This window comes from Triturus cristatus, chromosome 5_1 (genome assembly GCF_964204655.1).
Source record: "Triturus cristatus chromosome 5_1, aTriCri1.1, whole genome shotgun sequence".
Taxonomy (NCBI): Eukaryota; Metazoa; Chordata; class Amphibia; order Caudata; family Salamandridae; genus Triturus; species Triturus cristatus.
The window spans coordinates 311,611,858-311,683,946 of NC_140587.1; positions in this window are offsets into that span (position 1 = coordinate 311,611,858).

Genomic DNA, 72,089 nt, shown 5'->3' on the forward strand with positions numbered 1-72,089 from the left:
GAGGGAATAGAAAAGGTGATAGAAGGACAAGGTTTTCTGTCAGTTTTCCTAACAGGTGACTTCAATGGGAAAATATCGACTTACTTGAAAATGGGTTAATGGCGAACAAGAAGAAGCCTTGGCAATCCCAATTCCTCAATTTCCCACAGGAAGTAAAGCAGATTAAAGAGGGAAAATTCTATTATCCTCACTTCCAATGCTGAATGGAGTAATATTAAATGGCAATATAGAAGGAGATATTCCGGCATCCTGCACGAGAAAAGGCAATTTCAATACTTCAATCCTCGATTATATGATTTGTAGTCTGGATTTGTTCGGGTCAGCCTCACACCTAAATATTAATTTCGTCTTAGGAAGTGATCACGCAATTTTACATTTAACAACAGAGTTAAGACTGAAACCTACATCTCCAGGCCACATCATGTATTTACAAAGTACAGTATTGGGGAACCAGGTCCAAGGGCAGCCGCAATGGAATTCAAGTACACTTAACAAAATGTTTTCTGTAATCGAGATGTCACAAACATTACAGACCATTCAGTCACCAACAAATTGGCACAATCTTTGCAGGATAATATAAAACAATGAAGGCCAAGATCGGAAAAAAACAAAAGAAGGAACCTAGACATAAGTGCAACGGAATTAAATAAATTAATAAGGGCACAATTCCTTCAATTATCTGAAATAAAACGACGCGAAATTAACAACTTTAAAAAACGTAGCAGGAGAGAAAAGAAAAAAATCATAAAAAAATACATGATAAACAAGCATTTGCAATGCAAGTAGGTCTCGCATTTGTGAGTTAGACCTATTGACATTGTAAATGGCAATGTTTTTTACCTACACGTTTTGTTTTTGAAGTGAATGTATGTAGTGTGCAAAATCCCTAGGAAAAGTCCTGCACTTCGTATTAAATATATTGAAAAAGACGCAAAGTGTGGATTGTGTCAACAATTGCTTGGCACGTACCTCATGGGTGAAGTGTCACCACACAAGCGCACCGTGGTGCTTTACTAATGCGAAACTCATTCATAAAAGTAGTGCTTACAGACTAACCAACGCGATCGGAATCGGAGCATGTGAATCCGAATCCCGGCTTCTCTTTCAATTTCTAGACGATTTTTGACTCACTCTCCTGCGGTTATCCCCCAAACACTGGGAGGTAATGAAGTTTGCCAAGGGGGCGGGGCAGGGGGGCTTCAGGGGTACATGAAAATGTATTCATTGCCTAGTTGTCAATGGTCGCCCGGTGCTATTAGTTAAAAGTGTGCAGATTTCATTAGGATATTAAGAGTACTTTACTCGCATCTATGAAAAAATCGACATTAACTAAACAAAATGCCAGAATGCGTGTCAGTTTTCACAGTGTTTTAGACAGTACTGGTTGCTTAGTTTCATTGCATTAATGTTTGTATTTAATCTTTTACACAGCATCCAAAGTAGGTTACCTAACCCCAAAGCCCAGAGATGTTAAATGACCCCTAGAAGGGAGTGCTTTACAGCTGAGCAAATGTGTCCAAATGTAACTTTGGTAGTGCCATGGAATGATCAGCCAATGAGGTACTCGAGGAGCAGGTATTTAACTGCACGTTCAAAACGTATGATATTGTGGCTGTTGTTTGTTTGTACAACCACCTCTCTGAATGTGTTTATTAGCTTCATCTACCAGGCAGTGCTCACAGAGGGGCGACTAAAGTACAGAACAAAATGTATTCATTTATTCTGAGTGTGAAGGCACCCGGAAGGCTTAGGTGCCCGCCCTGAGAGGCAAGGGATCCCAGCGCTTCTACAGACTCTGCCGTGCTCGTCTGCACCAGCAGGGCGCAGTTCAGAATCTGCCGCTTCTGCTAAGAATAGGTGAGGGGGATGAGGTTGGGGCATGCGGGAGTTGCTCGCAGATTTCCAGGTAATTGAAAGTGATGATTCTGACGTGAGGCATGGAGACTGACTTTGTCTGCACCAGTCTATTTCTCGGCCATCTCCCGGGCTCATTGTCATGTATCCATTCACCTATCTTTGTTAGAGGTGCACGAGCCAATATATTAATTAACAGGTAGAGCCAGCCGGAGATGAGCCAAGCGTATACGAACAGGTGAGCGAGCAGTGAAAATGATCAGCATGTTAATCATACAGTAAACATGATGTAAATGTGCGATAATGTCTCTTCAGACTCCAAAAAAGTCCATTTCTTTAGCGCGTTACCTCAGTACATAAGATTATAGCACTGAATTGAGAGGAAGTTATTAAAAGTGCTCATTTTAAGCATGAGTTAAAACACTGCCGCTCCTCCTGCCCGACAACAATGCCATTTGTGAACTAAGCGGTGTCAGTTGCCATGCATACCCCAAATGTTGCCTAGAGTCTTATTATATACAGCACGCATCTTGAGCTCGCATATTTCAAGGTGGCAATAATAAAGATGAAAACGGAAGTGCCGTCAGGCAAGAAAACACGAACGGGAGTGGGGGTCGGGGGTGGTGGAGGGTGAGAAGTCACAGACTGAGGGAGGGGGCGGTGGGGTGGGGAGACAGGGAAGAAAATAGTGTTAGGAGTAAAGGGGCCAATAACCGTGGAAGGATACAAATGATGAATGAGGAGGGACTAACAAGCCTCAAACCAATCGGAAGGCAGCATTTAAGACAAAAGCCAATGGGCAGAGAGTGGGCGGAGGTTCCACGAAGCTTCCACACTACAGTATATACTGCATGTCTTGCAAAGCGATGGCAGCGCATTCGCACTGCAACGCTAGGCGAGACCTAAAAGAAAATAGTGTCAGGAGTAAAGGGGCAAATAACCATGGAAGGATACAAATGATGAATGAGGAGGGACTAATAGCCTCAAACCAATCGGAAGGCAGCATTTAAGACAAAAGCAAATGGACAGAGAGTGGGCGGAGCTTCCACAAAGCTTCCACACTACAGTATATACTGCATACCTCGCAAAGCGATGGCAGCGCATTCGCGCTGCAACGTTAGGCGAGACCTAAAACAGGCGGACATACAGATAGCAGCAAGACAAAATAAAAATGTTCCTACTAGAATAGAATTGCCAAAGAAACAGGCACAAAAAAATCACTACAAGCTTTCTCAGTACCCCCATTAGAATGGGAAATGAACTTAACCAACTTATATAAATTAAATGAGAGGACAGAAAGTTCGACTCCAATGTCAAGTAAGCTAGGAGGAAAAACTTTAGATAATGGAGCTCCATCTCCTCCTCAAATTGAAAACTATATCAAAAAGGCAAGAACGTCGGCAGCAACGGGACCGGACCAAATTCCAATTAAGGTCCTCCAAAGCAACCCCAAAGAGTGGAGCAAGTCCTTAGCTCCCCTTTTTTTCCATAGCTTTGAAACTGGGGAAATTCCAAAATCTTGGAAGGGGAGCATTGTAAATCCGATTTTTAAGAAGGGCTCCAGGCTGCTCCCCTGCAATTACCGGCAGATTGCTCTCCTGGATGCCACTGGGAAAATCTTTGCGGCAACTGCTTTAGAACATCTCAAAGAGAGGGCATTCTCAACAGGTTCTATTCCCTTAAATCAAGCTGGGTTTAGACCAAAACACTCTGAAGAGACAACATTTCAGGGCTGAAAACAATAATTGATAAATATGTAACCTTAAAGTCTCAGGTTGTGTATGCAGTCTTCGTCGACTTTACGACTGCATTTGACAGGGTGGACAGAGCAATGCTCTGGAGAAAACTTCGATAAATGGGAATTCCGGATAACCTCCTTCATTTAATAATATCATTGTATTCAGGGTCATGGTGTCAAGTTCAAATGGGGAGGGAGAAGGGTCTTACTAGCCCAAAAGCTACACGTAACGGCCTTCGGCAAGGGTGCCTACTAGCTCCCATACTGTTCTCTCTATATCTAAATGACCTGCTGGAAAGTTTTAAACAGGTTAGCAATTTTCCACCTAAAATCGCATATCATAAATTTCACACCATGATGTATGCAGCTGATGTAGTCATCTTAGATCTAACTCCATTTGGTCTTCAAAGGAATTTGCAAGCACTTAATAAATACACTGAAGAAAATTATCTAATACCAAATATCACTAGAACAAAAATTGTTCCGTTTGCAGGAAGTAAACGTTATGTTAAATACAACTGGACTTTAGGGGGAAAACCGTTGGAAGTTGTAAAGGAATACACATACCTAGGGAGAATTTTTTCACAATCTTTGCAAAACATGCCTCACTTGCAGAATTTGAGCCGTAAATTTTACGTCCACGTGGGGGCACTCCTACGATTATACTCCTCCATTGTCCAAAGGCATTTTTCTTCTCTTCTTCAAGTATATAGTTCTAAGATCCCACCAGTACTATAATATGCACTCGAACATATTCCATTAAGTCAATGGAAACATCTGGATCTGAAAGAAGGGAAAGTCCTCTGTAAACTGACTAAGATGTCACAAGCCGTACCAGTACAAGCTCTTTGTCTTGAACTTTCATTAGTCAGTTTTTACGCCAGAGGCATCACTAATAATATAAGATGGGTATATAACCTTATTTATGCAGAACAAGGAACCCTTTGATCCTTATTAAAAATAGAGACATTTGAACAAGGACCGCCTAAATATGTATTTTGTAGGAATGTATCTATCGCTTTTAAATTATCAAATGTTACTATTGGTCTGATGCAATATTCAACTCCCGCTCATTTGAAGCTTTTTTTAAAACATTTAACACCAAGGTTAAGCTTCGATCTTGGGGCTTATAATTTCACTAGACCCCATCATTGGCAATATTGAACCATATTGCAGTTACCCATTCTGTAACCCCTCTCTCTCTCTCTCTCTCTCTCTCTCTCTCTCTCTCTCTGTCTCTCTCTCCCTCACCTTCACTCTCTCTCTACACTTCGTATGAGTAACCTATCCTAGATTCTGCTGAGATGAGAACTAGATTATCAGCCTCTGATTTCTGTTTTGGATATAATGGAGGTGGAACAGACCATGAAAACAAAAGATGCTGCCAGATGTTGACCATTCAGAACTCTTTCTTTTTTTCTGATGCCTATCCTAGCATGTTCACTCCTTGGAAAATAATCTTCTTTGGTTTAAAGGTTTTGTCAAACACTGAGAACAGAAGTGTACTCATCAATTACATTTTCTTCCACTTCTTTTGCATTTAACTCTGCTTTTGATAAGTAAATATATTCCTCACCCTGGACCAAAATCGTGCCTCACATGAGTACATTTGTCTTCAATGTTAAGACATCCCTACCAATGGCATCCAGATGTGCTCCAAATCTGCAACCACATATATTAGCAGTGTTGGGGTATTACATTATATATGGTGGTATGCCACTCCCCACCCTGAAGTTGAATCAATACATGGATCCAACCTTTGCATGCTTAAGCTTCAATGAGTAGTTGTCACATTTACAAAACACCACCTACACAGGTACTTGTATTTACATTTTGCTAACTGGATCGAGGCCTGAAGCAAAAAGATAATATAAATGGCATGAAAGACTTACAATGAACTTTTTGATAGAAAGCTTGAAGATAATTTATACCTGACTGACATTCTGGTCACTGAGAATGGTTTCAGAATTAACTTGTAGCCTCCCCTCACGTGTGCACGTTGTTGACACTTTAAACAAAACATACAGGGTGTTAAGAGGCAGAGAAAACCTTGCTAAAGTCTTGAATAATTGACACCCTTCTTTCTGCCTCTATAAACTACGGAATGTGGCAATTTGTGCTGTACCTGCATCATCAGATGTTTCTGACTAATTTTAAATGGCACACAAGGAGAGGCAACAACTGTCAACCGTGTTTGCAAGCTTCTATTCCCATTAAAAGATGGTCACCTATACCATGGAATTCATCACACATGAATCCACAATCAAGATGGCGCACACACTGTACCTCCAAGGGGGTGCGAAAATGTGAGAGGGATATGATAATGCAGGTTTAGCATGCAAAGGAGCAAGACGTGTGGCGTGATGACTCAGTGTTACTTTTTTTTATTTTATTGAGGTGTAGGCCAGGGGGCTAAAATGAAACACTAAACTAGTTTATGATAGTATGTGAGCACCACCAACAGTGCAGCCTGCCAATCCAGCCTCCAGTCTCCAATTGACATCCAGTACAACATCAATACAATGAAGACTGCAAACATTCCTGGCATGACCTGCTGACATACATTTAAAGAAGCTGTGCACAACTACAACAGAAACCATGGGCCCACCTCACAGTGATGCTCGACAAGATGCACAGTTCTCAGACCCAGGTGCACCAGTCATTCCATTTTGCATTGTGCAGGTAGATGCAGAGCAGGCCTTTGCTCCAAGGTGAAACACACTTCACTATTGAAATGACTATTCATTAAAGTAATATACTTAGCGGAGATAAAATAGCTCCTGACTGAGATGGCAGCACTGGTCGCCCCTTGCTGCTGAACTGCATTAGGATATTAATGAAATATTAAGCCCCCAATCGAGCAAACTCATGCTCCCTATGACGACTCACCGCCTGGAGACTCGTGTCCCTGACATCTGGCGGACCCTTGAGGAATTATTTTCGGTGATTCTGGCCGCCGTCCGGGAAATGCAGAGAGCGCTGCAGTCTGTGTCAGTGACTGCCTTGTACTGGAGGAGAAGAGGGGCCGGAGGGGCTGGAGCACCTGCAAGAGCCGGGCGGCTCACTGTGCGGGGCCGCACCAAAAGACTCGTGGAAGTGCAGCACGCCTGAAGGCTCTCGAGGGGCAGGCATGTGCAATTCCAAACACCAGCATCCCGGTACAGCGACCCAAAAGAGGGAGGCCGGTGGGCTACTCGAATTCCAGCACTAGGATGTCCCTGAAGGTGAGACACACTCAGGACGGCTTAAAGAAAGGTGAGATCAATGAGGCTCTAAAGCAAGCTGAAATCTCAGACAGTACTATTGGGGCCAAGGGGAAAAAAGACTGCCTAATAGAGCCTACGGTACACCACAACTGCAACCGCAGCTGGCGTTTCAAGGGGAAGGTGCTAGCTCAGCGGCAGCACAGCAATGCAGACTATTTTACCACGATCACGAGCCCCCTAGCTGACACTTATGGTGCAATGGTCAGTCACAAGGAACAAAAAGCTAAAGACGTTGATTTTGATAGTACCGGGGGGCCTGAGATTGCACCATTTACAGCTGATGCTTCAAGTAACAAACAGCTAGGAGATGAGGCAATAGCCAAAGCCGATTTTCCCCCTTACGAGATTACCACTGAAAGACTTGACTGCACCAATAGCCATGGATCCGCTTTGCTATTTGCACCTGGGCAATCAGCCTTAACTATTGCCGATAATCTTCTTGACTCAAACCATTCTCTGGCACAGGAGCAAGCCACGGGTATTACAGCCCTTCTAGACACCAGCGTGCTAGTCGGGGAGGCAACAGGTCTCAAGGGGCTGGAAGATACTTTGGACCTTGGGGATACATTTTTCTCTGTGACTGATGGCTCTGAAGTCAGCTCCTCTGACGTAGAAGATAGCAGCAATACGCAGCTCTCCAGCTCAACTCTTAGTACCCAACAAAAGGGCACGGTGGTAAGAAAGAAGAGACTTCTGAAGAAGCATAGTGACTCTCACCCATTGGAATGGGAGGCAGAAGAGAACGTCAGGCCTAATGCAAATCCTACCTTAAAATGAGATTACTCTGCTATCCAGAGAGTTTACCCAGATCCCTCGGGACAGGAGGAGAACGCTACCAGCACGAGAATGACACAAGTTGAAGAGCCCTCCTTGAAAATTATCTACACATCTATCAAACAACTTCAAGGAGAGACTCGAATGGATGGGAAGAAATACCGCTTGGCAACGAAGAAGCCCTAGGGCGCTGTAAGGAAAATGGCTAAAGCCTGCATGGATGTAAACTCGAGACCGACACTGGTTGAAGAGCGAACTAGTACACTAAAAGATGACTTGACCAAAACTCAGGCGCAGACTGAAACCCAGGCAGCTCAGTTCACAGATCTTCAATGGACGATGGAAGATTTCGTGAACAGACAAAGATTGAATAATTTACAGATACTTGGCACAGAAGAAGGTACAGAAGGAAATAACATACAGGGCCATGTACTGAAGCTAATGAAGGGTGCCTTTCAGGAACTCCAGCACTGGAACTGGGAGGTAGAGGTACAGCGGTTCCATCGCTTCCCTATGACCTGAAAGACACCAATGCAGACTGGCAGAGAAGGTACTGCAACGCCGAGGGCAATATTAATTTACTTCTGGAATATTTTGCTTCGGGAGGAAGTATTTAGAAAGGCCCACCCGACTGCCAGACGGACTTATGAAAATCAGTCCTTCTTTGCAAAACCAGATTTCTACCATGTTCCGGTAGAACGGCGATGGAAGTTAAGATAACTGATTCAGCCCTGTCAAGCTTTTCTGATGAACCCAGCTCGACTGAAGATTATATACAAGAACACTACAAGAGTCTTCACCTCAGATATTCAAGCTAAAGACTATATTGAAAAACTAAAAACTCAATGGCAGGGATTAATTTTCATCTCTGGCCAGTTTGTTTGAAGTAGCGCAGGGGTGTATTTCTTTTCTCTTTTCACCTTTTTCTTATCAATTCCTCTTGTTTTTTTTTTTTGGGCTGCTTTTGTGGAAGGAATACCGGGAATCACTAATTCTTTGGTTCAAGATTACAGGGGTGTAGCACTTTAAAGGGTAAAATAACATTTAAGCGAGGGGGCGGAAAGGTAAAAGCAAAACCTAGCAGGCAGGCAGCAAGGGGGGCGACTCTCAGGCTCCATCGGAGAGACCTTAGGTCTGCTTGTCTCACAATGTAGGTGTGGGGAGGGGGGTGTGGGCCTCGAGGGCAGGGAGTTGGCAGGGGGAGGGTCACCGGGGGGGACAGGACCGGGTTAAAAAAACTAAAAACATCATAGTGTGAGGAAGTCAGTGAGGGGTGGCAAGAAAAAGAAGCAATGTGGGAACAGGGTGGCAATATATACTTTACATGCGGGTAGCAACGATAAATATATGTGGGTTGAATGATGCTGCAAAACAAGGGACAGTCAAGGAACAGCTCAAGATGCTGCATGCTGTCATAATCTGTATACAAGAAACACACATTGAGGGGACACGGAGGAGCCTTTTAGAGCAGCTGGGATTTTAACTGATAGAACATACCACACAGGGAACCAGAACGCAAGGGGTAGCGATATTGGTGCAGAAGGGGGGGATTGTCACAAAACTTGTTTAACTGATAGGCTAGGTCAATGGGCAATTGTTGAAGGCCAATTGCAGGGATTTAAGTTTATGTTATGCTCAATCTATGGGACGACGGGGGATGTTCCCGTGGAATTTGAGTATCTCAATTCTGAATTGGCTAAGTGACCTCTACTGATTATTGTATGTGGTGATCTTAATATAAACGGAATGGGGGTTATGGAAGGGGAAACCAAGTAATTATACAGGTCGGAAAAAAAGTACACAGGGCCCTTATTCAAATGATGGAAGATAATGGGCTTACTGATGCCTTGGTGCAACTAAAACCACAGGAGGGGTGTAGTACATACTATCCGGCACCGCATAGATCCATAGCACGACTAGACTATTCCCTGGTCTCATACTGCCTCCTTCCTAATTGTATTATTAATACATTTCCCCGGGCCATGTCCGACCACAATCCATTGGTTCTGGAGGTTCAAAACATTGCAGGTGGCGTGCCGGAGTGCACCTGTACATTTGAGTTGGCCTTGCTACAAGATCCGAACTATATTCAACATATGAACAAGTGGCTTAGGGAATTCTTGGAGGTCAATAGGGGCAGTGCTAGGTATGGGATGGTATGGAAAGCTCTTAAGGCCGTGATCAGAGGGGAAACCCTGAGTTACTCTCTGAACCAGAACAAAAAAACCATGCAAGATTTAAAGACCATGTATAGCACAATGTTAGATACTGAAGAAGAACTGGTTAGGGCTATTGCCAATGGATTGAACACAGAAGAGATCCTCCAGAAATTGGCGCTAGTAAAGGCTGCAACAGGAGAAATCATGACAACAAGAGCAGCAGAATTTCTTTTGGCCTGGAGGCAATCTTGCTACGAATACAGCGGACAAGTGGGGCACATGCTCGCAACTAGGACAAGACAGAAAACTACTGGGGGAGATATTTTAGAGGTCAAAAATCAAAAGGGGGAAGCAGTTACAGCACCCAGAGAAATACGCGTGGTATTTCAAAGTTATTATGAGAATTTATACAGGGAAAAGGGGCATATGGAGGCCAAGAACATAAAGGAATATTTAGCAGCGCTCACTGCCGAGACATTCTCACAGGAAAATCAGAAGCTTTGGAGGGCATATTCTCATGCGAGGACATTCAAATAGCCCTCAGGAAACTCCCATCTGGCAAGGCTGTGGGTCCTGATCAAATTCCATTAGAATTTGATAAAGTTTTTTTTCCGATTTTGGGGGATGATTTAATACTTGTCACTCAAGCTCGGCTACGCTGTTCTGAGGGTAGCTAGCCTTCAAGCACAACACTTTAAAACAATCTTGTCACTTTACTACATGCAAGCCAAGATTGCTCAATGGGGTGGGACGGATGGTATTCTTTGCCCCTGCTGTCAGGGTAATGATGCAGATATAGTTCACATGTATGCCTCCTGCCCAGGTTTGGATCCTCTAAAGGGAGCCATAGAAGATTTCTGGGGCAAACTCTGAGAATTCAAATAAAGCTCACAACTGAGCTGATGGTGCTAGGTGTGGCTCGGAAAGGAACACCATTGGCTCAGCGCGAATTTGTATTTTTAGCCATGGCAGTGGTTAGAATCTGCATATCATCCGCTTGGGTGGACCCTAAGCCCCACACATTTCAACAATGGCTTACACGACTCTTAGATATGTATAATCTGGAAAAGGGTATGGGAGGAAATGGTGGAAGGCTAGGAAACTAGGAAATCTTATTTGGGCCCCTATAATTGATTGGAAAACTAGAGTTGAACACACTCTAGGCACAATTTAATGACCTAAGGCCCTTGGGGCAATACTTTGATTGTGTGTACTTTTCTTGGTGCAGATATATTTTGTAAGCTATCCATACTGCACTGTGCTCCTCTATTTTTATTTTTTGTGATTAAGAATGCTTCCTTGTGTATTTACTTATCTATGGATACTTTTGTACAAATGTACTTTACCGATGGTGAAATAAAAAATAAAAAATAAAAGTGGTATAGTTAATAGCAGGGTTTATTGGCAAATATGAAAATTGGTCCACAGGCTTCCCCACCTTGGAAGCAACTGCTGTTCATAGAACATTCCTTCAACTACCAAAGTTCCATACTGGTCAATTAACTACATCCTGTCTTCTCTCCATTCCAATCTGCATCACCAGCCTATGTTCTCTTGTTGCTTCACTCCCCAATTCCTGCTGTTGCTCCCAAGAATTGTTGTGCCCTAATGTATGAAGTGTGGATGTCCTGCCCAATGTAAGTAGTGTGAATGTCCTGACCTGTGAGGGGGGGACGGGTGGTACACTCGTAGCTGCTTTTCCAGGGACTACTCGAATTTTTGATGCTGCTACCCAAGAACTCTCTACACCTTTCTGTGTCCCAATGTATGGATTGTTGATTACCAGCAACCGGTGTCTGCATGCTTCAAATTTGCTAGCTTAACAATCCGAAGGCCTTCGCGTTCAAGACCCAAATATATCTAAAGAGTGTTAATATAAGTGATTTCTTCTCTTTTGATCAATCCCAAAATTCGGAACATGGACTTACAATTACAGAAATTATTTGATCTCTACAAATACAACAAAATGGTTGTGTGAGAAAACGACTCTTCCACTGGCTTTGAAAGATTGGAGGCATTCTCAGAATTAAAACATCCAGGTAAGGTTTCAAACTTGCAGAAGAATATAAATCTCAATACCTCCATAATAAAGAGAGAGGTGCACCAAAAGGACTGATTAGTCCTTTCTTACACACCAATCTAGTTGGTGACATGCTTCATCATCGGGGTCCCACCCGGATAGCCGAATGCCATCCGGGTGTGCTGCGACACCTGATTACAGTGGAGCTGGTATTTTCTTTTTTTGTGTGCAAGTGAAAAGAAGTGGTTTAAAAATTGGCCACTTTTAACTCTCTGTGGATAAACCTCTTTATTCTGGAGCAACTGGACAATGTTAAAAATTCAGGGGCTACCATGCGAGGTTAAATTGGCCTGAGGTATCAAAAGGGGAAGTGAAAGTTAGAAAATAAAAGTGGTCTACATGTTTCAACCTCGTGGAGGATTCTCCAGGTTTTCGTCAGAACCAGTGGTGGTAACCAGGGCGGTCTACACACGCTAAGGTGTACCCTGCCCTTGGTTACTGTGAAACCACACCTTGTACTCACAGTGGAGAAAGATCCTTTCTTGAAATTCTAGAAAGGAAAAGCTTGTGGTGCTAGATTAGCGTGCCTCATGGGTGCCGGGGTCAGGGAGCTCGTTCTTACCATGATTGTGTGTGGAACAAAAACGGCTGTTGTGCCTAATCCAAGACCCGCATCGGCGCCCCGAGTTCCTCGGGGCACCGATGCGGAGGCATTGAGGTACCTCCGGGGTGTACTCCTCCTATTGTTTGGCTATATTGATTAAGGGGACGAGGAGTATTCCCATGCAGAATACCCTTTCTCTCTCATTGTTTTTTCTACTCGAAGAATATAAATCACCCAGTTTTCTTGTGAAAATTACTGCTCCCAAGATATCAAAAGGATAGCCTTGTATGTGGAACGATCTAGTTCAGTCTGTCTAGAGGCTGAAAACAGACACCTGCACTGTTCTTACCAATATCCATATGTCCAGAAAAGGAGCAGCTACTTTTATCGGAGGTTTTAGCAACATGAATCCCTTAAAAGCAACCTATAAAACAAGTCTAAATCACACCAGTGCTAAGAGATAATTTAGATTGCTAAACCCTTGCTTGAATATTGTCACCACGAAATCCTAATAGAATTAGTCTAAAAGAAGATTGTAATATTGTCAAAGAATCCAAACCTTTTTCAAACACCAGGACTCAAAAGATACCCAATGAAAAAGACAAGTCCAATGGCGTACATCTTGGATTATTATGCCACCATTGCTGCCTCACAAGTCAACTCCATCTTTTGAAACCATATCATTTTATCTTCTAGGCGGCACAAGCGAGCAAATTGCAAGTGAAAATTTCAATAGGTTTTGATCATGGATTTTTTATCCAGGCCAGAGTTTGAGCTGGAGTACTTAAAATTAGGGAGGAGCAACAATATTTACAGAAAAACACATCACATGAAATCCCCCCAGCTTTTTTAGTCACTATGGAGCGAAGCTGGGATAAAATCACTGGAATCCGCTCCACCTGCAAGCCAGAAAAAAGTGAAAGATTCCTTGCCACAATACACAAACCATGCTTTGTATGCCTCCATGAACTGCAGAATGTGGTTGAGAAGGATCTGATATTCTCACAGAGATTCTAATTGACTGGCAGCAGTCAGCCAGAATGGTCCAAAAACAGGGATCCTTTTAAACCATCAGAATATTGCCATGAGTTATAAATATTCAGAACACCCCACACAAGAACTTTGCATGAATCACAAGAGCTGGTAATTTTGAAGTCAAAGCGTTTGCTTTCTTTTTTATCAGGCTGTACGTGAATGTGGACAAGCAAAACTTGCAGCTTTGCTACATAAACTGCATTCACCTGTGGAACATTAAACAAAAGTAAATTGCCCACCCCTACAGACAGGCAAAACCTCTTTATCGAGTAGGGTACCATGAAAATTCACCACCTCCTTCCTGGTCCTTGCCAACAACGTTCAGATAAACAATAGTGGCCAGAATCAGAGAACCTCCCAAAAAAACCCTTGCACTATCTTGTACTCTTTAAAGGGAGTCAGGGTAAGACAGCATCACATCCCACCACACACACTGATGTCCTTGATATGCAAAAGTCCTGAGGTGAAGGGAAGATCTGGTAAGATCCTCCACTGTTGCACAATGTTATGCCATTGATAACACTGTTACAAGTTTCCTGCTTATAGAGATGATTAAGGGGCAACAATGACAGAAAATAAGAGAAAATGCAACAGTTGTAAAGAAGAGTATGGCCTCATTTTCACTTTAGTGAATCTACAAAAATGTAAACTCCAGGCAAAGGTCAGTGGGCAATATATTTCATAAAGATTATCCTAGGACCTAAACACCTCTTCCACACAGTCTTTTACATCAATAATATGGAACAGTCAACACACATTTGTGTTCAGAAAGTAATGCCCACTCTAGTGCTACAGCGTAAGAATTTTCTTCATGATGGAAATGTTCCTTTTAAAGGCAGGCCAGTGAACTATACACAGGACTTTAAACTGTTATTGGGCCTCAAAAACTGCCAATCAAGAGATTTCAATAGCATCTATCTTGAAACACCAACCTACTCGTGGTTTCCTTTGGGACCATAGACTTCAAGCAACCTTCCCTCTACCTGTGTTTCAGGCACTTCATCATCCCTTTTCAAGAAGCACTCCCTTCATACTATATGGTTTTAGACTCTGTCTTCAGACAGGTAAAATGAATGATAACCTGAGGGTATGGCATCCCTTACCATTTAGGAGTGGGAAAAGGAGGAGAAGAGGGTGAGGTAAAGTCTACATTTGTCCATCTTACATTCTTGAAATGGTAAATAATTTGATTGATTTAATGAAATCATCAGTGCCAGAAGAGTTGGGAAAGAGGTGGGAGTTGGTATTTATCTAGATAGTGCTTCTAAAGAGTACTGTAACACTCATCACTTGTGGCAGATTTGCCTTTTCTAAATCATAACAGTGTTTTTGTTTCAGAAACATTCACTCTTTTAAGTATTTGTTTTAGTGATGCACTGTTAATCATTTGAAATATATATTGTACTATTATTTTAATACCATATTGATTTGTGAACATCCAGAAACAAAAGAGTTTGGCCAGTATTAATAGAGATTAAAGGTCTAGCAATCTAGAAATATTCAAATTCAGACACTCCTACAAATGCTCTTTATGTTGTGAGGTCATAGCTTTTAAACACCTAACAGGAGAGGAGTCCGGTGGATCAATGGTTATATTCTGACGAAATTTGCCTATGTAAGATTGTAAATGTATATAATTTCTGATTCAGTCTGCTATTCGCCCTTCCCTCCCCCACAATATGAGTGACATTTACACAGGCCTCCCCAAAAGGTACATGCTATAATATATACTCTTGTATTATTTGCATGGAATAAATATTGCTATCCAGGTCTGTGTTGATGTCCCATTGCCACTTTACCATCCAATAATGTCCTTGTGGATGTGGTTGATCTAAAGCAAAACTACATAAATAGAATCATACTGTCACTACTATTGTCTACTTGGGTATTACATTTCAACCGTAGTCCATAATTATACTTAGCTATTATGATGTTCTTCTTTTGCAATGCTGATTGTGAATGGTATGGAGCCCCAGTTTCTGTTTTACAAATACATGAATTATATGCTATCTAAGTTACTTTAGCTTTTTATATTGGATTTTCTCAACAACGCTAACTCTGGTAAGGTGGTGATGTTGGATCCCCATGTTTTGAACAGTGTCAAAATATGTATGCAGTATCCATTTCATAGTAAAAGGGAGTTTTTTTTAAATAACTATCTTTTCGGCTCCCTTTTATTAGAATTTTTATTAATGCAGGCACATATTATTTGTAGATCTGGCTCTATAGTGCAGCTGTATACAGAAAAACAGATTTCTGAAGTAGTACTGAGGAAGAGTCTTAGGCTCCACCCACATGTTGGTTTTCCTGAGTACAGCATTTCATTGGGCAGATCTTGTTCACTTCCACAGAAAATCAGTGTTTGTACTTGGGAAAGCCAATGCTAAATCCAGTCGGACTGAGTTGGTTGTGGTGGTCAGCCAATGATCAAGGCTATAGGACTGATTGGTTCCCTGGGAAAGTTTATATCAGATGCCATTGGTCTAATCTGTTTATCATGAAAAGTTATGACAGAGCCAATAGGCCTGGCACATTTTGTTGTGAAAGGTATTTGTGAAAGCCAATAGGAACTCAACGACGGATGGTTATCGTACTGTGGATAGGTATTTAGATACATGAAATCTCACAGATAATCAGAGGAGGCAGGGGTTTGCTGATGGTCACCCACTTCAACCCTGGGGGTAGAAGATTTTCATTGTGATAGTTCTTGTTAGGCTTTTTCGAGAGGGTTGTATAGTGTTTTACCAAATGTAATTTTGTAGCGATTTGTAATGTTATAACTGTATGTATGATGGTGCCAACTTATAGGCACGTCAGTAGGACTTTGTTGATTATGATGTCATGCCAACGTTGAAGGTTGTAGGCCTTACTGGTTTATTGAGAAAAGGTGTGTCAAATTTCAGAGAATTCTTCTATTTATTATAAAAAGTTGTGACAATGCCGGTAGGCCTGACCTAGTCATTGTGAAAAGGGTATAATAAATACACTAGATTTTTAAGGGTGGATTGGTCCTAAACTATGCTAAAACCTGTAGGAAGTTAATTTTTTACATTAAATCTCCTTCATTATCATATTGGGCAAGGGTTAGGTGTGTTGGTGACCCGTCTGACAAACAATGGGGATAGAAGATTTACACTGTGATAATCCTTTTTCACACACTTCCCTTAGGTTGGGTTATATAGTGTTTTAACAACTGTAATTTTGAACATATTAGTGGCTGTTAGTACAGTATACCCAATGATTGCCTTGTGGGAATGCTTATACTTAATACCGTAGGTCTGAGGTGTTTAGGGTGACAAATCAATGATCAAGGCTATAGACCAAATTATTTCACTGGGAAAAGTTAATTTAGATGCCACTGGTCTGATCTGTTTACTATGAAATGTTACAACAAAGGCAGAGGACCAGATTAATTTTATTTATGAAACACCTATGCTATTGTGTTACATGAAATCTCACAGACTACATTTGGAGGCAAGTATTTTATTATTGATTACCCACTTTCACAAACCCTAGAGGTATAAGATGCTCACTATTAATTCCTCTTCAAAATCTCTCCAGAAAGCCTGACAGTCCTAGTTGTCTGCCATCATGATGTATTCAAATGTTTTTGTTAATGCATACCATTTAAAACTAACAAAAACAATGAAATTCACCAGTTATAGTTATCTCATGTAACTATAACGTATGCCCTGAAGTAACTATGACTTGGGCAAAAAAGTTTCTTTTGTCTACTTTTTATTATTATAATGTATGTTTTTATATGTTGTTGATTTTTTGTGCATTATGGGTGAATGCAGTGGGTGGATGAAAGGATGCATGAGTGCAAGGATGGGTGACAGACTGCATATATGATGACTTACTCAGTGCATAAGCCCATAAAAGACTGCAGAGACACTTTCATGAATGAGCAAGACCCATTGGCATTGTCAATCCTTATTCACATGGTGCAGTTACCCATAGAAATTATTATTTTGCTTCATACAGTGAATTTGGAGCAATCCGCTGTCTCAATGTCTTGGGCTAAACAAACATACATGTGTTTGTGTGTGTGTGCGTGTGCACACATGGGTATGTGGGGGCACATGTATGTGTGTGTCTGTGTGTATGCTTGCAGCATTGGGTTTCTATCAGTGAGGAAGAAGGCTCAGTCAAATAGTAATATCACCCGTTATCATGCTTTGCCACATCATTGCTCTATCCCTTTGTTTTGATCTGGGGTAAGGTAAAAAAAAAACCTGTGGGGTTAATTAACGCTTGCACCATTTTATTTTACTTGCCAAATTATTTTAGCTATAGGGTACTCCATGAGGTTTGTGCTGGGAGAAACGTGTGGGACAAATCTAGAAATAACTCTTCTCTCCCGTTTTTGGCCAGATACACCTACCAGGTGAAAGATTTAAGAAGTAGGTACAATAAAATCTGGCTAGAATTCACTTCCGAAGCAGTTCATCATTGAAGCTTTTTCTAAATGTGCAATTTTGGGTAACAAATAATTTTTGAATACTGATGCTTTCTAATAATAATCTAGTTGTAACCGATAAATTATCAATGTTGTACTTGAAACAAGTTTGATTAGATGCATATAAGTGTGCTTATTAATGGCATTTTGTTGTGCCACATTTTTATAGAGACACTGTTTTGTTAATATGGATACTGTTTTGGTGATGGTCATTTTGCTCCTGTTCATTACCCCTCACAATCAATTTCCCCCTGCATGTCTTCTCTACCCACACTCTTTGCAGAGCACAGGGCACTGTGACACAATTGGGTATTTTCCTTAGAGAGCATGTATTGTGAATGAAGTTTTCTTTGTGTACTGGATGTAACAGATTCAAGGACATTCTGATATAGGCTTGCTAGAATACACTACTGTATGAGTCCTTGTTTGAAAAATATTTCAGATTGTGCTGTACATCTTCGGAATATGCTGTTGCTGCTGGGCTGATTGAGTTTTTCTTCCCCTAGAAATGGGTTAGTTATAGGTGTGTTTGTAACAATCTTAAGTCTTATTTGATCAATATGCTTTACTGAATTTGCAGTTTTGCTCATGTTGCAAAATGTGCATCAAAACCCCTTGGTTTTGGGGATGAGCCAGAGTATTTTTATTTTCCTCATGTGTTCCTTGTGTATCTAACAGTTAATAGGTATATCACTTCCCATTCTACCACAGACTCTGTCCTGTTTATTTCAGAGATAGTCCTGAACATCCATTGGCTATAGTCGCTGCACTACTATTATGATTGTTGCAGCTTATCTGTACTTAGAATAATTCAGATTTCTGACTATGTACTCTGTATCTGAGCCTTCATGGCAGATACTGCATTTGTCTTTATTGTTACCTGAGATTTTGTAATAAAACCTTTAAACTTTTTAATGCCGTAGAACTCAGTTATTGTGTGGGCCCATTAACGATTTCATTTTCTCTGCAATTTTTTTGGCCTGATCTCGCGGGGAGTGGTGACGCTTATGTGCTAAATTAAGGGTGCTGAAGTCAAGCCGCCAGAGGTGAATTTTGAGGTTAACAAAATAATGGGGTTCAGTGCAATATTGGGGCTCGGCTCCCACATCCCACGGTTCCGCAGATCCAGAGCCAGAGGACGCTTGTTTGAGGTGCTTGCACTGACTCTTTGGAACTCTGCCACCTTTTATCAGGAACATTTCTAATTTCTTGTCCTTTAGAAAGGCAGTAAAGACCAAGGTGTTTCAGTGAGTGGTAGCCTCTCCTGCACCCTTCCCTCTGACAATTAGCACTGGGACAGCCATGCGCTCCACAAATCCCATAACATAACATCTGCACTGTAAAGGTATGAGGATGAGCTGACAAGGTCAAGTTTGTGGATAGATGACCATTTTCATTATCTTAAAGACTTTCTACATGGCGATACTTTTATTGAATTTTAATCAATCCATCATTGCATTTAACATTTTCATTATATAGTTACACGATATTATCATAATATAACATCTTGTTGATCAGATCTGGACCTTTCACATCTTCCCTGAAGGGGGTATTTTAAGTTAATTCTGTCAAACATTTCAGAGTATCTATCCTCTACTCTTTTCCCGCCATTGCTTTGTTAGTCAAGGGCCTCTGTGTTGTTGTAAAGTGCTCATACACCAACGGGTCATGTTCACAGCATAAAAAACTGCTAAAAAAATAAATAAACCCATAAATACATTCAAGATCTGTATGTTTTAGCGACAAATACGTTTATTCCAGGACTGATGAACTATTTGGATTCTTTATTGCTTCATCTTATTAACCTCTCGTTTTTTTATTTTAGTTTTCTCTTTATCAAGGGCAAGGAGCGCTTCATTAAAGCATGATTCGTATAAAGGCTACATTATTAGAGAAGAAAGTAAATGAGTTTTGTAAGTATGCCTTCATTTTTACTTTCATAGTGCATAATGCGTGCCTCTTTCCCCTAAATACATTTAAAGACTTTTCGCAAGCTTTGATAACCCAAAGCGAAAGTTACCTCAAAAGAAACAAGTAGCCCTGCAGAAACAGTTAACCTCTTTCATAATGAAATCTTTCTTTGCAGCATGAACATAAAACGGGCTCTGTTAGTAGTGAATTAAAAGCCTACACTTGCCCACGTGACGAGAAAGGACTCGTATGGGAAAACATACAGCACAGCACTACAGCAAAACATGTTCAACACAGTATCAATGTCTCCTGCTCCGGCCAGTGACGTAGAAAACAGCTTAGTACTGTTTTTGGGAAAATGCACTCTACATTCTGCAAATATGGGATTATGTGTGCTTACTTCTGGCTCGCTCGGCTGTCTACCAAATCCTCCAAACCTGCCAGACTCAGCCAGCCTAAAAGGCTCCAGTGCAAATCTAGACACATTAAAAACACTTTCCAACTCAATTAGGCAGGGAGTGACCTTCAAAAGTGTAAGCAACTGCTTAATGTTCATAGATCTTACAAACTTTTTGCCATCCCATTAAATATACGCGATTTGATGGTGCAATGGAATTGTTTCAAAAGGGTAGTGAAGCTCGTGAATTAGAGCACAATAAAGAACCAACCCAAAGTGTGTGTGTGTATGGTGTGTATGTATATATATATATATATTCACAGAAAAAAACATAGGTTTCATGGACGTTATAGTTAGCTGGACTTTTCACTCGTACAAAACAATTGAAATTCCCCGTTATAGTTAGTTCAGCTAACTATAACTCGCACGCCCACAATGCACTGCTGATGACGTCACATATTACATCACTCATGACATGGTAAGTGACATCACTCATGACATCACTGATGACATCTCAAATGACATCACTGATGACATCACTGATGACATCACTGATGACATCATCCAGTGAATGTGTGTTTTTCTGAAAATGACATATGTTTTATATATGTATATCTCAAGGTCGATGGAAGAATAAATGGGTATATAAGTGTCTAAATGGATAATTTGTTTTTGAAAAATTGATTGTATAACTGATTAAGTGTATCTTAGTGAATACATGGCTTAGTAAGCAATGTGTAAATATCTGTATCAGTCTCTCACTTTGTGTATAAGTGGCTGCATGGGTTGATGAGTAGCTACATGAGTGTCTATATAGGTTATTAGTTGGTTTTTTGAGTATCAGTATGAGTGTCTGAGTGTCTGTATGGTTCGGTGGGGGTATTACGTAGTGCATAGGTGCATGAATGAGTGACTCACTGTTTGTATGTGTTGAAGACAGCATGTGTGCAGGACTGTATGGGTGGATGAGTGTGTGCATGGGTGTGTTAGTGAGTGAATGACTGTCTCAATAGTGTCTTTATGAGTAACTACATATGTTTTAAACTAGTATATGTGACTACTGGTGTATATAAGTGAGTATATGTGAGAGTGAGAGATTGGAAGAGTACCTGTATGAATAAGTATGTGTTTCTATAAGTGATTGTTTAAAAGACTAAGTATGTGTAAGTTTCTGTAGAAGTAAGTGTGGTGGTGTGTGTATAACTGTATATGCAAGTAAATGGATGTTTGATTCTTTATTAGCATGAGTGACTATGTGTGTGAGTAACTCTATGGATGAGTGGCGTTGTGTAACAGGATGTATAGGTGTATGAGTACATATGATGAGTGAGTACATGTATGAGTGACTGTATAGGACTGTTGGTGAATGAGGGGATGTGTATGTGGATCTTAGAATTACTGAATAGGTTGTTGTAACTGGTATTGGTAAGTCCATTGTTTTGAACATTTTAGTTTCTATTTTTGAATGTGTGTATCAAAGGTTATATTAGTGGGAGAGGTGGTCTGCCAATCTATCCCAAGGATGATATCATCAGTGATGTCATCAGTGATGTCATTTGAGATGTCATCAGTTATGTCATGAGTGATGTCACTGACCCTGTCATGAGATGTAATATGTGACGTCATCAGCAGTGCATTGCTGGCGCGCGAGTTATAGTTAGCTGAACTAACTATAACGGGGGAATTTCAATGGTTTTGTACAAGTGAATAGTCCAGCTAACTATAACGCCCCTGAAACCTATGTTTTTTTCAGTGAATTTCTAAGGTATTTTAAATGCTAATTCCTAACTATAACCTGCCTGAACCACTATGCCTACAGAGATAGGACATGTGAAGAAAGAAGAAAATACGCACAGAAAGAAAAAAAAGAAATGCAGAAGATGAAGAAAAGTGCAGGAAGAAGGATAACGTGCATAGAGAAAAAAACAGAAGAGCAGAAAGAAGCCTTGTTGCAAAATTATCCTGTACCCTCAACTTTTTCAGACGGATACTGGTGGTAACTGAGTCTGTCTAACCAGTCCTAGAGCCAGTGCTATGTTAAAAGACACTCAGAATACAGTGAAAACACCTACATACACTAGGGAACACTATGTGTTGGGGTTCCCCTGTGATTAGCAGGACCTCCTCTGTAAGACCCTAGTATATAATAGGGCAGGGGATTAAAACTACCTCTTAAAACGCGCCACAGGGCGTGTTTGCACACGTCACCTCAGGCCCCGTCCCCTCCTTCCCCACTGTGTAAACACGTCCTGTGGCCGTTTTAAGTTGGGAGATTAAGGCCCCTTGAATCCTTAGGGTCCCTAGGGTCCAACTAGACCACTAGGTACCTCCAGTAAGCGCCACAGAGCTGCGTTGCAGAGAGGTGTAAAAAGTGGCATGGCCTGGACCACCTCTCTGCAACACAGCTCAGTGGCGCTTACTGGAAGCACCTGGTGGGCTAGTTAGCCCCCAGGGGCCCTCAGGATTGAAGGGGGATTATTTCCCCAACTTAAAACGCGCCATAGGGCGTGTTTGCACACGTCACCTCAGGCCCGTCCCCTCCCTTCCCCACTGTGTAAACACGCCCTGTGGCCGTTTCAAGTTGGGAGATTAAGTCCCCTTGAATCCTTAGGGTTCCTAGGGGCCAAATAGCCCACTAGGTACGTCCAGTAAGCGCCATTGCAGAGAGGTGTAAAAAGGGGCACGGCCTGCACCACCTCTCTGCAACGCAGAGCAGTGGCGCTTATGGAAGCACCTGGTGGGCTAGTTGGCCCCCAGGGTCCCTCAGGATTGAAAGGGAATTATTTCCACAACTTAAAACGCGCCACAGGGCGTGTTTGCACACGTCCCCTCAGGCCCTGTCCCCTCCCTTCACCACTGTGTAAACGCGCCCTGTGGCCATTCTAAGTTGAGAGATTAAGTCCCCTTGAATCCTAAGGGTCCCTAAGGTCAAACTAGCCCACTAGGTACCTCCAGTAAGCGCAACAGAGCTGCGTTGCATAGAGGTGTAAAAACGGGCATGGCCTCAGGACACCTGTCTGCAACGCAGCTCCCTGGCGCATACTGGAGATACCTGTTGGGCTAGTTGGCCCTCGGGGACCCTCAGTATTGAAGGGGAATTAATTCCCCAACTTACAACTGGCCAGGGGGCGCGTTTGCAGAGTGCTGCAAGGAGGGGGCGTGGCCTCCGGCGTGATGCCGGTCTTTTATTTATTTTATTTTTTTAAGAAGGAGGGCTGTGTGGCCCCCCTTCTTTTTCTAATTTATTGGCACTGGGGACCCCATCCCCCAGGGCCTGCACTCTAATTTTTTTTGTTGATAAAAATAATTTGGAAGGGGGGGGCGTGGCCCCCCCTCCCAAGGCCTTAATTGGCCCCGGGGACCCCAACCCCCAGGTCATGGACTTTTAAAAAAAAAAATCTTTAGGAGTGGGGCTGCGTTGCCCCCCTCCTCAGGCCACTTATGGCCCCGGGGACCCCATCCCCCGGGGCCAGCCTTTGTTTTTTATTCATTGTTTTTTTCAATATATTTATAGAAACACCTAGGACATGCTGGACACACTGTATGTACCTATCACCATGACGATTTGCGTGATATTCATTAAAAGGCGACTATGCATACAATGAATCCACGTGGAATGTATTTACACCGCTAGTGAAGCTCTGACGTGTCTGACGCCCTACCGTGCCTAATCCCGGCGCCCCCGCCGGTGGGTACTCTCCAAGTAGACACCCTTTTCGTTTATTTATACAAACATGGGTAGCTATTGACGGGCACATTTAATACACATGCACACCAAGCCATTCAAAGGGGATTTGACAAAAATTCGACCAAACTATGCAAGAAACCCCCCTCACGGTTAATAAAACACACATCCACTGCCGGATGTGTAATACTTTTTATTTTACTCTCTGGAAAGGAGACAAACCTCACTTGAGAGTCACAGCGTGCTCCTGGCTGAGCCCAATGCTGTGTTACACCCACCAGTGCCCGCCGAGTGCCACACACCTCTGTATTGTATTCCACCAGCTAGTGCGTATGCTATGACACTCTCTAGCCCATGTGCATTGTAACACCACCCTGTGAATATGTCATGCCACACTTGCCTTCGCACGGGTTATATTGCTCCATCTAACGTGCCTTCCTCGATGCCTATGTTATAACGCACAGCGCTATGCCATACATATTACAATCTGGGATCCATATCTTTGTCACAGTGCATATGCAACATTACACTCCCCAGCACATATTTTATATTACAACTTTAGAGACTAGTTAGGTTACACAACACTGCCCTGTGCATATTACACTCCAAGGCGCATATTGCATAGCACGCTCTAGTGCCTGTGCTATCCCGTGCTCTCCAATGAATCTGTCATTGCGCACAATGTATTGCATATTATATTTCACGCCCGGTTCATCTTATATCACACTTTTTGGTGCATAGTTTATACCATATACTATATCTAGTTTTCATTTTCAATCGTGCTCTCAGGACTATGTTCTATATAACACTGCGTCCACCTACCCTTTTCACGGGCATTACATTTTGCGATGGGGTGTGGAGGGTCAGGGGGTGTTTCTGCCAAGTGAGCCTGGAGTCACAGTCACAAACGTCCTCTTCTTCCTGAATAAATGTGAGATTATGCTGCATACTTGTTCATATTTTAAGTGTCCTCCATGGTCCATTTTACTGCCACACCCTTCTGCCCTCCATGGTCTGTTGTGCTGCAACTGCTCCTCCTGCCTGCCCCGCGCGGTCTGTTGTGAGGCCCCTTCCCCTGAACTCTCTTGTCTGTGCCCAGGTCCTGACCCTCCCTTCTATCCTCCATGGTTCTTTGTGCATGCCCCTGCACCCTCCTTCTTTCCCATCATAGCCATTGTGCTGCCACTAACCCTCCCGCTTGCCATGCATGGTCTTCTGTGCTGCCATGGCCCCTCCCACCTTCCCTGTGTGGTCAGCTAGCTGCCCCTGACCCCCTCCTACCTTCCCTCCATGGTCTGTGTGTATGCTATCATAGTCTCACTGTTGCTCTCCATGGTGTGTCTTGTTTCTAGCGCCCATCCTGCCTGACCTCCATGGTCATCTTGCTGCTCCTGCCCTGCCCCCTTGCCCCCAGCCCTCTGTTTCCATGTGCAGACCCCTATTCCCTACCTCCTGGCTTTTATTTTTCATTGTAATGCCCCTGATCCGTCCCTCCTGCCCTTTATGGTCTGTTATGCTGCAGCTTTCTCTCCTGTCTGTCCATTATGGTCAGCTAGCTACCATTGCCTCTTTCCCCTCTGTTCTCTGTTGTCCATGTGCATGGTCCTGTCCCCTCCCTATTGCTTTCTATGGATTGTTGTGCTTCACTCCCGTCCCGCATGCCCTGTGTGGTGTATTGTGCTGCTGCAAACCCTGATGCCTGCCCTGTAGGGTCAGTTTGGTGCACCTCTCCATGTCCCTCCTGTCCTCTGTTATCCGAGTCCATGTCCCTACCCCAATTCCTCCTGCCTACCATGATCCAATGTACCATACTTGCGAACATTTTGAACTTGGTAAGAGGGAGATTTTGAAAAAAAGCTGGGGTATTGATTTTCCCCTTTTAGTTACATAGAAAAGAGGAGATTGTAGACAGGAGACAGATCAAATAAAGCCCATTTGAGCTTAAAAACATTGGACGTTTCCTGGCTGAAACCGGTCTGTTGGCATGTATGGTTGTACTACCACTGCCTCTTCCTTCTGCCCACAATGGTCTATTATATTGCCACAGCCTCTCTTGCCAGTCCTGTATTGTTGGTTTGTTGCCCCTGCCCCCCTTTCCATTGCCCTCCATAGTCTGTTGTGCTGCCACTGCCCTTCCTGCCTGCCCAGTGTGGTCAAATTGTTTCCTCTGCACTCTCCTACCTGCCTTCAATTTTCAGAGTCCGTGCCCCTGGCCTCTGCCTCTCAACAGTATCCCAATGAACAACTAGATTGCTAACATTCTATATTCATTACAAAAGTGTGGAATGCCTGACGTCATCTTGATGTGATCAATACTGTAATATCTAGAGCATTTCCTTTAGAAATTACATATATGAGAGGGTCTCATCAAAACTATGGTCAGTGCTCTAAAAAACTAAAATGAGGACATATTTTCTGAGGTTTTAAATAGCGACAAAGAACTTTTAAATTATTTGTAATCTTTATGTTTTTTTATACAGTTGACCACTTGATTAAATGTTGCACTTAGGGGAGAGGATATGGTGTTACTTCCAGAGCTGCAGACTTTGCAACTGAGGAACCAGGTTGGAGTTTCTGCTTCAGCTCAACATTCTGTGATTCTGGTCAAATCACTTAATCTCCCCATGCCTACAACCAAAATGAATTTGATCTTGTGTGATGTAACCAATGCTCATGTAAAGCACTCCAATACCTGACAAGTCTGCACTATATAAAACTGCAAATACACAAAAAGAAGTGTTTTGCAAACTTCTGTCATGGGGCTACATGTGGGCTACATCTGGGTGATATTTGTGCTGCATTTGGGCTCTTTTGTCTCCGGTGATCATCTTGGGAGATTTATTTGTTATGAAGTTTCCTAATTGTGTCTCACACATTTGCCATAAATTCTGAATGTTATAACTCTAGTTGCTCATTAGATCACTGTAGTAAAGCTACTGCTCACCAGGGAAGTCTGCTGCTGGTATTGAAAGTGCCTGTTTCAGTCTGCCTGTCAGAATTTGTTTATGAAATAGAAGAGGATTTGAGAAATCAAAATGTTCCCTAATTTTTCTTTCTGCAGCACTAATCATAATTTCTATGGCAAAATGAGCCCCCTCATTTTGTTCCTTTGTAACTTAAATGTTTTAAGTGTTACCACTTTATTCCAATCAAGATGGCCTCAGGTGTGCCATACTTTTGTCATAAGTAAGACTGTTAGCGCTCTAGTTGTTCTTTAGAACACTCTGGGAAGCTGTAGTAGAACACAAAGGAATCAACTGACAGTCTCTGCCCTTGTTGGATGTACATGTTTTACTGAGAATGTCAGACTTCATTCTCACATGACTGAGAAAGATAATGTGAATTTACAGAAAATATGCTCTCAGTTTAGCTTATAGATCATCTTCCAAACCTCTGTGGGAAAAGCATGATCAATTTTTTTTCTCTCAAACATGATTCATGATATCACAGCAGAAGGCTTTTTCACATGGTAAAATCACCTTAGAACACACCACAATTCCTAAAATGAGTATGGTACCATCAACAAATGATTTTTAATGTAACTAAAGTCTTAAAACCTGCTATTAACTGCAATACTTTTTAATGAGGTGCTATCATGTATATTGGTCCCAAGATGGCTGCCAACACTTCTTGGATGAAGTACTGACAGCCAATCAGATCTCACGATGAGATGTGTGGTTAGGCTCCACCCAGATATATCTATCTTTTAACTCTAATTTTCTCAGGAACTACTGAACGGATTTACACCATTTAAACAAAAGGCACGAGTCTGAATATAGGACTACCGCTTTGCCAAATTTGGTGTAATTCCGTTCAGCAGTTCGGGCTGTAGCTGCGTCAACAGGTCCTATGGGAAAATGCATGGGGAAAACGTGTTTTGGGACCCCCTGTTTTTTTCTCGGCGCCTGCTTGACGAATCACCGTGATAGAAGCGGACCGGAGCTGGTCAAAAGTTTGGAAAATTTCGCAAAGATTCGTCAATCGGCGCCAACGTTATTCCAAATAGAATGTTGCAGATTTCCTACGGAAAATAGGTCCTAACTATAACTACCTACTGGCGACTGCCAGTTGGTAATATATATATATATATATTACCTACTGGCGGTCGCCAGTCGGTAGTTATAGTTAGGACCACGTTTCCATAGGAAATCCGCAACATTCTATTTTGAATAACTTTTGCGCCGGTTGACGAATCCTCGCGAATTTTTCAAAATAGGTGGGGCGCTACGCTCCGCTCCTACCCTGAAAGTCTCGGGGGGATCCGTCAAGCGGGGGCTGAGATAAAAGGGGGGTCCCAAAACGCGTTTTTCCCATGCATTTTTCCATAGGACCTTTAGACACAGCTACAGCCCGAACGGCTGAACAGAATTACTAGAAATTTGGCAGAGAGGTAGTCCTCAGGTCAAGGAAGTGCCTTTTGTAGGTTTGGTGTAAATCTGTTCAGTAGATTCTGAGAAAATAGCCTTTAAATCAATATATATATCTGAGCCAGCTTACGGTGCGCTTACGGTGCGCTTACCGTACGCGTACGGTGGCGTGCGCGAGCGCGATTCTGATTGGCTCTTAGATCTTAGTAAACATTCGAATCGGTCGAAACCAGGAAGCGGCGGCCGCCATTTCGTGTGTTTCACTCAGAAAAAAAAGAGTGATATCTTGAAAAGGGGGCAAGGAGGAGAGTTACAGACCCCCTAACATTTGTAAGGGGGTCAAAGAAGGACAGAAAAGTACAAAGAAAACATTTATTGATTTTAAAAAAAATCGCGGGGTACGCGTACGGTAAGCTCAACGTACGCGTACGGTAGAAAAAAAAAAGAATAAAAGAAATGAAATGCAGATTTAAGAGTTTAGATATTACGGGGCTCTAAAAAGAGCCGTTGTGTTTATGAAGTGATTTTTTAGTGGTACCTACAAGTAAGTACCGATGCAGAGTCTAAGGTTCAAGAGGAAGAATCTGTTCCCTTCATCATTGAAGTGCACACCATCTCCTCTATAAATGTCTTGCATGTCGTAACGCAAGTTGTTGTGGTAAATGGAACCCATACCATAGTCACGGAGGAAAGCAGAAACAGATTTGTTGACGTGCTTTCTTGCTTTGTCAATCTGCGGACAGAAATGATTGGACCAGTTCCATTTTTGCCTTTGGCATATGTTAGAAAACACAAAGGCAGTTTTAGGGAAAAGTGAAAACAGTTGTGCAAAGGTGTCCTTCATAAGCATTTCCAGACCTACCCCAGTCAAAGTGCCTAGGTCATTGCCACCACAGTGCACTATTATGAGGTCAGGGTGTTGGATTTGCATGAAGGATTTCACCAATGGCATCAATTGGTGCCACTTAACCCTCTCTGACCAATCCATTTAATGTCTACATTTGGCAAAGCAAGGTCTCTCACCATATCTGTTTTCTCTGCATACTTTTCACTCCAGAAGACATAGCTGTGCCCTACAATCCACACTGTGAACATCTTCAAAGGAGAACTGGATGCACTCAGGAGGTGTAATTCAGTAGAATGGTAAAAAGAAATGAAAGACAGTTTGGAAATGGAGGCATACATATTTTTTTCATAAAAAAAAGAACTGATTGGCTGTTTCATACCATTCTAGAATAAAAACTAGGCTGTATGTGTAAATTAATAGAAGCATGTTTTGTATTGGTACAGAAAAATGTGTTACCAAAGAACAGTACTATGGATTTGCTGTTAGGTTTGAAAAGTCAAGCACTCTTGCTCTGTGGAATTGAAACATTGTTTGGTGAACTTCTGACCTAACTCCACACAGCAGTGTTCCATGAGCTGTTGCTATGGTAGCAGGCAGAAGTCAAGTTGGGGGAAGGGTACTAGGCAGAAGTCAAGTTGGGGGAAGGGTACTTTTGGAAAAGGGTTGGTTTTCAACCAATAGAAATGTGTGATTGCATTTGAAAAAAAGGGGGAAGCACTGAGATTTGAAATTAACATGTATATGTGTGGAAAAAGAGAGGGAAAGTTTGCCATTATCTGGTTCTGCTGAGAGGAGAGAGGTGTAAAGAACAGAGATCCTGGCTCTGATAATCTGCTGTTTGAGTGCCACATTTCTTTCACAGCTAACTAATTTTAAAGGTGAGTTTAGAGTTTGAGAGGGGATGTATATGGTAAATTAAGAAATGAATAATAGAAATGGAATTCCTTTTGCTGAAGTTGTGTTTATTATTTTCTGCTTTGGGAGAAATTTAAATGTGAGGAACATGTAAAATAATATGGACTATGTTTTCACGATAAATTAAGGTGTACTGGTAAAAATAAAGAATACTTTAAGGGTTTGAGGTTGGACTCAGTAATGCAAATACATACAGCATCAGTAAGGCTGGTTGCCCTTGCTGGAGTGTAGTCAGTTACCCAGGTTACACATGGTGCTGGTCTGAAAAAGCAGTTTGGACATGTGCTTTTTTAAGAATCTGAAAAGTGGATTCAAAATGTGACAGACTGTAAAAGTGTTTATCACTTGCCAAAAAAAAGAGTAGTAAGTGTGCTTTCAAAATGGCAAAGAAATTTCGTTTTGTGACTAATGTGAAAACATGACTCTGTGTGCATATAGGAATTACAGGCAGAGATTTATTGCGTATTGCTCTGGTGATTTCACAGTTGCATTAGATGGAAAGGGGGAGCCATTTTTTGGTGCAGAAGCAGACTCTTAGCACACACCCAGCTGCTTACCCTGTGGAATCATGCACAGTATTCACAAGCGAGTGGGGTTTGAGGTTTCAGTCAGTAATGCAAATACATTCAGCATCACTAAGGCTGGTTGCCCTTGCTGGAGTGTAGGCAGTCACCCAGGTTACACATGGTGCTGGTCTGAAAAAGCAGTTTGGACATGTGCTTTTTTAAGAATCTGAAAAGTGGATTCAAAATGTGACAGACTGTAAAAGTGTTTATCACTTGCCAAAAAAAAGAGTAGTAAGTGTGCTTTCAAAATGGCAAAGAAATTTCGTTTTGTGACTAATGTGAAAACATGACTCTGTGTGCATATAGGAATTACAGGCAGAGATTTATTGCGTATTGCTCTGGTGATTTCACAGTTGCATTAGATGGGAAGGGGGAGCCATTTTTTGGTGCAGAAGCAGACTCTTAGCACACACCCAGCTGCTTACCCTGTGGAATCATGCACAGTATTCACAAGCGAGTGGGGTTTGAGGTTTCAGTCAGTAATGCAAATACATTCAGCATCACTAAGGCTGGTTGCCCTTGCTGGAGTGTAGTCAGTTACCCAGGTTACACATGGTGCTGGTCTGAAAAAGCAGTTTGGACATGTGCTTTTTTAAGAATCTGAAAAGTGGATTCAAAATGTGACAGACTGTAAAAGTGTTTATCACTTGCCAAAAAAAGGAGTAGTAAGTGTGCTTTCAAAATGGCAAAGAAATTTCGTTTTGTGACTAATGTGAAAACATGACTCTGTGTGCATATAGGAATTACAGGCAGAGATTTATTGCGTATTGCTCTGGTGATTTCACAGTTGCATTAGATGGAAAGGGGGAGCCATTTTTTGGTGCAGAAGCAGACTCTTAGCACACACCCAGCTGCTTACCCTGTGGAATCATGCACAGTATTCACAAGCGAATGGGGTTTGAGGTTTCAGTCAGTAATGCAAATACATTCAGCATCACTAAGGCTGGTTGCCCTTGCTGGAGTGTAGGCAGTCACCCAGGTTACACATGGTGCTGGTCTGAAAAAGCAGTTTGGACATGTGCTTTTTTAAGAATCTGAAAAGTGGATTCAAAATGTGACAGACTGTAAAAGTGTTTATCACTTGCCAAAAAAAAGAGTAGTAAGTGTGCTTTCAAAATGGCAAAGAAATTTCGTTTTGTGACTAATGTGAAAACATGACTCTGTGTGCATATAGGAATTACAGGCAGAGATTTATTGCGTATTGCTCTGGTGATTTCACAGTTGCATTAGATGGAAAGGGGGAGCCATTTTTTGGTGCAGAAGCAGACTCTTAGCACACACCCAGCTGCTTACCCTGTGGAATCATGCACAGTATTCACAAGCGAGTGGGGTTTGAGGTTTCAGTCAGTAATGCAAATACATTCAGCATCACTAAGGCTGGTTGCCCTTGCTGGAGTGTAGGCAGTCAGCCAGGTTACACATGGTGCTGGTCTGAAAAAGCAGTTTGGACATGTGCTTTTTTAAGAATCTGAAAAGTGGATTCAAAATGTGACAGACTGTAAAAGTGTTTATCACTTGCCAAAAAAAAGAGTAGTAAGTGTGCTTTCAAAATGGCAAAGAAATTTCGTTTTGTGACTAATGTGAAAACATGACTCTGTGTGCATATAGGAATTACAGGCAGAGATTTATTGCGTATTGCTCTGGTGATTTCACAGTTGCATTAGATGGAAAGGGGGAGCCATTTTTTGGTGCAGAAGCAGACTCTTAGCACACACCCAGCTGCTTACCCTGTGGAATCATGCACAGTATTCACAAGCGAGTGGGGTTTGAGGTTTCAGTCAGTAATGCAAATACATTCAGCATCACTAAGGCTGGTTGCCCTTGCTGGAGTGTAGGCAGTCACCCAGGTTACACATGGTGCTGGTCTGAAAAAGCAGTTTGGACATGTGCTTTTTTAAGAATCTGAAAAGTGGATTCAAAATGTGACAGACTGTAAAAGTGTTTATCACTTGCCAAAAAAAAGAGTAGTAAGTGTGCTTTCAAAATGGCAAAGAAATTTCGTTTTGTGACTAATGTGAAAACATGACTCTGTGTGCATATAGGAATTACAGGCAGAGATTTATTGCGTATTGCTCTGGTGATTTCACAGTTGCATTAGATGGGAAGGGGGAGCCATTTTTTGGTGCAGGAGCAGACTCTTAGCACACACCCAGCTGCTTACCCTGTGGAATCATGCACAGTATTCACAAGCGAGTGGGGTTTGAGGTTTCAGTCAGTAATGCAAATACATTCAGCATCACTAAGGCTGGTTGCCCTTGCTGGAGTGTAGTCAGTTACCCAGGTTACACATGGTGCTGGTCTGAAAAAGCAGTTTGGACATGTGCTTTTTTAAGAATCTGAAAAGTGGATTCAAAATGTGACAGACTGTAAAAGTGTTTATCACTTGCCAAAAAAAGGAGTAGTAAGTGTGCTTTCAAAATGGCAAAGAAATTTCGTTTTGTGACTAATGTGAAAACATGACTCTGTGTGTATATAGGAATTACAGGCAGAGATTTTTTGCGTATTGCTCTGGTGATTTCACAGTTGCATTAGATGGAAAGGGGGAGCCATTTTTTGGTGCAGAAGCAGACTCTTAGCACACACCCAGCTGCTTACCCTGTGGAATCATGCACAGTATTCACAAGCGAATGGGGTTTGAGGTTTCAGTCAGTAATGCAAATACATTCAGCATCACTAAGGCTGGTTGCCCTTGCTTGAGTGTAGGCAGTCACCCAGGTTACACATGGTGCTGGTCTGAAAAAGCAGTTTGGACATGTGCTTTTTTAAGAATCTGAAAAGTGGATTCAAAATGTGACAGACTGTAAAAGTGTTTATCACTTGCCAAAAAAAGAGTAGTAAGTGTGCTTTCAAAATGGCAAAGAAATTTCGTTTTGTGACTAATGTGAAAACATGACTCTGTGTGCATATAGGAATTACAGGCAGAGATTTATTGCGTATTGCTCTGGTGATTTCACAGTTGCATTAGATGGAAAGGGGGAGCCATTTTTTGGTGCAGAAGCAGACTCTTAGCACACACCCAGCTGCTTACCCTGTGGAATCATGCACAGTATTCACAAGCGAGTGGGGTTTGAGGTTTCAGTCAGTAATGCAAATACATTCAGCATTACTAAGGCTGGTTGCCCTTGCTGGAGTGTAGTCAGTCACCCAGGTTACACATGGTGCTGGTCTGAAAAAGCAGTTTGGACATGTGCTTTTTTAAGAATCTGAAAAGTGGATTCAAAATGTGACAGACTGTAAAAGTGTTTATCACTTGCCAAAAAAAAGAGTAGTAAGTGTGCTTTCAAAATGGCAAAGAAATTTCGTTTTGTGACTAATGTGAAAACATGACTCTGTGTGCATATAGGAATTACAGGCAGAGATTTATTGCGTATTGCTCTGGTGATTTCACAGTTGCATTAGATGGAAAGGGGGAGCCATTTTTTGGTGCAGAAGCAGACTCTTAGCACACACCCAGCTGCTTACCCTGTGGAATCATGCACAGTATTCACAAGCGAGTGGGGTTTGAGGTTTCAGTCAGTAATGCAAATACATTCAGCATCACTAAGGCTGGTTGCCCTTGCTGGAGTGTAGTCAGTCACCCAGGTTACACATGGTGCTGGTCTGAAAAAGCAGTTTGGACATGTGCTTTTTTAAGAATCTGAAAAGTGGATTCAAAATGTGACAGACTGTAAAAGTGTTTATCACTTGCCAAAAAAAAGAGTAGTAAGTGTGCTTTCAAAATGGCAAAGAAATTTCGTTTTGTGACTAATGTGAAAACATGACTCTGTGTGCATATAGGAATTACAGGCAGAGATTTATTGCGTATTGCTCTGGTGATTTCACAGTTGCATTAGATGGAAAGGGGGAGCCATTTTTTGGTGCAGAAGCAGACTCTTAGCACACACCCAGCTGCTTACCCTGTGGAATCATGCACAGTATTCACAAGCGAGTGGGGTTTGAGGTTTCAGTCAATAATGCAAATACATTCAGCATCACTAAGCCTGGTTGCCCTTGCTGGAGTGTAGTCAGTTACCCAGGTTACACATGGTGCTGGTCTGAAAAAGCAGTTTGGACATGTGCTTTTTTAAGAATCTGAAAAGTGGATTCAAAATGTGACAGACTGTAAAAGTGTTAATCACTTGCCAAAAAAAGGAGTAGTAAGTGTGCTTTCAAAATGGCAAAGAAATTTCGTTTTGTGACTAATGTGAAAACATGACTCTGTGTGCATATAGGAATTACAGGCAGAGATTTATTGCGTATTGCTCTGGTGATTTCACAGTTGCATTAGATGGAAAGGGGGAGCCATTTTTTGGTGCAGAAGCAGACTCTTAGCACACACCCAGCTGCTTACCCTGTGGAATCATGCACAGTATTCACAAGCGAGTGGGGTTTGAGGTTTCAGTCAGTAATGCAAATACATTCAGCATCACTAAGGCTGGTTGCCCTTGCTGGAGTGTAGGCAGTCACCCAGGTTACACATGGTGCTGGTCTGAAAAAGCAGTTTGGACATGTGCTTTTTTAAGAATCTGAAAAGTGGATTCAAAATGTGTCAGTCTGTAAAAGTCCTTATCACTTGCCAAAAAAAGAGTAGAAAGTGTGCTTTCCAATTGGCAAAGAAATTTCGTTTTCTGACTAATATGAAACCATGACTCTGTGTGCACACAGGAATTATTTTTAGATATTTAATTTGTGAAGGTGTTATTGTGATTTTCATTTATAGGAAAGGGGTTTATAGTATTTTAAGATTTCTAAAGATCATAAAAAATGTAGTAATATATTTAAATAAAATAAAGGAATTTTTTTTTAGTTTTTTTCAGGTATTGCTGAAGAGCAGTGAAAAAAATTGAGAATTTAGTTAATGCAAATATACCTTCTGCAACTAAAAAGATTAACTTAAACAGAAAAACAGCGTTTAAAGAGATACGTAGAAAAATGTTTCAGAGAAGAGTTATGTCCAATTTGATAAAGGATGTGAAGAAATATAAGCAAAAGGCTAAGTTTTATAAGAGAAAAAAAGAAATTGAAGCCATTGCAGCAAAGGCATTAGAATTAAAAAGGAAACTATTCATTTTAATTTTGAATAGGATGCGTACATTAGATAAAATGGTTAATGTACTGAAATCAAAAAGCAAAAGGAAAAGAGTAGTGAACAGAACAAACTTTTGTAAAGTGTTTTTAGGAAAATGGATGCATAGTTCAAGTAGTGAACCTTTTTTTAATGAAGAGAGCTATTTTCAAAGTAATAGTTTGCTGCATGCAGTTGACACCAGAGGTCGTGCTTACGAAGTGAAAAATGGTTGCATAATGGAGAAGGAGACATTTAATGATCACATAACAAAATTTGCAATAATCTCTAATGAAAGACCAAATATTACTTGTATTTGTTGCCGCAGAACTCATTATAGAAAACAAACTAGGAATGTTGATCTCTACAGAAAGAGTGAAAATGAAGATAATTATAAGTGGAAGGATTTTGCCACATATATATTTCTTGAAAATTGTTTTGAATTGGGTGAAGATCAGCGTATTTGTAAATACTGTTACAACAAGTTAGAGGAAAATAGAATGCCGACCAGAGCTGTACATAATAATTTAGAATTGGATGCTATTCCTGCTGAACTTTCTGAATTAAATACATATGAGTCTATACTCATTCAATGTGTTCATCCGTTCCAGACCATAGTACGTATGGAGCCCAAAACTGGTAAATTACCTCCTTCAGATTTACTGAGAGGTTTAAAAGGTAGAGTGGTGTATTTGCCCTTGGATTTGAAAAAAAATATGGAAACTATTGATGCGGATACTTTGGAAACTGAACCATTAATTATTCTGGTTAATGGTGTACCTACAAAGAATAAGAAGATTTGGCAGGAGCTGGTAGATGTACGGAAGGTACAAAGAGCAAATTTGTATTTGAAAAGGAATAACAAATGGTATGAATCAATTTATATAGAAGAAGAAGAAGAAGAAGATTTACAAGAAGACACAGAAACACCAACTGGACAAATTGAAAAAGTGGACAAGTCAAAGGAAGAAGAAATTTATGAACATTTTAGCATACATCCTCTTCATTCAAAAGAAGTTATGGGAGACAATATTGATCTGTTTCAGATGAAGAAAGCAAAAGGAACTCCCGTGAGTGTATGGGAGGAGAGCTTGGAAGCTCGATGTTTTCCCTAGCTGTTTCCTAAAGGAAAAGGAGGACGATACGATGAACGTCCGGAACAGATTCCAGCTTCTGAGTATCGGACTACAAGACTATATGCAGAAGATCCAAGATTTCGACAAAGTATTCCTTATTTGTTCCATCTTTTATTTGAAAGCGACTTGTCTGCACTGTCTTATGCAGTAAATCACATTTTAAAAAGTGGAGTACATTTACAAAATGTGTCTGCTAAGGATTTTATGGAGAAAGTGCAGCACCGAGATGATCATTTGGAAACACAACTGATCAATCTGATGGCTTGTCAGCGTGGAACAAATGAATATTGGTACAGACGCCATGGTGAATTAAAATGCATGTTACGGAATTTAGGAACACCAACATGGTTCGTTACCCTAAGCTGTGCTGAGTACGCTTGGGATGATTTACTGGATTTTCTACGAGAGGCAAATTCAAACATTAAAAACATTGAATACAAGACAGCAGGAGAACTGTGCTCATTGGATCCGGTTAATGTTTGCAGATATTTCAATCATAGATTTGAGGCTATGATGTCGTTCATCTGCAATAAAAAAAATCAACCTCTAGGAGAAGTAGTGGATTTCTTTTGGAGAAAAGAGTACCAGGCAAGAGGTGCTCCTCATATTCATGTGCTGTTGTGGATCAAGGATGCCCCAAAGTTTGGAACAGATGCTGATGAAGCAGTGTTATCTTACATTGAAGAATATGCAACATGTGCTATAACAAAAAACACAGAAGAGAAAAAGTTAAAGGAGCAAGTTTTACGTTTCCAAAGTCATCGGTGTGGAAAATACTGTCGACGGAAATACAAGAGCAAAGATAAATACTACACTAAATGTCGATTTGGATTTCCTAGACCTGTTCTTTCAAATGGAAGAGTAAACAGTTTTATGTCATCTGTGAGACATACTATCACAAGAAAATCACCTAAGAATACCTACAACCTTAAAAGAAAAGAAGAATCAAAAAATATAAATGACTACAACCCAGTCATTTTATCCATGTGGAATGCTAACATGGATATACAGTATGTAGCTGACAATTCCATTGCTGTTGCTCGATATGTAACGTCTTAAATTACGAAATCAGAAAAAACAGAATTGAAGGAAATGTGGGAAGAGATTTCTCACGAAAAAACTGTCAGTAAGAAGCTGTACAGTTTCAGTTTGAAGATGTTATCGCATCGAGAAATTGGATCCTACGAATGTTCAGATAGGTTATCTTCTGCAAGTCTCTACTCGAAATCAAGAAGAATAATTTGGGCAAGTTTAGGCCTTGCAGCAATGAGAAATCGGGTACTGAAATCTGTTGGAGAAATTGAATATTTGGCCGAGAATGACCCAGAAAGTACAGATATTTTGAAATCAAACATGTTGGACACATATTATCCCAAGAGAAGTCATCATCTGGAGAACATGTGTCTCTATGAAGTGCTGCAGAACTACATTTATTCACGGAAAGCCACAGAAGACATCAACAATGGAAAATATAAAGTCATTGGTGAGGAAGGATGTTTGGTGAAGCAAACAAAAGGAAGTTTGATAAATCACAGGAAGCTGAGTTGCGACACTACTGACAAAAAGGAATTTTACTACTTGGCTCTTTTACAGCTGTTTAAACCATGGCGTACAGAGGATGAACTACTGGGAGAATTTCAAAGCTATGAAGATTCTTTTAATGCTTGCAAAGACAGCATACAATGCAGTACATTCTCAACTTATCTGCAAATGTTAAATGAAGAAATTGAACAGGAAACTACAATTGCAGCAGAAATAGCTAGAGACAGTTCTCAGGACAGCCAAAGTTCAGGAACACTCAGTCAAGATCCCCTAGGACAACCAATCGTTGAAAATGAAGCATCAATAGCCATGAATGAAGTGGAAACGGCTATGAATCAAGCTCAAGAAGAATTTATAGACTTACAAAATTTGGAAAGACAACTGAACGAAGAGCAGCAACAAATTTATGAAGACATCAGAAACAAAATTGATCACGGATTTCTACATGAAAAAAAAGAGTGCTCATGCACATCATTTCATCCAATCAGGATGTATGTAAGCGGACAAGCTGGAACTGGAAAAAGTTTCCTTATAAAAGTCATCAGAAGCTACCTACAGCAAAAAACGGATTCTACTAGTCTTGTGTGGTTACTGCTCCAACTGGGTTAGCAGCATATAACATAAAAGGAATCACTTTACATCGTTTGCTAATGTTACCAGTGGAGCATGAGAACAAAATACAATACAACAAGCTAACTGGAGAAGCATGCTTGGAAGTTTCAAGAGTATTGAAGAAGATGCAAGTTCTCATTATTGATGAGGTGAGCATGGTATCAAACTTAATGCTTGCCTTTGTGCATTTAAGAATGCAGCAAATTCTGAAGACAGACTATGACGTGTTATTTGGAGGAAAACACGTCATAGTTTTTGGAGATCTTTTGCAACTTACTCCAGTTAAAGGACAACCAGTGTTTAATACTGTGACACATGAAGACACGAAGAAGTCATTGGGAAGCATCGGTAATACAAATATTTGGTCCTTCTTTGAGTACAAGGAACTTACTACTAATATGAGGCAAGCAAACGATGAAGAATATGGAAGTATTCTGAAAGATATCAGAATTGGACTACTCACTGAAGCTGGCACGAAAGCATTACAGAGTCGGCTGCTACATAATTTATTTCCAAAGGAAGAAATAGTTGCAGAGAACATATACAAGAACATTGCAGAAAAGAAAAGTGTCATCTGCTTAATGCCAACTCTACGTGAATGCTCAATATTCAATGAGGAGCTTTTGAAATTGGAAAAGGAAGATATCAGGAAATTGGAAGCAGTGGACAAAATTGAGGATGGAAGAATTACTGTCACATTAACAAGCACACTGAAAAATAAATTGGATTCACTAGAGAAGAACATTTCCAAAACAGCTGGATTAGAAAAAAATCTATATGTTTGCATGAACTGTGGAGTATTTTTAAGGAGAAATTTGGATGTTGAAAAAGGTTTAGTTAATGGAGCTATGGGAAGAGTTGTGGGTTTTATTAATTATCAGAAAAAAGATGGAATTGAATGTTTAAAAATAAAATTTGATCAGATAGAAGAAGTTAAAGACATTTGTCGTTGTTCAGTTCGTTTCATGCTTGTGAAAGACTTATATGTACGTAGGAAGCAGTTTCCGTTTTCTCTAGCATATGCTGTAACTATTCACAAGTCTCAAGGATTGACTGTAGATTGGGCATTTGTGAACATTGGTTCAACTGTGTTCAAAGAAGGTATGGCATATGTTGCTTTGTCACGAGTGAAAACATTATCAGGTTTATTCATGATAGACTTTGATGACTCAAAAGTTAGTGCTGATGCAAATTGTGTAAAGGAGTATAATAGATTAAGAAGAAGCTATGCTCCTCATTTAGGTCAGTATCCTGTGTTGGAGAAACGTGTAGTTTCTCGTAAAAGGAGAAATGAGAATATCTGTAATGAAGATGTAGAGAGGAGGAAAAAAAAGAGGAGTGATGTAATTGCAAGCAAAAAGAAAAAGGAAAATGAAGAACAGGTTGTAGGATGTCATTTTGAAAATAGCTCTGGTGTCAACTGCTACGCTAATGTAGTGCTGAATGTTGCATTTTATCTGCATAGTGTGCAAGAGCAGATAATAGTAAATCAGGGAAAAAGATTCTGTTCTGAGTTGAGTCTCCTTTTTCAAAAGCTGAGTAATGATAAAACTCAAATAGAAAGTGCTACTGAAATTAGAAAACTTTTAGATGTATGTTCAGGACGAACACAGTTTTCTCAAAATGTACAGCAAGACGCACAGGAATTCTTGATGTTTTTTCTTCAGGTACTGGAAGAAGAAGGGGTTGCCATTGAAAATTTATTTGGTCTCTCTTATAAATGGGAACATAGTTGTGAAAACTGTTATAATATATGTGGCTCTAATGTTGATTCTGAAAGGTTTATTTATTTAACATTGCCAGAAAGTAAAACAGTCACTTTTGCTAAATTAGTTAAAGATGCTAATCATAGCATGGAATGCAGTGAGTGTCAATCTGACATGTTTTCAACGTTAATTTTAAAGGAATACGGACAGTATGTAATTTTAATGATGCAACGCTGTAAAGCTGATGGTTCAAAATTAGATACTTTAATAAAGAAGTTTACAGGACAGCAATTATCAATTTCAGGAAAAACTTTTGTAACAGTTGCAATAATTTTCCATGATGGACCTACTGTAACTTCTGGTCATTACACAGTTTATCTTAAATGTGAAAAAGGCTGGACACTGTGTAATGATTCCCAATTGATTTTTAAGCAACGTTTGCCTTTTGATTTAGCAAATTCCTATCTAATCTTCCTGAAACCTAAATTTTAGAGAGATTTGGCAACATCTGGACAAAACAATTTTACCATTTTATTGGATTACCATTGGAATTTTCAAAAAAAATGATTTTACAAATTATCATTTGGCCTAATGGAAAGGTAACCAATTGTAATGTGGACTTTTTCAATTTTTAATGAAACTTTGGAAAACCAAGAATTTAGAAAAAATCGGTAACATCTGCACAATTTAAATTTTGGAATGTTATTGGATTGCCATTGGAAATTTATTCAAAAAAGATTTTTAAAATTACTATTTGGCCATGCGGAAAGGTAAACAATTCTATTGTGGACTTATTTAATTATTAATAAATCTTTCGGAAACCAAAATGTTACAGAGAATCGGTGAGATCTGTACAATTTAAACTTTAGATTTTTATTGGATTACCATTGGAAATTTAATCAAAAAAGAATTTTAAAATTACTATTTGGCCTAAAGGAAATGGAACCAGATGTATTGTGGAGTTATTTGAGATATATTTTTGTGATTATACTTCTGAAACAAAATTATCAGATGGTATTTTAAAGAAATAAGTATTGATATTAGATGATATTTTTTAAGAATATTATGCATTTCTATAAAGTTATGTTTATGCAAAAAGAGTTTGTGGGCTTTTTTAAAACAATCTTTGAGATTGTTAATTTTTTTTTGCCCGCTGTTAAATGATGAATGCAATTGCTTTCACAATTTATAGTGAAATGCAATATATTCTGAAAACAGCAAAAAAAAGGCAAAATTTTTTTGTGAAAAATATGTAAATATGTGTACTGTATTATAAAATGTTTTATTAAATATTAATACTTTTTTCTTTTTTTTCAGATTGAGATAGAAAATTTTCGAAAACTAGAACCATTTTTAAAGCAATTAAAAAAAAAATTAAATTAATAAATATTTTTTTGAGTGGGTATGGTAAGTCAAAAATTTCATGGTCCCTTTTTTCCACTTCTCCACAATCACATTTTCAGTTTTTCATTGTAGTCTCTCAAGGACCTTGTAATGTGATAATTGATTCTTAGTGTTTTTAAAAAAAAAAAAAAAAATTACGCGTACCGTACGCGTACGGTAAAAAAAAATCAAAAAAAAGTTTTAAAAAATATATAAAAAAAAGTTGAAAGGTAAGGTTGGCTCTTAAAAGAGCCGTTGTGTTCATGCAGGGACAGAGGAAAGAAAGAATGGGAATATTAGACGGTACGACAAATGTGCTGATCTATTTTATTGTTCACTAGGGAAATACTGGTCTCCCTATAACAAACTAGATCATGACAAGTGGCGCACCGTATTTCAACCCTCAGAAACCGAGGGTTAATTTCCTGAGGACCAGAAAAAGGAGATGCTCCCCCCACAGATGAAGGGCTCACCTGACCTGCCGAAGATGGACTCGGCCCTGCAGATGATGGTCCAGGCTGAGCTGCTGTGGATGTGCTTGGTTGACTTACTGAAGGGTTACCTTCAGTATGTCGAGCATGTGTCCTTCTGTGTACATCCTTAAGGTGTCTCAACATGGTGTGATTCCCGAAGGAATACTTCTTGTTGGGATTCCCTCTTGAAAGTACACACTTACACAGCTTACAAGTCACTAAGGGTGCATTTACCTTTTGCTGGCCCTCTGGAAAAGAAAAATACTCCCATATGAATGAGGTCTTTTGTTTCCTCGTTCTCTGCCTCAAGGTAGTGCTGCTAGCCTCACTCTCAGAAGGGCTCTGCTGTTCTGCCATCGTATCACAAAGACAACCCAGCTCCTTCTCCTAAGGGATCACAAGCAGAAATGAGGGGAATGGGTGTGGTGTAGGAGAGTTCTAGAACTGAAAGTAGTTTCAACCAATCAAAAGTTGTGTTTCATGATCACATGACCCACCGTACGCTTACGGTGCGCTTACGGTGCGCTTACGGTGCGCTTACGGTGCGCTTACGGCAAAAGTACGCATGTGCGTAAAAAAGACACGCGCACGCGCGCATGCGCAAAACAGGCACGCCCCTTCACTTCCGCGTAACGTGCGCGTGCAGCGTACGCGTTACGCGCTGTGCGCGCGCGACGTGCGTCTACGCAAATTGCGTAAATGAACGCAAACAGCGTAGAAATCTAACGTAATTAAAGCAAGACGTGCGCTTACCGTGCGCGCACGTTAAAAAAAATAAATAAATAAAAAAAAAAAAAGGAAAAAAAAAAAAATATGTTATACTAATAAATTTTACCTGTTTATTTTAAAAAAATGGTAAAATAAAAACATATTGTAGAATTTTTAAAATTTAACCATAGTCTTTAAAAAAGGATAGAAAATTAGAATAAAAATATGTAAAAAAAAAAGAAAAAAAAAAAAAATTCCCATTTCAAAAACCTTGCAAATTCACTGAAAAACCCATGGGTTTCACTCACGTTATAGTTAGGAAGTAGCATTTAAAAAACCTTGCAAATTCACTGAAAAAACCATGGGTTTCACACACGTTATAGTTAGGAATTAGCATTTAAAAAACCTTAGAAATTCAATGAAAAAACCAAAGGTTTCACACATGTTATAGTTAGCTGGACATTTCACTCGTAAAAAACCATTGAAATTCCCCCGTTATAGTTAGTTCAGCTAACTATAACTCGCGCGCCCGCAATGCACTACTGATGACGTCACATATTACATCACTCATGACATTGTCACTGACATCACTCATGACATCACTGATGACATCTCAAATGACATCACTGATGACATCACTGATGACATCATCCTTGTGATAGAGTGGCAGACCTCCTCTTCCCCTAATATAACCATTGAAACACACATTCAAAAATAGAAACTAAAATGTTCAAAATAATGAACATATCAATATCAGTTACAACAACCTAATCAGTAACTCTAAGAACCACATACACATACAGTCATTCACCAACAGTCCTCTACAGTCACTCATACATGTACTCACTCATCATATGTATTCATACACCTATACATCCTGTTACACAACGCCACTCATCCATAGAGTTACTCACACACATAGTCACTCATGCTAATAAAGAATCAAACATCCATTTACTTGCATATACAGTTATACACACACCACCACACTTACTTCTACAGAAACTTACATATACTTACTCTTTTAAACAATAACTTATAGAAACACATACTTATTCATACAGGAACTCTTCCAATCTCTCACTCTCACATATACTCACTTATATACACCAATAGTCACATATACTAGTTTAAAACATATGTAGTTACTCATAAAGACACTATAGAGACAGTCATTCACTCACTAACACACCCATGCACACACTCATCCACCCATACAGTCCTGCACACATGCTGTATTCAACACATACAAACAGTGAGTCACTCATTCATGCACCTATGCACTAAGTAATACCCCCCACCGAACCATACAGAAACTCAGACACTCATACTGATAAAAAACCAACTAATAACCTATATAGACACTCATGTAGCTACTCACCAACCCATGCAGCCACTTATACACAAAGTAAGAAACTGATACAGATATTTTCATATTTAAAGATTACTCAGTAAGCCATGTATTCACTATGATACACTTAATCAGTCAGTTACACCAAAAAAAATTCAAAAAAAAGCATCCATTTAGACACTTATATACCCATTTATTCTTCCATTGACCTTGAGATATACATAAATATAAAACATATTTAATTTTCAGAAAAACACACAATCACTGGATGATGTCATCAGTGATGTCATTTGAGATGTCAATGGTTTTTTATGAGTGAAATGTCCAGCTAACTATAACATGTGTGAAACCTTTGGTTTTTTCATTGAATTTCTAAGGTTTTTTAAATGCTAATTCCTAACCATAACGTGTGTGAAACCCATGGTTTTTTCAGTGAATATATATATCCGTAAATTAATCCTTTGCTTATAAAAGATTACGCCGAGCCCCAATTTTGATGATAACAGCGTGATTTATTCGATCAGGCAAACAACACCCGACGCGTTTCGAAACCCTCCGGTTTGACCAAGAAACCGGAGGGTTTCGAAACGCGTCGGGTGTTGTTTGCCACAAACCTGATCGAATAAATCACGCTGTTATCATCAAAATTGGGGCTCGGCGTAATCTTTTATAAGCAAAGGATTAATTTACGGAGAAACAAGGGTCGCGTCCTTGCCGGCAGCCCGCCACCATCCTGAGGCAGAGGATATCGCGAAACATGGTTTGAACTTTTTTTTATATATATATATATATATATATATATATATATATATATATATATATATATATATATATATATATATATATATATATATTTATATATATATATATATATCCAGAATCAAATGCAAGATCGCTTGTGGTGCTTTAAAAATAGCGCTACCGGTAGCGCCATGAATGTACAAGAAATAATCCCCAACCAAATCTGATTAAGGAGAAAGCACTCGTCATCATGGGGGTTCTCTCGTTTATTGCGCAGGTTACATCAGGCTGTTTTAATGAATATTTGTTTTAAATAGAAGCACCAATATGGCGCATTTCAGGTTGAGAAAAGCAGCTTGTCTGCCGAAACGCGTTCCTGTTTGTCCATAGCCTGATGTAACCTGCGCAATAAACGAGAGAACCCCCGTGATGACGAGTGCTTTCTCCTTAATCAGATTTGGTTGGGGATTATTTCTTAGATATATATATATATATATATATAACTTCTTTCCAGCAAGATTCCGGATAAACAGGAAACCAGTGATGGACACAGACCCAAGATAGGTGCTTATTAAATATTTATTCTTTCATTGTCGTCAATACGCGTTTCAGCTCTTGCGAGCCTTGTTCACTCAACATGGATACATTTTTTTCGTGAATTTAAAGTGACCATGCAAAATAGTCTTACCCCACGTGATCGTAAATACATAGCCATAGACAAAATACTCATACGTTTTTAGATGCATAAAACCTGAGTTTTGAATGGTAAAGCATGAAAAACAGATTTCAAATTGTTCTTGGTTCAATAAAAACCACCAAAGTTGTTAAAATTCAATTGCCATTTTGTTGTGCATATTTGTCATTTTATATTTCTTATGAGTGTTATTAAAACCAATTGTTGCTCATAAAATCTCAATCACCCTGGGGAAGAACAGCAATATGTGCAAATAACAATGATAAAGTGTTGTGGATTTGTGTTAAAATATTGTTAAAAACCAAAACAAATCATGAGTACAGTTATATATTTAAACCTGAGAACATGTCCAAAATTTTTTTAATTTGTTTAAGTTGGGCAGAACAATATAATGATCGTAAGTATATATGTATATTACTGCTCCACTCACACACCAGCTCGATGCACTCGCGGATGGGTTCCAAGTCAGGGCAACCTTTGTTTGGATTTATGTGCGGCAGCCTGGCAGCAGGAAACTTGCCACAGCGGAGTTTATTTTGGGGGGCCAACGTCAGAGGAATGTTTTTCACATCGAGAAAGTGGCATTGCAAAACTGTGCTAATTACTTGCCGGATCTGCTCGGAGGCCCAATGGGGTGTTTTAATGGATTGTAAATATAACAGCAGCAAAACAGAAACCCATTGTGGCAATACTGCACTGATTGTAAAGACTACAGGTACCAGCATGCCAAGATAAACAACACACCTGTGAAAGATTTAGCACATGCGCTTAAGTATCTGATCAGCATCGTCTGTTCTCTGAAGTTCCTGTCCTCTGATGAGGAGACCATGAGGTCTTGAAACGCATAAGGACTAATACAAATTTACTTGTGACTGAGAAGGCAAGGTGTCATGTATTTATGTCTTGCTGGTGGCGAGTTTCCAAGTCAGGGCAACCTTTGTTTGTCATCAGTGATGTCATTTGAGATGTCATCAGTGATGTCATCAGTGATGTCACTGACCATGTCATGAATGATGTAATATGTGACATCATCAGCAGTGGATTGCAGGCGCGAGAGTTATAGTGAGTACAACTAACTATTACGGAGGAATTTCAATGGTTTTGTACGAGTGAAATGTCCAGCTAACTGTAACAGCCCTGAAACCTATGTTTTTTTCAGTGAATTTCTAAGGTTTTTTAAATGCTAATTCCTAACAGTAACATGACTGAAACCTATGCTTTTTTCAGTGAATTTCTGAGGTTTTTTAAATGATAATTTTTAAATGTAATAATAGTTATATGTATATTTTCATACTGATTTTCTACAGTTTTTTAACTGTTTATTTTTACATATTTTATTTTTTACATTACATTATATATTTTTAATATAAATGCAAATAAAAATGTTTTTTAAAATATTTAAACTGAAATATTGTTTTTTTGTTGAATGTATAAGTGCAGAACTATAAGTGTGTTGGTTAGTTAGGGGACTGCATGCATAGTGGATAGGGGTTTGAGGCAGTCCATGTGCTAATGCCTGGCTCGCTGCATGAGTACTTGGATACTGACTGAATAATTAGAGTACTGCAAGGAAAGTGCCTGGGTGAAATTATAAGTGTTAGAATTACTTTTCAGGATCAGTACTGGGCTCAAAGATGCAGCACTGATGTCTCTCCTGATAACAGGTGAGTAAATCGGAGTTTGTTGTACGGCTGATTTTAGAGGAATATTTTAAAGTTCCAAAACTCCACACTTAGAAGAATTTCCAAGTGAAACCAGTCAATGTTAGCCTATGGAAGGACATTCAAGTTACTGGTAAGTACGGTTAGAATTACTTTTCAGGATCAGTACTGGGCTCAAAGATGCAGCACTGTGGTCTCTCCATGTTCACAGGAGTACTATTAAACAGGAACAGGGGTGGGAGCACACCGCTTCACCTCCCAACAAGGTTCGCCCCTGGCATTTCGGTAAATGCAGTTTCAGTTACTTGCTTGCTTCAAGAGGGTTCGAGTGTTTCGACACAGTTGGCGCAGATAGTGCTGTTCTCTAGACATGTGTTTCTGGTTCTTTAACCGTCATCAGTAGAGATTACAGTCTTTGAAATTTGGGGTTTGCTGAGTAGGCTGCCAACATCTTTCTCAGGTTAGGTACCTCTCACAGGCATACGGGGCTTCATCCACGAGCTCGTCAGCTCAATGACTCACTTGAGTACTATTAAATAGGAACAGGGTTGGGAGCACACCACTTCACCTCCCAGCAAGGTTCGCCCCTGGCATTGTGGTAAATACAGTTTCGGTTACTTGCTTGCTTCAAGAGTGTTTGAGTGTTTCGCCAAAGTTGGTACAGCTAGTGCTGATCTCTAGACAAGTGTTTCTGGTTCTTTAACCATCATCAGTAGAGATTACAGTCTTTGAAATTTGGAGTTTGCTGGGTAGGCTGCCATCATCTTTCTCACATCAGGTACCTCTCACAGGCATGCGGGTGCTTCATCCATGAACTCGTCAGCTCAATGACTCACGGGAGTACTTTTAAATAGGAACAGGGGTGGGAGCACACTGCTTCACCTCCCAGCAAGGTTCGCCCCTGGCATTGTGGTAAATGCAGTTTCAGTTACTTGCTTGCTTCAAGAGTGTTCGAGTGTTTCGACACAGTTGGCACAGATAGTGCTGATCTCTAGACATGTGTTTCTGGTTCTTTAACCGTCATCAGTAGAGATTACAGTCTTTTGAAATTCTGAATTCAGCAAGGGGTCATTTGTGTAGATCCATCAAGGTTTCTTTATAGAAAGTAACAGTTAAATATAGGAAAAATTGAAAATTAGTTGAAAAAAAACAGCCTTATGATAGCTGTTTAAAAGCAATATACTGTTACATCCATTGGACCTTACTGGTTGTAGGGATATATAGGACTTGTAGGTTCAGCAAGAAACCGAAGAACCCAGAGCAAAAAACTGAACAGCAATTTGCAATGGTTTTTTATTATGTTCCGGGTATATAGCAATTATTGTGGGAAAATGTATAAATGGAAAAATCGGTATGAAAGACACCTATGTATTTCTAGAATGGGAACAAATTATAGAGTTTAGAAACAGTACATATTTGCACATTTTCTAAATTGGGAATACTCATACTAGCATGAGAATTATCGGTCATTTTTCAAAACGAATTCTTTTTTACACAATGTCTTTCATTTGGAAGGCAGAAATGCATCAAAAATCAATAGATAATAACAGTTGCTTTAAAGAACTGAATTACCCTAAGTCTCCCGATAAATATGGTACCTCACTTGTGTGGATAAGCATAGTGCCCATTACAGGAAATGGCTGAAAACCCAACGTGAACACACCACATTTTCACAATCAAAATTTACAATTATTTTGCGAAGTGTCTAGCTGTAGTTTTTGAACACTAGCTCTGCCGGTACCTAGGGAAACCTAGCAAACTTATAAATTTTTGAAAACTAGACACCCAGAGGAATCCAGGATGGGGTGACTTGACTGCCTCCCACCAGGTTCTGTTACCCAGAATCCCTTGCAAACCTAAAAAATTGTCCCAAAAAACACATTTCCCCCACATTTCTGTGGTGGAAACTTCTGGAATCTGCGTGGATCCACAAATTTCCACCCACCCTGTGTTCCCCAAAGTCTTGCGAGAAAAATGGTTCCTCACTTGTGTGGGTCGGCCTAGTGCCCGCGACAGGAAACGGCGCAAAACACAACGTGGACACACCTCAATTTCGCAGTGAAAAATGACCCTTTTTTGGCAAAGAGCTTAGCTGTAGTTTTTCAACCCTAGCACTGCCGGCACCCAGGGAAACCTAGCAAACCTAAAAAAATTTGAAAACTACACACCCATGGGAATCCAGGATGGGGTGACTTGACTGCCTCCCACCAGGTTCTGTTACCCGAATCCCTTGCAAACCTAAAAAATAGTAAATAAAAACACATGTTCCCCACATTTCTGTGGTGGAAAGTTCTAGAATGTGCGTGGATCTACACATTTCCACCCACCCCGCATTCCCCAAAGTCTTTTGAGAGAAATGGTACCTCACTTGTGTGGGTCGGCCTAGTGCCTGCGACAGGGAACAGTGCAAAACACAACGTGGTCACACCTCAATTTTGCAGTGAAAAATGACCCTTTTTTGGCAAAGTGCCTAGCTGTCATTTTTGAACCATAGGTCTGCGGGCACCTAGGGAAACCTAGCAAACCTATACATTTTTAAAAACTACACACTCAGGGGAATCCAGTATGGTGTGACTTAGCTGCCTCCCACCAGGTTCTGTTGCCCAGAATCCCTTACAAACCTAAAAAATTGTCCAAAAAAACCCCACATTTTCCCCACATTTCTGTGGTTGAAAGTTCAGGACTCTGTGTGGATCCACAATTTTCCACCCACCCCGCGTTCCCCAAAGTCTTTTGAGAAAAATGGTACCTCACTTGGGTGGGTCGGCCTAGTGCCTGCGACAGGAAACAGTGCAAAACACAACATGGCCACACCTCAATTTTGCAGTGAAACATGACCCTTTTTTGGCAATGTGCCTAGCTGTAGTTTTTGAACCATAGGTCTGCCGGCACCTAGGGAAACCTAGCAAACCTATACATTTTTGAAAACTAGACACCCAGGGGAATTCAGGATGGGGTGACTTAGCTGCCTCCCACCAGGTTCTGTTACCCAGAATCCCTTGCAAACCTAAAACATTGTCAAAAAAAAACACATTTTCCGCACATTTCTGTGGTGGAAAATTCTGGAATCTGCATGGATCCACAATTTTCCACCCACCCCGCGTTCCCCAAAGTCTTTTGAGAAAAATGGTACCTCACTTGTGTGGGTCGGCCTAGTGCCTGCAACAGGAAACAGTGCAAAACACAACGTGGCCACACCTCAATTTGGCAGTGAAAAATGAATCTTTTTTGGCAAAGTGCCTAGCTGTAGTTTTTTAACCCTAGCTTTGCCGGCACCTAGGGAAACTTAGCAAACCTATACATTTTGGAAAACTAGACACCCAGGGCAATCCAGGATGGGGTGACTTAGCTGCCTCCCACCAGATTCTGTTACCCATAATCCCTTGCAAACCAAAAAAATTGTTTTCAAAAACACATTTTCCCCACATTTCTGTGGTGGAAAGTTCTGGAATCTGCGTGGATCCACAATTTTCCACCCACCACGTGTTCCCCAAAGTCTTACGAGAAAAATGGTACCTCACTTGTGTGGGTCAGCCTAGTGCCCGCAACAGGAAACGCCGCAAAACACAACGTGGTCACACCTTAATTTTGCAGTGAAAAATGACCTTTTTTGGCAAAGTGCTTAGCTGTAATTTTTTAACCCTAGCTCTGTCGGCACCTAGGGAAACATAGCCAACCTATACATTTTTGAAAACTAGAGACCCAGGGGAATCCAGGATGGGGTGACTTGACTGCCTCCCATCAGGTTCTGTTACCCAGAATCCCTTGCAAACCTAAAAAATTGTCCAAAAAAAACAAATTTTCCCCACATTTCTGTGGTGGAAAGTTCTGGAATCTGTGTGGATCCACAAATTTCCACCCGTCCCGCGTTCCCCAAAGTCTTACAAGAAAAATCGCACCTAACTTGAGTGGGTTGGCCTAGTGCCCGCGAAGGGAACGGCGTGAAACGCAACGGGGTCACACCTCAATTTCAGAGTGAAAGATGACCCTTTCTTGGCAAAGTGCCTAGCTGTAGTTTTTGATCCCTAGCTCTGCCAGCACCTTAGGTATCCTACCTGACATCATGTCTCCTCACTACGTTTTGGGCCCTTGCCTGTCGCGGGTACTTGGGTCTCCCACACGAGTGAAGCACCATTTTTATCGGGACACCTGGGGGAACGCTGGGTGGTGGGAAAATTGTGTGAGCCCGGTGATGCCACAACTTTCCCAGACCAAAATGTGTGAAAAAAGTGATCTTTTAAGCTACAATTGAGGCTTGAAGGGGATTCTGGGTAAGGAAGCTTTGGGGGATCCACGCAAGCCATACCTCCTTGGAAGCCCCCTGGTGTATAGTTTTCAGAAATGTGTGGGTTTGGTAGGTTTCCCTAGATGGCCGCCGAGCACGGGGCCAAAAACTCAGGTGACCCCCCTTGCAAAACCAGGTGGTTTTGAAATAGGCTATTTGTATGTCGCCTCACTACGTTTTGGGCCCTTGCCTGTCACGGGTACTTGGGTCTCCCACACGAGTGAGGCACCATTTTTATTGGGAGACCTGGAGGAATGCTGGGTGGTGGGATAATTGTGTGAGCCCAGTGATGCCACAATTTTCCCAGACCAAAATGTGTGAAAAACGTGATTTTTTAAGCTACAATTGAGGTTTGAAGGGGATTATGGGTAAGGAAGCTTTGGGGGATCCACGCAAGCCATACCTCCTTGGAAGCCCCCGGGTGTCTAGTTTTCAGAAATGTGTAGGTTTGGTAGGTTTCCCTAGATGGCCGGCGAGCACGGAGCCAAAAACCCAGGTGACCCCCCTTGCAAAACCAGGTGGTTTTGAACTAGGCAATTTTGATGTCGCCTCACTAAGTTTTGGGTCCTTGCCTGTCGCGGGTACTTGGCTCTCCCACACGAATGAGGCACCATTTTTATCGGGAGACCTGGGGGAATGCTGGGTGGTGGGAAAATTGTGTGAGCTCTGTGATGCCACAACTTTCCCAGACCAAAATGTTTGAAAAAAGAGATTTTGTAGGCGAAAATTGAGGTTTGAAGGGGATTCTGGTTAAGGAAACGTTGGGGGATCCATGCAAGCCATACCTCCCTGGAAGCCCCCGGGTGTCTAGTTTTCAGAAATGTGTGGGTTTGGTAGGTTTCCCAAGATGCCTGCCGAGTACGGGTCGAAAAATCCAGGTGACCCCCTTTGCACAACCAAATCGTTTTGACACAATTAGTTGTTTTTTCTGCAACGTTAGAGTTTTGGCACTATATTGCAAGGAAAAAGAGACAGACATTTTTAAGTTTGCAGGACATTGTGGATAAGATAACTTGCTGGAATTCACAAGAGAGACATCACCATGTACTCCCATGGGGTAACAACAATATCTACAGTTGGTAGGTTATTCTTAGATGGAATCTACACCTTGGCAGAGAGGCTAAAAAGACAAAGATTCCTGCACAGCCATCTATTCCTCAAGCACACACACATACTGGTTGGATTTGGCACGAGGGCGAGTGATGGTTCAGTATATAACATTTTATTAACAAGAGATTTCACAAAAATGAAATGCACTGTCAATAATTAAATAGGCTAAAAACCGAACCAGTGACTCGCAGCTCGTGAGCTGTAAAGCCACGGCAAGGCACCAACCGTTTTACAGGCCATTCACACACCTTCCATATGTGATACACACAAGACCATTCACACCACCAGGCACAAAACCAACACATCACAACATTCACAAAAAGGGACAAGGTACACCCTGCTTCAGGAAGACAAAAAAGACAAATATTACTGCACAGCCATCTAATCCTAAAGCACACACACATACTGGTTGGATTTGGCACGAGGGTGAATAATGGTTCAGTATATACAATTGTATTAGCAGGTGATTTCACAAAAATAAAATGCACTGTTAATAATTGAAAGGAAGAGAAACTGAACCATTGACTCACAGCTCATGAGCTGTAAAGCCACGACAAAGCACCAACCTCTTTACAGGCCATTCATACACCTTTCATACGTGTGACACATACAAAACATTCACCCCACCAGCCTCGGGCCCATCACATTACAACACTCACACCAGCCGACAGCGCTATTCAAGGGCCCATCACTTCCACACGCCCACATTCCTGACACAGCAACTACACAAACTGATGGATTGCGTGGAGTGGCGCTCAGCTAGCAGTGTGTGTAGTGACCAGCAGCAAGTCACTACTCACACACCGCCAGCCGAGCACCAGTCCACACACACCGCCAGCCAAGCGCCAGTACACACACACTGCCAGCCAAGCGCCAGTCCATGCACAACTCCAGCCAAGCGCCAGTCCACACACACCGCCAGCCAAGTGCCAGGCCACGTACACCTCCAGCCAAGCACCAGTCCACGCACACCTCCAGCCAAGCGCCAGTCCACACACACCGCCAGCCAAGTGCCAGTCCATGCACACCGCCAGCCAAGCACCACTCCATGCACACCGCCAGCCAAGTGCCAGTCCATGCACACAGCCAGCCAAGTGCCAGTCCATGCACACAGCCAGCCAAGCGCCAGAACACACACACCGCCAGCCAAGCATCAGTCCACGCACACCTCCAGCCAAGCGCCAGTCTACGCACACCGCCAGCCAAGCGCCACTCCACGCACACCGCCAGCCAAGCACCACTCCACGCACACTGCCAGCCAAGCGCCACTCCACGCACACTGCCAGCCAAGCACCAGTCAACGCACACCACCAGCCAAGCACCAGTCCACGCACACCACCAGCCAAGCGCCAGTCCACACACACCACCAGCCAAGCGCCAACCTACACACACTGCCATCACATTTAGGATTTTTTTATACAAAAAACAAAAACAAATTGCAAATTGTTACAAATCTACTAACACAAAATCTGAAACTAAATACATTGCACTAATGCCAACCTTGAAACAGAATACTTTTTTTAAACAATACAGACCAGGCAGTTCACTTTACCACTCATGGAAGCTCCCAAAATTAATTTGCATGTGGTACGCTCTAAAACAAGCAGGCACACACAGCCCAGGGTTAGAAGGACACCCGGGACAGAAATAACAAGACTCCTTCCGCAAACCTCTTTGCCAACAGACTCCACATCTCCTAGTGGGAAAATGTTTTGAAGATGTGGGAGGAATGTAATCAGGAAAGTGGCGATCTTTCAATCGAGCCACATCCTCCACAACTCCAAATCTAGGAACACTTGCCTGTTCCACAACAACAAGGCTAGCTATCACAGAGTGCTGAAACTGAAGAAATGTCAACTTTGACGCAGGAGAACACTCCTTGAACACAATAAAAGCATTGAAACTTGCTAATTCGAAGAAATGGATGGCCAACTTCTTATACCAAACATAAGCCTTCCGAATTGAGAAAAATAGAGATTATGACAAAGCCTATGTGTCCCCTATGTGTTCTCCAACGTTTTTGTGCACATGCATGTACGCCATGCATTTTCCCTCCATGGCCTGTCAACCATGATGCCTATGCTATAACGTGGCCTGCCATCAAGTCTCCCATGAGAGAAACGACAAATCTGCACTAAGGCCTACACGTTTTGCATCATGTTTTCCTGCACTCGTGCCATTTTCATGAAAGCCCATCTTGTGGCTCAGCCGGAGCCCGAAAAGAGGTTTCAGGCCTCAGACGCTCTGAGAGCTGCAGCTGCGTATCCTTGGCCTCGCACACTTGGGCCTCAGCCAAAGGGGCCCAGTCCAGAGTGCCGAGATAGTATTGAGCACGGTTATCTGCTTACTCCTACTGAATCACATTCCTGCCTGGAAAAGGAGGAATAAACAAAACCCGCCTGCAAAGGATAGAGCCTAGCCTTTCTGTCTCCTTTTGTGTGATTGCAAAGCTCACGTCAGTGAAAAGCCCATAGCCCCCATGTAAGGCCCACGCAGTGAATAAAGAAATAGAAGCCACATCGGCTCTTGGTGATGGGCAACCTATGTCACAGATCAGTTCCTGCTCCGGACTTTAGATATCAGATAATACAAGATGTGCTGGTCGTCCTGACACTGAAGGCCTCTCTTCCAGACTCCCCGACTGCACAGCAGCCTTCCCCCAGTTACACGTCAGTTACACGTCATGCTCGAGTTGAGCACAAGTAAGGCAAAGTTCCAGTAAAGTTCCAGCTGATCACGCAACCCCCTCCAGGTACCCACCCACCTATGACACTCACCTATGACTCATCAAGTGGACGCCCACATGGACGCCCACCTTCACGCCTACTTACACGCTCACATGCTCTTATCTCATTCTCTCTTGCTCTGCCTGACGCGCTCCTGCTTACGTATAATAATGAATGTATATATACTGTACTCTGTGAATAAAGTGGCAGAAGACCCTTCCTGATCCCTTGTGGTGATGGAACCATTCTCCCTATAACTCGAGTTATTGGAATAAAGCCCTTTTGAACCTGATACCACGGACTCAGCCTCTTGCTTTATGCATGATCCTATTGATACCTATAGAAATTATGAGTGCGTAATACTTTATTTACGACATTTTATGGTGCCCGAATAGGGACAAATCCCCTTCCCCACGCGCCGGAGATGAAGGTCCAGTTTTTCCCCCTTCTACAGCCGTGACGGACTTCAAGTGTACACGTCGCGGGTTTTCCCGCCAACTCCCTCAGGCCAATGGAGGAGACGGACTGCGACCAGGCATCCATACGAGGCGGTGAGGATTGCGGATCGTCCCGACCCAGAGCCCACCCTGCGAGAGAGCTGTGTCCGAGGTTTCTAGAGATCCACCAAAGATACGCCATTCCCGCGCAGCGTCGAGTGTCCGAGGCCTTCAAGTTCTGCTTCCCGGTGAGTTTCATGGGGGTTGCATAAAGACGGGTTCATTTCATGAACACGGTAAAGACGTGTCTCACTTGTGAGACCGGTATGGTTGTGCTGTATTCCAGTGCATAAAGTTTTCAAGTATTCAAGTATTCAAGTGCATGCATAAAGTATTCAAGTATTCAAGTATTCAAGTATTCAGGTGCACCGATTCAACTGTATGAATGTTGTTGTCTTCAGGTTCAGTTAGGTTTGAATGTGTCAGGATTGTATGTAAGATTGTTTCATTGTGATTTTTTTGTTTTTTGGTTACATTTCAACATGCCGTTGTTTTCGAAACTGCGTAAAATATGTACCAGGAAAGGTGTACTAGAGGAATCAGTTAACATTCCGCCTAGAGACACACCTGGACATTTCATGTACTGTAAACATGGTTTAGATGCCGTGTTGTTTTTAGAGCTATGGGTGGATTACACGAAGGATTTAGAGACACAGTATAGATGGCCTATCACGGGAACGTGGGATGCGGAATGCATTATGAAGGTAGAGGAAGAGATATGAAGAGAAAATGTAGACCTGCTCAGAAAGATGCCATTGAGTTTTGGCGCAAGGAGTCACATAGAAGAACAGAGAAAGAGTTCCACAAAGCAGAGAGAAGTAGACAGGAGTCTGAAAAAGCCAAAGAAAAGAAGTTACAGGAGGAAGGGGAGCGGGTAGAAAGAGAACAGGCTGAAAGAGAAAGAAATACTGTAGTTGCTGGTATTTATCCCGTCCTTTCAGAGGAACTAGCAAGAGTGGCCCCAGTAGAAAGACCTGTTAGAGTGCCACCACAAGTACCCCGAAAAATAAGACCAACAGCATCCGAAGCGTTTGTTACCGCCTACCTAGAGGAATCCCCACCAGCATACCTAGACGGATCTTTCCCTGCACCCCCAACACAGGCCCAGCTCCAGGAGCTCGAGGACGGCGAGGAGGGATCCGGGACAGCATCAGGAGGGGGGCCGACTGTAAAAGTAGACATCTCCGAATGTATATACGATCCAGATCCAGGAAAGGGCAATATGCTCGTGATGTCACTACGACTTAGACGAGCAGTCGCATATTTGGAAAAATTATCAGATATGGATAAACACCTAAAGAGAATGTACAATTTCATAAGAACAAGGGAAGGTCCTGAGTGCATAGCAGAGGCCACACAAAACAGAAAAGTAATTATTAAGAACTATATCCTTCGTTTCCTAATTAACTGTCTGATCAGGGAAAAAGACGAAGGTGACGGGGACGTACATCCTTGTTATATAGGTTGGAGTGATCATATAGATGCCGGTCAGCATGATAAATCAGGACAGACAGACAGCATGTTGACCAAAAATCTGAAAGGCAATAATAGCCTCACACAAAGCAGGACCGGACGGAAAGGCTGAGTCATCTTCTGATGACGAAGCCGGGGACAAAGACAAAGTACTATACGTGGGCCATGCCCGACGGTTCGAGAGGCCCAAGGGCCTCAATTACCGTAAACAGGGAACGGCTATAAAAGAAAGATATTCCCTTGAAAGTTTATTCCAAATTACCGAAAAGGCCCTGAATAAATGGATAGGTAACGACCAGCCCCTCACCCCGACCGAAAATGAATTAGCACGGTCAGCCACCCTGTGGGTGTCCCAATATGATACATATAATAATGATATAGTAGCCCAAATGTTGTAAATGGGCTTTCACAAATGAGGCTCGGTATTTAGGGTAATGAGAAAATATCTGACAGGATTTCCTTTTTCAAGTTTGCTTTAGTAAGCTCATTCTTGTAAATGGTGGCGCCAAAAGTTGACATGTTTTTAAATTAGGCTATTGGGTTTGGGCTTCTGAAGGGAGACGTTTGAATATGAAAGGCGAGGGATGCAGCTTATTGTATAGGTGGGAATTATTGCAAAATGACTGGTTTCTTTAGCAGATAAATTATTAATTATGAAATTATCAACATTAATAAATGTTCTTAAACTTGGTTTTCCAAATATTTAGGAAGCTTAGCATTCCTATTAGGGCCTCCTAGCATTAATATTGACTTCAGGTTGGTGTAGGTTCACATAATAGGGACATTTGCATATGAGATATCATTTGGCCAGCCTATGAGCTCACACAATGAGGTTTGTACATCTGCTAGAAGGATTTCTCGCCATTTCAAATGCGCTGTGCATCTCCTATAATTTTGCTTGCGCCCAGTTGCTACACACAGGGTTTGATAGTGTTTGACAGCAGTGAAATCTGTTTCAGATTTCCTCCTGTCAAAAAGGGGGGAAGGAGGAGAATATTGGCTTCCTGCTGGCCCCTGAGGAGGTTCGCTTCCCGCTAGCCCCTTAGAAATTAGCCCCCTTAGAAATTAAGCCGAGGAAATAGGTATGTTGCTCTTCCCTTTTCTCATGTTTTATTGTGATCTTTCAGGGGAATTAGTTGTGGGCACCGGAACGTATTCAATTGATTTCTGGCCTTTCACAGCCCAAGACACAAAAGGAAGTACGTGCATTCATTGGCCTCACTTCATATTGCAGGCAGTGGATTCCCCAGTATGCTTACATAGCCAGGCCCCTAATACAGTTGACGACACAGGAGACAGCTTCTACTAATGTCCTCCCTTGGACACAAGAACACACTGTGGCATTTGAAGAATTAAAAAGAGCTTTATGTCAAGCACCGGTTTTAGCGACCCCTGATTACAACAAATCTTTTATGCTTTTTGTGACAGAGCGGGATGGAACAGCACTATCTGTCCTCACACAAGATCATGCAGGAAAACACAAGCCCTGCGCTTATTTTTCTAGTACATTGGACCCAGTAGCCCAGGCTTTGCCTGCGTGCCTAAAATCTGTTGCAGCAACGGCCTTAGCCATAAGACAAAGTGACTCGATAGTGCTGGGCCACCCCCTGACAGTACAAGTACCGCACGCAGTGGAGGTTCTCTTGAACCGGACACAAACCCAACACCTGACTATAGCAAGACTGACAGGTTATGAGCTGACGTTATTTCAACAACACATAGAGATCAGACGATGCAACATACTGAATCCTGCTACTCTAGACGAATTAAAGAAATGGTCGGAACAAGGAGGGGTACTGACTGATCAGGGTTGGATGACTAAGGGCAAGGCAACATGGTTTCTTCCTTATTCAATGGTACAAGTGATCATAAATACCGCACATAGTCCTGCACACTTAGGAGAGAAAGCAATGCTAGACAGCTTACAGAATATCTGGTTCAACAAGCACCTGCGTGCAGCAGCGAAACAAAAGGTCAGAACATGTATGATCTGTTGCCAATTCAATCCAGGTAAAGGCATTCCGGTGGAACAAGGTGGATTCTCTCCACCTGACCATCCTTTTGAAGTCCTCCAAATGGATTATATCCAAATGAACAGATGTAGAGGTTACAAATATGTCTTGGTAGTTGTATGTGCACTCACAAGATGGACAGAAGCTTATCCGGTCCCTGATTATACTGCTGTAACTACCGCCAGACAATTGGTGCGAGAGTTTTTCCCACGCTATGGATTACCGCGTGTCGTATATTCCGACAACGGTCAGCCTTTCTCCTCTGAACTCATGAAGCAGGTGTCCCTTCTGTTAGGGTATACCTGGAAGTTTCATTGTGTGCGACATCCTGAAGCAGCAGGCCTTGTAGAAAGGCACAATCTGACCCTAAAGACAAAACTAGCAAAGATTTGTGCAGAAAAAGGTGTAGATTGGACATTAGCCCTGCCGGTTGCCCTCTTTTACATGCGAATGGTAGCCCATTCTAGAACTGGCTTATCCCTCTACGAAGTGGTCTTTGGTAGACCACCGAATATGTGGGGCACTCCGATGCCTAAAAAGATTACTGATGTTGATAGTAACATGCTGACAGATTACCTGGCTTCCTTGATGTCTGCACCACTCTCTTGTCGTTCGCAGGTTGCCGCCGCCTTCCCTGACAACACCCAGGTCAAGGAACACTCCATCGCTCCTGGGGATTATATTTTAATAAGGAACTTTGACAGGACGAGTCCTCTTGAGCCGAGGTGGAAGGCGCCGAAGTTAGTGCTATTGACCACAAGGACAGCCGTTAAAGTCGAAGGACGGAAAGGATGGCTGCATATACACCACTGCAAGCGCTACTTCGGGAATAACGACTCTTTTAAAAAGGAAACAAACTTTTCAGACTTTGAGCCCCCTTTACTAGAGGAGACTCCTCAGCAGGAGTACGAAGCTAAACTGAGATCTAGAAAGCCAGACCCCGTTTGATCAATTAAGTCCACTAGGTGGTGAATCGGTTGAACATGTATTCTGACTTGCATAAGATCTCGGACAATGATAATCATAAAAAGAGCAAGATGAAAAGCAAATACTGTAAAATATTACGTGGTAGATGTATAGTGACTTTGATTTTTCTATCTCTTCTGTGCATCATGATAATATGTATCAGCTTAATACTGCATGCTATTTTTCCTCCTATTGCCTCACTCTTACACTCCTCCACTAATGATACCATAAAGCACACATTTAGTGATCTGCCATCCTATGAGCTATCCTATCGACTTCCCTGCGCAACAATACCTTTATTCAGATGCTGCACCATTCACATCAGACTAGCAATTCTACAGACTGCTGGGTCTGTGGCCGACTTCCCCCGTATCAGAAGGTGAAGGGGGTGTTGCCTCTTTTCCCTTTTCCGTTCTCCCATAATGGTTCTTGCGGAGCATGGTTTGCCTTAATGACATCCATCAACGGTGATGCCAAAGAATGTCAAGACAAGGAGTGTAGGGGTGACTGGGTATGGGGTAACTTGAATAAAGTCATGAATGAAGCATGTTTCCCAGACGAAGAAGGTCTTCCCCAAAGAAAAGGTACAGATCTAGAAAATGAAGAGTATCAGCAAGGAAATGTGACCCTCGACTTTATAATGTTGAATGTCAAGCCCATACACAATGTAGGTCCATCCTCAATTACAATCCTGCCAGTAAAAGGGGACTTGTGTGTCAGAAAAGAAGGATCAGTACATTTGGGGCACAGCGAGTGTAATACTATAATAGAGTTTAAAGACAAAGGAAAGTCCTATTTCAGAGCATCACGACACACCTACTTTATTTGTGGCCAGACAGCCTATGTACAGCTGCCCTTAGACTGGGGTGGGACGTGCTACATATCATTTCTTTTATTCCCAATAACGCACCATCTGTATACAAAGCAATAACAAGGCTCCACAAGATTGCCCAAAGCATACATCAAGACCCAGGCACGTGGACTTGGTCCAGTTGGCTCTGGGGAGTAATATCGGCATGGGGATGGAAAGTGTTGACCGTCTGTGGGTTAATACTACTAATGGTATTCAGTTGTTGTCTATGTCTGCAGTGTGGCCCGGCCATTTGCGGCCTGTGTGCTACTGCATGTGTTCCACGTCCCCATATACAAAGCATTGAAAATGGAAAAATAATGCTGCAAGAACAGATCGACTGTCTCATGAGAATAGATGTGACATGAAGGGTCCACTAGGGGACAAGGAGGGAATGAGAAAAATAGAGATTATGACAAAGCCTATGTGTCCCCTATGTGTTCCCCAACGTTTTTGTGCACATGCATGTACGCCATGCATTTTCCCTCCATGGCCTGTCAACCATGATGCCTATGCTATAACGTGGCCTGCCATCAAGTCTCCCATGAGAGAAACGACAAATCTGCACTGAGGCCTACACGTTTTGCATCATGTTTTCCTGCACTCGTGCCATTTTCATGAAAGCCCATCTTGTGGCTCAGCCGGAGCCAGAAAAGAGGTTTCAGGCCTCAGACGCTCTGAGAGCTGCAGCTGCGTATCCTTGGCCTCGCACACTTGGGCCTCAGCCAAAGGGGCCCAGTCCGGAGTGCCGAGATAGTATTCAATTTCAATTTTATTTAAATATGATTTTGGAACTCCTTGGAGATCCACATATTACAAAATAACAGCCAAAATATAATAAAATTAGTCCACATATAATCGACTTTTTCTAGCAAAAAATGTACAGATTATCATACCGTTCATCTAATACAATTCTAAAAAACATTTGAAAAAGTTAAAAATTCTGTTACAGAAAATTTCGTTTGGGGGACTGAAGATAGCATCTATCAGAGATCTTGCGGATAAAATACCAAACTGAATACATACAGGCTTTACCCACAGACGACGGTGGGCCATTAATGCTGGACAAACTAGCAGGACATGTATAGAGTCTTGGACTGAGATATTGCAAAGGTTACATATATTAGATATACCATGCCATTTGGCCAACAACTTATTCAGTGGAAGGAGATCCTGCCTAAGAAGCAGCCAAAAACGGCGCAAACCGTGGGGTATATTCCAGGAGGCGTAAGGTTGTATTTGTTTAAACAAATAGGAATCAACAGCTTGAGTGGCCCCCTTCTTTTGTACAATCAAGTTACGATCCCTTTCGTAGCTTAGCTTCCATGTGGCTTGTTTTAATGTAAATTTTAATTGTTGCATAGAAAGGTCTAAAAGAGTGGCTTCCTCTAAGTCCAAGAGTGTAATGGCCTTCCTATAATTCTTTATAAGAATCGAATGCTCTTTTAGTGGGCCCATCAACTCTTTTGTGATTAGGGATCTTAGTGTGGCTGGCTTTCCTTTGACCAAACAGATAACCCAGCGAATGACTCCTGCCAGACCCTGTGCCCAGCTACTTCTTAGACCGAATTCTAAACGAAGGGCTGCTGCACTGCAACTATTATTGACTGAAGTTAAGCTTCTCAAGAGGGAACCCTCGATAATGTCCAAAAAACCCCATTCGACTAGGTCGATGAGTTCTATGCCGTAAAGCAAAGTTGGGGGGACTTTTGCCCGCAAAGCCTCCAGCAAATAACCAAAGTGTCTTTTACCGGTTGATTTGTATAATGCTCTTAACCCATTTCCCTGCGACTTTGCCTTGCGGGAACTATTTTCTATATGGGATTTGTTGCTCAAGTTGTTATTTACAACCTTACCCAAAAATACGTATGATTTTACTCTTTCTAGTTTTTGGCCTCCCAGCTCCCAGCTAATGTGTTCCAACTTCAGTTTTTTTCGCCCCTCCATACACATTACCTTGCTTTTGGAAATGTTTATTTTCAGGAAATGGTTTTCGGAGAATGCGTATAATGAATGCAGACGGTTGTTAAGGCCTTTTGGAGTAAGGTCTAGGATTAATATATCGTCCGCATACATTAAACAAGAGATATATCTGTCTCCCAGACGTGGGGCAATTCCTTCGCATGCAGATATGATAAGGGGGAGATCACTAACGTAAAGGGAAAACAAAAGAGGAGCTAAAAGACAGCTCTGTTTAAGGCCACTTGCCGATGGAATAAGCTGGGATAAGCCCCTTTCACCCCCCAATAGCACTCTGCATCACGTGTTATCGTGCAAATCTTGTACCAAGCATAAGAGTCTATGAGGCATTCCCAGGGCATGTAGCTTTCTCCACAGTACTTGTCGGTCGACCTTATCAAAGGCCGTGGAGAAATCTATGAATGCCGCATAGACTCTCCCCTTTCTGGCTCCAATATATTTATCGGTTATTACCTGGAGGGCTGTTAAGTTGTCCATGGTACTGTGGTTTTTCCTGAAACCTGTCTGCTCGAGAGGAAGAATATTTAAATGCTCCACCCAATCATTTATTCGTTTGAGCAGACATCTTGTAAAAACTTTGCCGATTGCATCCAACAGTGCAATCTGGCGGTAATTCTGAGGGGATAAACAATCTCCCTTTTTAAACAATGGTACCAGGATACTTCCCTTCCAAGAGGGTAAAACCTTACCTCTAGATAAACAAAGATTGAAAATTGGACAGAGTAGCATACTCCATTTATCCCTGTTCTGTTTTAGTACATTAATGGGCAATTCATCCGGGCCCATAGCCCCGGAGTGCCTCATTTCTCCAATAGCTAAGTCTATGTCCTTTTCTGTAAATGGCTCTAAAGACAAGCTCATTTCGTTTGGCCGTACTTGCGAGGTCACCGTATTATTGCTTGCATAAAGATTAGAGACAAAATCCCTCCATATTTGTTCCTCAATAGGGATGGGTAAAGGGCTTGTTCTCAGTCCGCACCCCTCACCTATAAGGGACCAAAATTGCCTCATTTCCCCGTTAATAGCAGCTTCTCTTATTTTTACCCAGATAGCATCCTCTTTTTCTTTGCGTAATGTGGTTAATAGCCTTCTCCGTTTCCTTTTTAACATTGTTATTTTTTGTGCTATAACAACAGATCTATTTAAATATTGGGCCCTTACTAATTTATTAATTTCTATGTTAAGCAGTCTCAGAGGGCTAGTAAATATTCCAAAGGACTTTTTCCTATTGAGCTTTTTTGCCCCTGTTATCACTGACTTCAAGAACAGAGAGAAATGTTCAATTTCAGAGCCATACCAGGAAGGAAGCTCAGATATTGCTACATCGAGCATTTCTTCCAAATTTCGACACGCCCTTGCGTTCCAGTAGCACCTTCCTGATTTGGAACCGAAATTTGTTTGATCACTATTCAGAGACCACTGATCACATTTAGATGGCTTTACATTCATCGAGATGGAGAGGATTCTGTGATCACTTAACGGTGTATCAATAATATCAAGATCCTTCAATAACTCAAATGATTGGGACCCCATTATTACGTAATCAAGAATCGATTCCCCTTGGTAGGATTTATGCGTGAACTTAGCCGGGGAATCCGAGGGGAGTCTCCCATTTGCAATAATCCCATCCATTTCTGCCAACTCATTTAGTAAAAGTTTGCCACGTTTATTTGTTTTTATATTTTCAGGAAACACTGCCCGAGGAATATGGAGAGTTTCTTCTCTAAGTTTATCACAGAATAAGTTTATGCTTGAGTTGGAGATCTTGCAAGTCAGGTCCCCGACTAAAATTATAGCCGCCGTTGGATCTTTCTCCCTGATACTCTGGCTATGCAAGAAAACCTTTTTTAAGATTGCATTAAAACCAGCTTCCGGTGGTATATAGACATTTATCAGAACCAGACGATTGCCAGTTTTAGGATTGCCAGACTCAAATAAGGTTACTACTTGGAAGAGTTTACTCGGATCCATATAGTGCACATAGTTCCAATGTATTCGGTTCGATAAGAGGCAAGCTATCCCCCACTGGCATGTCCTTTTTTATTCGGGGTGGCGCTACCTTCCAATACATAATAATCTTTCCCTATTTGAATTTTATCGGTACACCATGTCTCCTGGAGGCATATTATATTTGCCTCCAGGGACAAAAGGAATGCCGTTTTCTCCGGACTGTTTTTTAAACCGGCTGCATTCCAGGATATTATAAATAATTCTTTGCTAAAGATGCGAATTAGATAGTTGTTTATTTAGGGATCTTTCTGCAAGAACTCTGGGAAGCCAATTCCATTGAACATTTTCCTCTCCGATATCAGATTGATAAGATGGCAAGTTAGGGTTAGCATAGGATACTAAACGAGAATCCTTAGACTTGCATATTTTTAACTCTGTAAGCTCACCCACCTTATTTATACTACCTGTTGCTGCTTGCAACAGAGAAAAGGGGGGCTTCTGGCGAGTTTGGGATTTAAGGATATTGTTTTGTCTAGTATGCCCCAACACCGGGATTACATCTATTCCTCTGCTCTGCAGATCTTCTGAGCGTTGCAGAATTAGATTGGCTACTAACTTGCAGTGGAACTTCACCCTAGTTATCATCCCCACTTCTGATTTTAATAATTGTACCCTATCTAGATCGGCTGATTGTATTAGTTTCAAATTAGCAGATTCTTGAAAATATTTAAGCAAGAGGGATCTGTTCAGAATGCATTCAGCATCAAAAAGGGGAGAAAATTCTACCCATACGGTATCTATGCTTTTCTCCTTAGACTCTATTAACGGGACACCTCTTGCAACTACTCCCAAGAAAGGTGTTGCTAGGGGGTTAAGTATTGGAGCTACTTGGCCGGAGGGGTTTTGCTCCTGTCCTGAAAATGTTGGATTTTTTGACCCAATTATATCCCTATTGATGGTAACTTGTTGGAAGAGGATATTTGTGTCAATTGTTGATGATGGGGAGGGGGGGGAAGTAGATAATAATGCTGGAGTAGCCAGGGGCGGAGGCACAATATTTTCTTTAATGATCTTATTTTCAGGGTTATTATCCTTTTCAGCTACCACCTGAGTTTGATATACCTCATTGTGTAAGGGGGAATTAAGATGTTTTCTAAAGAGGATTTTCCTCCGCCTATTTTTTTCTATCCGTCTCAATAGTTTCCTCTTATTATTTCCGTTCTTTTTTATTATCACTGACTTCCCTTTATTACCATTCCCTACCGGAGTGGCGTCCACCTCTCTATCTCCTTCTCCCTGTTGCTTCTTAAAAATAGGGAAAAGGTCATTCCCAGTTTTTGGAGGGAGTTCCCCACAAAATTTAATTTCTGAATCATTAACTAAAGAACAATTTAGGGTGGGGGATGGCTGGGTAGCACTTGTTTTTACATCCTCATATACTCTATTTGGAACATTATTAACTACAGATAATTGATTCACTCGCTGCTTCCGCCTTGAGTGATCGCTCCCCTCGCTGCTCCTCACAGCGTGGTATCGTATTGCTGCATTGTAACCAAGTTGTGATATCTGCATAGCTCCATTTTTAGTAAGCTTCGTAATTTCATAGCGCTATTATCCCACAGCGCTTACATTGCTTTGATTGCATTGTTGTGTGTGATTTCCCCCGGCGCCCTGCTCTGACCTCCCCTCCATTTTGATCCTGCTGTTGTTGTGTTCCCCTGAGCCCGCCACGCCTCCCAGCTGAGCCGCCCTCCCACAAGCACCCAAAAGCATTCCCCAAACCTCGCAGCGCTGTGATTCACTCGCTGCTTCCGCCTTGAGTGATCGCTCCCCTCGCTGCTCCTCACAGCGTGGTATCGTATTGCTGCATTGTAACCAAGTTGTGATATCTGCATAGCTCCATTTTTAGTAAGCTTCGTAATTTCATAGCGCTATTATCCCACAGCGCTTACATTGCTTTGATTGCATTGTTGTGTGTGATTTCCCCCGGCGCCCTGCTCTGACCTCCCCTCCATTTTGATCCTGCTGTTGTTGTGTTCCCCTGAGCCCGCCACGCCTCCCAGCTGAGCCGCCCTCCCACAAGCACCCAAAAGCATTCCCCAAACCTCGCAGCGCTGTGATTCACTCGCTGCTTCCGCCTTGAGTGATCGCTCCCCTCGCTGCTCCTCACAGCGTGGTATCGTATTGCTGCATTGTAACCAAGTTGTGATATCTGCATAGCTCCATTTTTAGTAAGCTTCGTAATTTCATAGCGCTATTATCCCACAGCGCTTACATTGCTTTGATTGCATTGTTGTGTGTGATTTCCCCCGGCGCCCTGCTCTGACCTCCCCTCCATTTTGATCCTGCTGTTGTTGTGTTCCCCTGAGCCCGCCACGCCTCCCAGCTGAGCCGCCCTCCCACAAGCACCCAAAAGCATTCCCCAAACCTCGCAGCGCTGTGATTCACTCGCTGCTTCCGCCTTGAGTGATCGCTCCCCTCGCTGCTCCTCACAGCGTGGTATCGTATTGCTGCATTGTAACCAAGTTGTGATATCTGCATAGCTCCATTTTTAGTAAGCTTCGTAATTTCATAGCGCTATTATCCCACAGCGCTTACATTGCTTTGATTGCATTGTTGTGTGTGATTTCCCCCGGCGCCCTGCTCTGACCTCCCCTCCATTTTGATCCTGCTGTTGTTGTGTTCCCCTGAGCCCGCCACGCCTCCCAGCTGAGCCGCCCTCGCCCCTCCCCCTCCGCTATCCATATATGACAGTAGTTCCCGCGCGCAGCGCCCACGCGCAGCGTCCGCGCCCAACCCGCGCCGAAGGTGCGCCAAAGGTAAGCCCGTCTACGCCCGTCCGCGCCTGGACCGCGCCCAGCGCCAGACCCCCTGCCCCTCGAGCTGCCCAGCCCTCCCGCATTACCTACGATGCCGCCTCCCTCCTAGCCCTCGACCCCGGTCGCGCCCCCAACTGCGTCCATGCCGCTCCTGGACACACCCATGGCCCTTTCTCCTGCTACTCCTGCAAATTCAGCGGCACCGACAACATCTCTGCTACGTCCACACCACAGATTCCCGACCCCAACCACCTACAATGCATCCTTCTCAACACCCGATCGGTCCATAGGCATGCCATTGACCTATGGAATCTACTAGACACCATTTCCCCGGACATCGCCTTCCTTACGGAAACATGGATGAATGCTTCCTCCGCACCAGACATCACCATTGCCATCCCTGAAGACTATAAGATCACCCGCAAAGACCGTACCAGCCACACAGGAGGAGGAATCGCCATCGTCCACAAGAAATCTATCCGCATCTCAACCAGCTCTGACGTCAATCTCGCCAACTCCGAACATCTTCACTTCCAGATCCACATCGACCCCAAAACAACACTCAGAGGCACTCTCCTCTACAGACCACCAGGACCCCGCGCAAAATTCAGTGAAGACATCACGGACTTCATCACCCCACACGCGCTCCCCTCCAAAGATTACATCCTTCTGGGAGACCTCAACTTTCACCTTGAAAAGACCAACGACCACAACACCTCCACCCTCGTGGACAACCTCGCCAACCTCGGACTTAAACAACTAGTCACTTCCCCCACCCACATCGCAGGTCACACACTCGACCCCATCTTCACATCCAGCAATCATATCTCCTTCTGCCACACTACGGATCTCCTCTGGACCGACCACAGCTGCGTTCACTTCATCTACAACAAGCCGAAACCCATCATCCACTCCCAACCTACCCTGCAAAGAAACTGGAACAAAATCACCACGGACCAAATCTCCGCATCGCTCCTTCGAAACTCCCCAGCCCTCTCTTCTAGCGCCAACGAAGCCGCCGCCAACCTCACCCTATGGTTATCCAACACCGCCGACACCTTAGCTCCACTGAAAAAACGTCAAAGCAAACCTGGCAGCAAGAAAGCCTCATGGTTCAACGATGATCTCAAGAAGTCCAAGAAACTCTGCCGCTCCCTTGAAAAGGCCTGGAAAAAAGACCCAACCACCAGCACCAAGGACGCCTTCAAAAGCGCCACCCGCACCCACCACCAACTGATCCGAAAAGCCAAGAAAACAGCTTTCAAGGATCGACTTGACAACAACGCCCACAACAGCAAGGAACTTTTCAACATCGTCAAGGAATTTTCCAATCCCTCGGCCAACTCCAACGACATCACCCCCTCTCAAACCCTCTGCGACTCCCTAGCCTCTTTTTTCAACAACAAGATTGCAGACATCCACAACAGCTTTGACAACCAACCCGGAAACCAACCCACCCTACCATCTGCTGACCACCTTCCCCCCGTGAACACCCTTAACGCTTGGAACCCAATCTCCACTGAGGACACCATCCGCCTGATGAATTCCATCCACTCAGGATCCCCCACAGACCCATGCCCTCACCACATCTTCAACAAAGCAGACTCCGTCATAGCACCGCACCTCCGAGACGTCATCAACTGCTCCTTCAACTCCGCTACCTTCCCAGAAGACTGGAAACACGCCGAACTCACTGCCCTTCTGAAAAAACCAACAGCGGACCCCACCGAACTCAAAAATTACCGCCCCATCTCGCTTCTTCCATTCCCGGCCAAAGTCATTGAGAAAGCCGTCAACAACCAGCTCGCCGCTTTCCTCGAAGCCAACAAATCCCTCGACTCCTCACAGTCCGGCTTCCGAGCCAAACACAGCACTGAGACCGCCCTCATCGCAGCAACAGACGACATTCGAACTCTACTGGACAACGGAGACACAGTCGCCCTCATCCTCCTCGACCTCTCTGCAGCATTCGATACAGTCTGCCACAGCACCCTTCTACAACGCCTCAATAACATCGGAATCCAAGGAAAAGCACTTGAATGGATCACCTCGTTCCTCACCGGAAGAACCCAGAGAGTCCGCCTTCCTCCATTCAAGTCCGAGGCCTCTGAAGTCATCTGCGGCGTCCCTCAAGGATCCTCACTCAGTCCCACCCTCTTCAACGTATACATGAGCCCCCTCGCGGCCATCGCACGCCGACACAACCTCAACATCATCTCCTACGCGGACGACACTCAACTAATCCTTTCTCTCACCAATGACCCTAGCACCGCCAAAACTAACCTACACGAAGGAATGAAAGAAGTTGCCGAATGGATGAAACAAAGCCGTCTGAAACTGAACTCAGACAAAACTGAAGTCCTCATCTTAGGTACATCCCCCTCTGCATGGGACGATTCCTGGTGGCCTGAAGCCCTCGGAAAAGCACCCATCCCGACAGACCACGCACGGAACCTAGGCGTCATCCTCGATTCTTCACTCTCAATGAACAGACAAGTCAGCGCCGTATCCTCTTCCTGCTTCAACATTCTTCGCATGCTCAGAAAAACATTTCGCTGGATCCCCCTCGAAACAAGGAAAACAGTTACCCACGCTCTAGTCACGAGCCGACTGGACTACGGAAACACCCTCTACGCGGGTACTACCGCAAAGCTCCAGAAGAAACTCCAACGAATCCAAAACGCATCAGCCAGGCTCATATTAGACATCCCTCGCAACGAACACATCTCTGATCACCTTAAAGACCTCCACTGGCTACCCGTCAATAAGAGGATCACCTTCCGACTGCTTACCCACGCACACAAATCACTCTACGACATCGGACCAGATTGCCTCAACTCTCGACTGTCCTTCTACACCCCCTCCCGCCAACTACGATCTTCCAGCCAAGCCCTCGCCACTATACCTCGCATCAACAAGACCACCATGGGAGACAGATCCTTTGCCTACCTGGCTGCTAAAACATGGAACTCACTCCCCGCCTACCTTCGCCTCACCCAGAACCACCTAGCGTTCAGAAAGCAGCTTAAAACGTGGATATTTGACAAATAATCCTCCTCCCCTTCCTAAGCGCCTTGAAACCCTCTGGGTACGTAGTGCGCTATACAAATTTTATGACTTGACTTGACTTGACTTGATCTTTTATTCCTACCTCATCTGATACTACAGAGGAAGAGGACTGCATCCTTCTCTTTTTGAGTGCCCAATAAAACTTTCAAAATTTGGGTCACTGTATCAAGTACACAGTCGGATCCCCCCACAAATTTTTCCAATAATTGTAAAATGGACGACAATAAGTGTTCTAATATATGGAGGGAATCAGAAATGGGTTTGTCTGTCCCCTGACATTGTAGTGCATTTATCCCAATCCGATTTAAATTGGGGCTTATGGAAAAATTTGAGTGTGAGGACTTGGAAGGGGTACTACTGTAAAGATGCAAGCCAGCATGGGTCGATGTTACCGGGGTTTTTAAGTCCATCTCGGCTTTGACCAGGTCAGTCTCTATGTACCTTTGATATAGATCTTTGTCAAGGACCATTGGAGACAGACCATTGTTGAAAGAATCTTTTGTTGGCGATATATTTACTGTATGATGGGCCTCTTCGTGTGAAGTTTTCTCTATATGCAAGTTATCTTGTTCTATGTCTTTCTTTGTTTTTATGACTACTTCTGGTACCGGTTCAATAATATTTTTCATTGTAGAGAATAGGGGAGGAGAAAAACCACACTCAGAGGACAAAGGTGCTACTTTTGTTACTACTGAACTATT